We start from the raw sequence: 72,089 nt of genomic DNA on the forward strand, positions 1-72,089 counted from the left end.
TAATAAGCACTTAATTAATGGGCCAATTAAGCATCTAATAAGCACTTAATTGGTCCAATTAAGTAATTTAGGGTACAGTTGGAATGAAAACCAAGATGGACACCAGCCCTCCAGGACCAGGATTGGAGACCCCTGAGTTACATGATTTAGGACTGGCTTGTCCAACTAAGAACTGTATTTATTAAACCAGAACATGCCCTTAGTGGGCAGAGCATGTTGACTGCCACAAACTATTATATTTAACTATTCCCCTTCCCTCTTTATACTGTACAGTATAACCAGGTAGCTAGTTATTTTATTCACACACATTTTTGTTCTTCTGTCTCCGAATTGATGGTCCCAGCTGTCTAAAAGACAGATTGATTTGTGTCCAATATCCACAAACATTAATATATAAGTAACACATTTCTGGAAGTTATTTTAAAGAAGTTCCATTTGAACAAAAATTGAACAAACACATGAGGAGCTGTTGTATGCCATATATAGAATCAGATCACACCAAATAGCTTTGGAACCTCGGCCCTCAGTTTATTTTTCATTTTATCATTAGTCTGTTTTTCTTGGTTAAACCATGGTAAGTTCTGAAAGGTTGTGCAACACATCAAAACTTCTCATTAACATATGAGTAGAGGTCTACCTAAATCGCGATTTCACGGCTTTTGTGGAAATCGAGAAATTGAGGGGTCACCGCGAAATTCACCTCTTAGGGGCCAATGCATACCAGACAAGTATGGAGAGAAAAAAAAAGAAACATCACTTAAATGAACTACTGCACAACGCAAGCGATGCAAACTACCTGTGCTGTATCTTCCTTCTGTAGATAGGCTTTCTTTTATTCCTTCACCGTCTTGTGTGCACTGCACTTAGGCCAAAAAAAACCAACAAAAAAACGTCCTTAGACAAATAACATTTACAAAAAAATACTCCAAAGTGGTTAACTTTCTTGTTTACTGTTCACATGATAACAATGTTTTAATCAACCTATCAGTGCATCTGTACTGACTTTTCTGGGGGTGGGACAAAGTCAGTGCTGCATTGTTTTGGTTTAGGTTGCTAAAATCTAGTTTTCAGCATTGGAGGTAAAATACAAAGAAATAGATAACAAAGCAAAAAAAGCAAAGTATATTTCGGCTTGTCAAAATATTTGCCAAATAAACTGTACATGCAGATGGAGGTAGTTGTTTTGCACATTTTGTAACGTGTCTTTGGAGAAAATATAAACCATCGCTATTTAGCTTTAGAATCACACATTAAACGAAAGGCTACAACAGAGGCTGCTGAACAGAACGTAAAATAAACAGCTTTCAGAAAACAAACTGGAAAGTCATCGCAGACAAAAAGTATTCCTGTCGGTTGTATCCAAGTTAAATCAGTACTGCAGGTACGATCCAGCACAGCCACCTCGCTTCAAACAACCTGCTGCTTACTTTTTAAATGAAGTTGGAATTTTAGACCCGAATAAGCACATTTTCTTTGTTTTGACTCGGTACTACTAAAATAAATTATTGGATGGGACAAATAACATGACAACGAACGTACTGACTTTATTAAAGTATGCCAGATGCCCTTGGGTAGCCGAGTTTTGGGGCTGTTTCTATTCGATTTCCAGATCTGTATAACTTAGCAAACCTTTGCCTTACACTTCCAACCAATTCAGTGGCTGCAGAACGTCTACACCAGACGAGAGTGTCCGCAGTAACTGCAGGGGGATGCTGCATCCTTGCTTTTAACAAATGACAGCACTCTGTTTTAGTAAGGCAGCAAGTACTACTATTTTTAGGCTTTTATAGTGCTCTGAAATATTGTCTACTTAGGTTTATTTAATTTTTAAACAGGTCCTCGAAAAGTCTGCAAAATCTTAATTCTATTCCATAACTTACTCCCGCAAATGGCGTAGATTCACCGCGATTTAAGTAGACCCCTACATATGAGCTGCTCATGCATGATTTACAGTGAGTTCAACTAATGAAACTTCTCTTGTGGCATTAACATATTCTCCTCAGTTTTTTTTTTTCAATTAAAGATATACTGCTCATAAAAGGTGAGCGATAATGACATTACAGTAGCTATAGTCAGTTTAATCCCTTCTTACAGCTCTAATAGTGCACCTCAACCCTGACCTGAACATCACCTGCCATTTAGTCCTGCGTCAAGCAGAGACTGGCAATTCTGTCAAATTGTACTGGGGGTTTTGTGACTATTGTGGAGACTAATGGTTAAAGAACACCAATATTGTTTCACTTGAGCTGGTTAAAAGCCAGGCCCACAGATCTGTAAACTTAAGATAGTGAATTAGCTTCTGCCCCACCAAGGTCAACTCAATTAAAAATGCTATCTCTGTTCAGAATACACTTAACATAGTGACACTACATGGCAGTTTACTTATGCTTCTTTGTAACAGCAAAAACACAGAGGCAGTGATTAAAAATTACTGTGTTTTAATGTTTTTTATATAATATGTCAACACTAGTAGGAAATACAAGACCATGCTAGAATCTGTGTACAAGAAACCATGCTTGGGAATGTGTCCACAAGAAACAGGAAGTAGCATAGAGGCACGTGGTTATCCTCTCCATCAGCGAGTTTAAGCAACTGAAAATTGTTTAAACAAGACAGCAACGTGAGCGCATCAGAAACGATTGTTTTAAGGTGAGTAATATGGCTGGACCTGAAGTTTCTGTAAATCCTTTAGGCTTTACAAGGGACGACTAGAGCGTCTTTCTTGCTTGCAAAATTCCCTTTAGCAAAACTAGAAACTGTTTCCCCACCTGTTCCATGGGATGTGGGTCAGTTAAACAGTCGTTTCTATATTTTCAATGATTTCGATAGTCGATTTGTAGGGAGAGAGCAGGGAGCACTCGTCCTGGTCCCATATACTGCCAGGGCTGGAGACCTCATTCGAACTCAGCTCATCTTCATCCTCCGAGTCTTCACCACAAGACTCCAGGTAGTGGAGCCCCAGGGCATTAATCCCAGAATCCTCTGAGCTTGACGGAGAGGAACAGTGGTCCATTTTGGGCACGTTCACCTTTTCATTGGCCCCATTTCCTGATGCTGAACCTGGGACTGCCTGTTTGCAGTTTGCAGCCCGTCTGATGGCTTGGTTTTGGGGCTGCAGTGTGAGGGGTGGCGGTGGCGGGGGAGGTCTCTGCACGTAACACATCTTGCCGTTGATGCGCTTGACCTGGTAGTCATCAATGAAGAGGTCTGAGATCAGGCAGTACTTGGGCGACTCTGGGCAGGGTGGTGGCTGGAAGAAGGAGGCAGTCTTTAGAAAGCGTTCGGTCAGTGAGACAGTGATATCCATAGTGTCTGTGAGATCAGTAGGTGTAGCTGGGACTGACGTGCTGGGCAGCTGCCCCACTGGTGTCATGGGTTGATACACATATTTGCCTGTGAGAGATGGAGAGAAATACAGGAATGAAACACTTAATTTAATGTGGTGTGCAAACCCCTGAAAAGCTATCTGCATTCAATTAGTGCATGCTATTGTGAAGGGTAGCTCAGTTGAAGGGTGTTTGCCTAACACAGCAAATCACACCAATGTGCACTCTCAAATTATTAAGCTCATTGATCTATTAGAAGCCAGTGGTTAGGAGTGGTCTGTGCTTTTACATGTTTAGTTCCCCCATCATTATGAAGCTGTGTACATTTTCAGATCTTTCCAGCAAGTTAGTCCCACGTTATATGGATCACACATTCAAACATCCGCATGAGCAATAAATAGGTGTGTTTCAGTATACAGTAGTCTGGAGTAATTTAAAATCCTCCGGAAGTTTCCACATGTTATTTATGAATTCAGTATCTGTTTCTGGCCTCCACTTCTTTAAAGCAATCACGCAAATCACACCTCTCTTTTAAATCTTCTGAATATTTCTTTCTCAAAAGTGCCTGCCATTCAGCAATTCTGTGAAATCTTGGATTTACTGCCGCTCCCCCATTTCACAAACAGCCATTAGGGCCAAGGGTTGCAGTCAATGCAACTGTAACTATGTTTTTGTTACCATTGCTTGTCACTGTGTTTTGATGGTTATGTTGTATTTATAGATTTCACTAAAAGCGTTTATCCAGAAATCGCACTGGGAGGTTCTCTTCGTATAAATGGGAACCAATTTGCAGCAGTCTTTAATACTTTCACTTTAGCTTTTTAAATATGAATTCAGGACTGCCTGGTAAAATTAACATTTCTTTTCCAGTGAGTATTGCTGGCTGCATTAAACTTCCAGTGTGTTTTATTCACCAAGTCAAGTATCAACACTCAGTCGTGGCATTTGTCAGGGAGTGTCATCACACAGTCAGCATGCCTATGCTATCTTGCCAGCCATTTGGAATAGGGGGCGTCAGTGGAATTTCGATTTTTGAGTGTAAACATGTAAAAATAGATGATCGTAGTGAATAATTGTATATTTCAAATAACCTGTCAAATCTGTCTTCAATCAGAATATTAAAATTCATATCCCAGTATTATTTTTCATGTGTACTTTCTGAAGATGCATTCTGAACATTTTACTTACTGTTAAAAAGTCCTTAAATAAAACCTTGTCAGAGACAGAAATGTCAATTATCAGGTCAATGTGTCCTAAACATATGTAACCTTTCCAGTGATTAATGCTGTCAGGGAACTCATATTTTCTCATTTTTCACTATGTTAACTCTGTTCTCAATGTGTGACAATTTTCTAATGTTGCCAATTAAATACATACCATTAGTTACTGTCATCATATTTTTTTTCTCTCTAATGTGGTGAGACTTTTAATAGGCCTGAGGAACCACCCATTTGCAATGTCATTATTGAAGGCAACAAATGAACCATTAGCATGTTTACATGTTAACACGGTTGATGCTGCGTGGATCAGTTTCAGGCCAAAAAGACATGAGCAGCAATAAGGGTGTAAATAATCAACATGAGATGATCAACCTTCCGCCACCCTGAAGAAATAGTTCACTTGTCTTTAAGAACTGCAAAGCTGAGCCATTCTGCCAGCTCAAACTGAGCGAAATTACACTTCTACACAACATATTCACTTATTGTGAATCACAAAAACAATCAAATGCTCAGTTAGTGTTATTAAACAGAAAAAGTGTTTACTTTAAAATTGTGCTGTGGTGTTCTATGCACTGGATGATCTGTATAGGAGAAGATGTACTGAGATTTTGACACATCCTTAACTGTGATTGGTTGAAATTGAGAAACTAGCTGCCTGCGATCTCTTCAGCTAGTCTGTGCCGTGTTATATTCATTCCTCGTCTCCCATTAAACAATGTAAAACTTACCTATAGGATCCGATCAAGGCAAAATTCACTAACACATTCTGTAGCTTTTATTAAAGTCACAAACCTCTATTTTATTGGATTGTTCTTACTGCATTTTAATGTATAGGTTTAGGACTATATTCCCCTATTCATGGTGGTTCCGGTAGATATTGTTAAAAATAATGATACATCCCAACGGCGCTACCGTGGATTGGAGTTCCCAGGGGGCGCGCACAATTGGTGGGGCGCCGCCCGGGTGGGGTGGGGGGGGCTTAGGTCGACCAGAGTGTCCTCAGCTCACCGCGCACCAGCGGCCTCCGTAGACTGGCCGGGCGCGTGCGGGCTTGCCTGTAAGCTGCCCAGAGCTGCGTTGTCCTCCGACGCTGTAGCTCTAGGTTGGCTGCATGGAAGGCCTGCAGAGTGAAAAGAAGCAGTCAGCTGATGGCACACGTTCCGGAGGACAGCGTGTGTTCGTCTTCACTGATCTTGAGTCAGCGCAGGGGTGGTACCGGTGAGCTGAGCCTGAAATCCAATTGATTGTTTCAAATTGGGAGAAAAATAGGGTAAAATCCAATTGGTGATTGCTAAATTAAAAATAAATAACGTACATTAGCTTTTAAACATTGCTAAAAATAATCTCTCTATAGATATTAAAATGGGGCAGCTTGTATGCATTTTCAGATCCACTGCCGCACCTACTACTGCTGTTATCTCATAAACTTTCAGCTGGCAACTTCTCTGTAAAAATCTATCTGCACCCTTCACTTTGACCTGTGACCCAAGATAGAGCCATATTGGTGTCCTGTGATTTTTTGCATTCCGGTTGAACATAACGCTTCAAGATGTTGGCTTCATACTTGGCAGACAGCTGTATTCTGTGGTTCATTCAGTCAAGTTCAATTGTGGGAACAAGAATCAATCAATCAATCTTTACTTTATATAGTGCCTTTCATAGTGTACCACCATCACAAAGCGCTTTACAAAATGCAGCAACAACAATTAACTGTTTTGTGCCAGTTATTTTATATAACTGTCACAGCCTCTTATCCCAAAGGCCATTCGAGGCAGTAATTTCATGTTTGTAGGGTTATAAATCCTATGTGTTGAATGTGTTGGTGAACATGCCATTGACCTCTAACCAAAAATGTATATAATACCTCCTAATATGGCTGCCTGTGACAGTATCATATCACGGCCCAGGCTAGTTACCGGCAGGAAAGAGACCCAGAAACAGAACCTGCAGTTCAAGCACTAAAGCACACATTTATTAAACATACTCAAAACCAGGAATGAAATAAACACGGCACAAAGGCCAAAATAAAAGGTTCAAATAAAAGAACAAATCACTTATAGGCTGGGCATTAGCCTTCACTACAATGCTACAATGCTACAAAACAATACAAAAATCACAGCACAAACACTCATCCCCCAAACTCCTTCTCTCCCACTGAGGATTTTCCTTTCCTTTCTACAGGTGGCCACTCCTCAATTAGCACTCAATTACCTAATTGGAGAATGGCCACACCTGGGATTGTTGGTAGGGACAGAATTAACCCTATCCCTGCCAACCTTACATTCTCACAAACACACTATTTACATTAGGGCTTTTGCCCTGCCACACAGCCATATTGAGGTTAAGATTCTTTTGAATAGAGACACTATTTTCTCATATGGCACCTCTGTGACAGGCATCAGATGTAGCTTATGCAATAGCTTTTTGACAACATCACCAACCAGTCATACTTCACGAGTCGCACATAATGACATGCGTTACTAAAAAAGGCCCAGCAGATTGCTCAAAAGTAGGGCCTGTCTGAATGACCAACTATGCATCATCCACAGACTAAGTAATAGATTCCCTTGGGTGTGAACAAAGCTTAAAGTAGTATTTCCTGTTTTTCTCTTTCCCAAGCAGTTGTGGTAATTAAACTGTGTCTGGTCACCCTGGCCAATATTTTTAATTCCAATTTGCACTCTAGTACCTTTTCAAGCCTGCTCTAATCCCCTCCCCTCCCTCATTCCCCCTAGCTCCTCTATTTTTGGCAGCAGCTGATTCTCTTTGCCAGAGCACCCCTGTGTATGCATGCATTTCCAGTATCAATTAGTTCAGTGCTTGATGTGCAGAAAGCTGGGTTGCTATTGCTTTAGTGTCTGACTCAATTGCCAGGGATTTCTTATAAATATTTTTAATGCAGTAATAAAGCATTGCTGTTACAGTGATTGTGGAAAGAAACCAGTTTTTATCTTTGTACTGCCAGTTCTTGCATCTGTAATCTGCATAACACACACAGAACAGTATTATTATTTATTTACTTATTTTTTGCATTTATATAGCACTTTTTATACAAAAGTATCGCAAAGCACTGTACAGTACATAGAAGAAAAAATGAACAAACCACAATACATTTGTATAGCATGTCACACATACAACTGTCATAATCAGACCATTTAAATAACATATTTAAATAATAGTATACACATAATACAAAAGCAGCTATTTTAAAGTTACATTAAAACCCACTAAGATAAGAAAGCCATTTTATAAAAGTGTGTTTCCAGTATGACTTAAACTGTAGTGATCCCAGCTTCCCTGACAAATGAAGGCAGAGCATTCCATAATTTAGGAGCTCCACAAGAAAAAGACCTACTTCTTGTTAACCCTAGGAATAACCAGCAGCCTCACATCCTGTGCAGTGGCTGAGGAAGAGGAAGATAGGATCCACTGCAGGACCTTATTGTGAGCCCCCCTCACCAAAACCCTTATTTATAAACATCAAACACAACAAATCAAGTGTTCAATATTGAACTGTATTTAATTGTCAGAATGTTAGCATGTATGAAACAGTATGTAATAAGAACGCTTTCTGCTCGTCTACTTCATTTTATTCCGCGTACATCTTTACATCCAACACTATACTATTTTTTTTATCATAAACGTTTAATCACTTACTCTACCAGGATTACCCAATTCTGAGATCACAGAAATTATTACAGAATACACAATTCTGCACAAACATTTGCAGAAATTGTCTCACATAGGAAACCGTCTATTCTTCTTCTTCTTCTTCTTCTTCTTCTTCTTCTTCTTCTTCTTCTTCTTCTTCTTCTTCTTCTTCTTCTTCTTCTTTTCTTATTATTATTATTATTATTATTATTATTATTATTATTATTATTATTATTATTATTTAAATCAGAAATACAGGCATGTTGATTTGCTGTAGTTTATTTTGGTGCCCGCAGCAGCATCCAATAGCTTCCGTCTAAACTGCATGATGAATCAGGCACACAGAATATAACTGCAAATGTCTGTGCAGAATAGTACCCCAGAACCTTCCATGAAGACGTGCCTTGTACCAGCCTCCAGGGGGAAAAGTTAGGATAATTGAGACAATGGCGATAGCTGTTGAAATGAGGGAGGATAGAATCTGAATTACTGGCACCGCACACCGGCAGCTACAGTGATACAAATGTGTAACATCTGCAAATATAAATGCAAAGGATATTATCAATGTTAATAAATAAATAAATAGATAAATAAAAACTTCTGAACCCCTCCGGGGTCCTCCGAGTGCGTGGGCCCGAGTGAAGTTACACCTGCTGCACCTGTGTTGTCCCGCCACTGATCCTGTGATCTCAGAGTGCAGTTTGGAAGATACAGGGTCTGTAACTCTTGTAAATAACTAGATGCTAATCCTTTCAGGGAAGCTAAAACAGGGTAATGTGTTCACTTTTTCTGGTTTTAGTCAGAATTCAAGCTGTGGTATGCTGAACAAACGGGATACCACACGTTTTGGGACACGAGAAAAAAGTGGATTACAATAAGTACTCCTTGTCTGAACCTGATGACAGCTGCTCCTGAAAGTGGACGGGTGAGTATTTCCCCAGGTTCTTTATTTCAGTTTTATTTTTTTACCTCTTCTTAAAGGTTTTATTATTATCCCCCGCTGGGGATACAGTGGAGATATAAAATACCTGTAAGTCCCACCTGAAAGTATTGTCTATCCTCAGACCCGCTAGTCCAATTGTGAGGAAACATGGGTATCATAAACTGTATGTCACACTTTTACATTTTTACAAAATTCTAAAGAACCCATTCTTATTAATCTTCTTCAGCACAAGTTCTGGACAGCATCAGAATCTGGGGGTATATAAAGGCACCGGTCTGTCTGTCTCTAGGATAGCTCTTATGGTGGTGGATGTATGTCACTGACATATTTACTTGTTTTATTCAGAGGCAAGATACCCAGAGAGCTCTCTTTATTGAAGCCTGTAACTAGATGTGCTATGGTGTGAGTGATCTGTTCATAACCCTGGACAAATGTACTGTAGTACATATTATTTTCACTGGATTCATATAGGCCACTACATGATCATACAGAGGTAATTATTAAATGTTACAGCTATATTTTAATCTGCAAGGACACATCATATACAAGCAGGTAGGGTTGTGCACACTGTGCATACTGTCTACTATGCCCTTAATCTGCCAAAGCATATTGACAATAACATTAAACATACTGCTAATAAACAGACAACAAAGGTTTTATTATTGTTTCATTAACAATGGTATACATTTGGCGTATGCTATAATTACAGCATGTGTGCTAGCTGACATGTCAGAAGAAACAGCACTGATGAATTCTTAATCTCAGAGCTTCCTGAACTATGCTTAAATCAATATTTCTCTCTCTCTCTCTCTCTCTCTCTCTCTCTCTCTCTCTCTCTCTCTCTCTCTCTCTCTCTCTCTCTCTCTCTCAGTTCAACATCAGCATCCTTCAAAACACACAAAGGGCTGATCAAGACAAGCCTGAAAAGAAAGTGTGACACAAAGCACTACACTTGACTAAAGTGTTAGCACTGTAGTGAGTTGTAAAAGCATATCGTATGTATTTTGAAAAAAAACTATTCACCATTGTGTTAGAAACTGTTGGCTCATTGATACAGCTGTTAGATTTACCGTTTTTGATTTTACATTGTTTGGACTGTGAATAGACATGTTCAGCAGTTTTTTTGTTTTTTTTGCTTGTTTTTTTTCGCAAAGTTTAGCAGAATAACCCACCACACACTCAGAGTAGTGATTCCTGTGGTGACACACTGCAAATAACCATGAATCTCCTTCAGCTACAAAATCAGAAATACAATGTACTGCACATTATTGTTTTTTTTTTATTAACTTAAACCGAATTGCTCACAATGGCACTTACTCTACAGATAGACAGTGAATAGCAGCTTTAATTTCAGGCTGGCTTCACTGTGCTCAATCAGATTTAGTAATACTAAAAAAAAAAAAAAATAGTTGTGTGTCAATAAATCTAGTAAACAATGGTGGATCGAAATACCACCACTCAGAAAAAATATTGTGAACACATACTGTAAAATGAGGTCTGCAAAAAATGAAGTTTATAATAGACTGGTGTTATGGACACTGTAATTGAAATAGAAACCAGTGTCTTTTGTGTAATAATAAAATAATAAGCAAAAACACTTAGAATATTTGTGTTTTTAAATTCCTTGGGTGAAATTTGCTAATGGCCTTGAGCTTGGCCTTTTGGAGCTACCATTTTGCAGTCGAGCGCTTTCAGTTTTCTAGTTAATAATCAATGGCCAGCTTTATTAAGCTCCAGTGTACAATTTCCAAAACTAGTAAACAACTAAAAAGAACCCAGAGTTGTTTATTTCTAATTTTGAAACACGGATAGAGTTTCTATTTCAAGTGGAGCAAACTTTGAACTAAACCTAGTCCCTAGTGTTTTTAGGTGTTGATTTTGTGATTCAAAGCAAGCTGTACTCTGAGTCTATCTGTCAAGTTGCATTATCAGTATCATCCATTAAACACAATATAACAGGGCATATTTTCTTCATCACGCATGTGGACACTCTCGCCTTTCCCTCGACACAGCTTTATTTCTGTTCAGCAAAGACTCTGGCATCTAGTTGCAAGACAGACAGAAATCACAAGACAGAAATCATTTGAAATCACGGAAACAGAAAGCTCAAGAACTGTAAAGGGGTATTGTGAAGATCATGTTAAGGGTTAAGCCATTATTTGTTGGCCAGAAGACCTTGTGCTCAAGCAGGGCAGTTATTGCTTTTGTAACCGAGGTCAGTCGCCACAGCCATCGCTTGTCCTTCTCTCCGGTACCTATGTAAACAGTCATTTAATGAAGTCACTAGCACCGGCTCCCTGCCCGTTAATGTATTATTCAGCATATGGTGTGCTGTGCCGTGGTCTTGTCTTGTTTGCACAGCACAGCAGTTCACAGTGGAACAATGCGATACACACTGCAAACATTGGCTTTCTTTTGTATGCTGTTGTGTGCTCAGTGAATTTGATTTCAGACGGCTGCTATGACCCTTTCTTTAAAGTGATTCCATCTAACAAAATAAAATAAAAAATCGGGTTGCAGGCCTTGCTTTCACAAGGTTTATGAGACTAGTGTTAGCTGCACTTTTAGAAAATGCACATACTAAGTTTCATTATTACAGATGGATAATCAAAAACTGTGACACTAAAACTCACTCATTATTCTCTTATTAAAAATATTAATATATTGGTGGTATCTTCTCTTGTTTAGAGTGTTAAACATACTCCAGTAAGGCAGGACTGTGCTTTCTAAACGTTATAATAAAATATATTTTTAAAAACTTGCACTTGCTCTTACTATCGTGAGTTATTGACTTTACAATGTTGGTGTTAGTGTTCAGACCTGGCCTCTTTGAGCTCAGCTTTTAAATATTTATATGCTATTGCGAACATGAAGCACTACATCTTTTAAAAGGGTGTTTTGAAACACAACAATAAACTAAAACAGACATCACAGCTACATGAATTGCCCCCAAAGGGGTGCCGCTGCCACAGGTCGGAATGACCAGGATTGAGACATAATTGAAAAAAATAAAACTATAGGAACAAAATCTTTTATTTAACATGCACATGATTTAATTGTATAATGCCCATGGTTTTTACCACAGATGATACTACCCTCTGCACAATATTTTGTTTACCGCCTCACGCCATTACATTGGTTACATCTGGACCATTGAAAAATCTATACTGTATTTTGACTACTAAACTTCCGTTTAATCAACTGGGTGTTTCCCCTCATGCCTGCTAAAGTGTTTGGAACACTGACCCCTTTTCCTTTTCTTAAGACCAATAAAATACGTATTTTTCTTTCAGTCCTTATATTCCTTCTAATCTAGACCAACAGACCGTGAATAACAAACATGGTTGTATTTATTGAAGAGAATACCGGATACAATGTAGTGTACTATAGGGTACAATGTCATCAAGCGGAGTAACAAAATCGATATGGTGAAACAAGTCAATACGGCAAATCGAAAATGTGTTAAAACGCGCACATTACCGGTGTCCATTTCCATTCCATTCCTTCACCAGTACAAATTCTACTGCCAGTAAGAAAAGCCCAACAAGACTGCAAGGCAGCAGTTTAACATCAGGGCTGAAGGAAGAGATACATAAATGGGAAGCTATACTGTAGTAAGAATTTATTTTGTGCTGCTGGCAGCAGCGGAATCCGCTGCCTTAGTTAGTGCCATAAAAACTGGCTGTAACATCTGCTTTGATAAAATCCTACTGGCTGTAACACCTGCCTTAAGTCTTAAATATGTGTTTAAAAAAAAAAAAAAAAAAACATGGCACGTTTTTTTTTTTTTTTGTCTGAACGTTAAGAATTGGTGTTTACAAGTTTTAAAATGTTTTAAAAGGCCAACGGTTTTTTTTTTTTTTTTTTTTTTTTTTTTTTTTTTTTTTTTTTTTTTGCATATATAACAAAGAACAAATACGATCGTAACAAATAAACACACACACAGCTTTACAAAACATAAGGGGCGGTGACTTTCCTAAAATAATTGGCCTCAGTAGCTTTTCAAAACCATTTGGAGCAAATAACATTTTATCAATATAAACTTAATAGAAAGGTACTTACAGTGACACCAGCCGAGGTGACAGCACCAGTGCAGTTTAAAACACTTCCCGTGGCTATGTGTGGCACAGATTGAGAGCCCGTCACAAGGCAGAAAGTCGGGTCTACCTGCGCAGCTCCTCGCGAGCGCCTGTGCCTCGTCCAACTTCTCACTTTTGGACATCTTCTGGGCTCCCAAGGAGGTCATCGTATTGATCCCGGGACAAAACCAGAACGAATACTACTGTCGCCGCTCTACTACACTGCATGTAAGGGATGAAGAAGGCGACTGTGGTAGTAGTGTTCATTAAATGTAACAACGAAGGATGTGCTCCAGAAAAAATGGGAAATGTGCGCAGTAAAAAATAAATAAATAAATAATATATATTTAAAAAAAAAAACAGTTTCTGCTAATAACACTTGGGAAAGCAGCAGGAAAAAAATCATTAAGGTGTGAAATAAGCCACTTTCCAAGGATATGGTATTGTCCCTTTGTGCTGTTTTAAATCCAACTTAGCGAACGGAAAAGTATTCCGCACATATGATATGATTAAAAACCCAGACAACCCTAAGCAGTGTCGTTTCCTCTCCAGACACCCCTCTGAGATTTTATACTTTAAGACTCGGCAGCACTAGGTAAGGGAAGGGAGCACCGCCACTTTTGTAGCTAAACTGAAAACCGTCCTCTTCAACACTGATTCACGTTCTTCGTTATCTTATTACTTTATAATTCACAATCCCAGTGGATCCTGCTTGCAAAAAGAACAAAAAACATCTCCACAGATTTAGTTAGACCCAGACTCCTGGATGCGTTTTTATTATCACCTACTTAAACCTTTAGTAGAAATAACAGACTAATTCTTCTGCAAACATCATTGGTGCCATCAAGCCTGTGATATGGTTGTGTAGTTAATAAAAACAAATCTTCAAAGCTGATGTTTAAATCAAGTTTCTATTTTTTGTTTTTGTTGTTGTTGCCAGTCCTTTAAAGCAAATGCCTCTTACACTTCCGTCCTGCACTTTAATTAACGCCAGCCTTCAACTGTGCTACCTTCAGAGAGAGATACAATTTGAGAGGGTGGAGGAAATAAAATGTCGTTGTGACAGTCTCTCTATCCTCCAGTGCTGGAGCCAGCAGGCAGGCAACCAGGCGCGTGAGCTCTGGAACTAGAATGAGAAGTGTGGAGGAGACAGATTTTGTTCAGAAACGACAGCAGGTGGAGCTAAAGAATAACAATTTTCTTGCCCCAGTAAACCGGAGTGCAATAGTGGGATGACGCAATCTGTAGGCACATACAATGCCTATTACAGTATTAGGATAATATAAAATATCACACACTTTTGTTAAGAGTGTTGTATTTTCAATAGCACATATTTGACTACCAGTAAAATACACATTCATACATATTATTTCATTTAGTTTATGAATGTGTGACTTGATATTACACGTGAATCTCATTCTACGTGAAAAATGTATTATTCTGTGCCATTATTTAAAAAGAAATGCAGTGAATACCAAAGGCAAAACGTTTGGATTAATAAGAAATCCTGTTGTGAACCTACTATCTTCCACACTGTAGCCCAGCACTTTAACCACTGAGCTACTCAAACCCACTACTTCATATTGTAGCCCAGCACACAAACCCATTTGGCTGCTTGAACCTAGAAATATACAGGAGAGAAGCTTATATTGTATGTACAGTACAAAAAACCGGGCAATGATAGCTGAAGTATATGGGTTAGCTGAAGTATACCCAGATTTCGGGTCCCTACTCTGAACATTTGCACATACACAGTGTGTGTGTGTGTGTATATATACATATAATATATCTAGATATATATAGATATATATATATATATAGATATATATATAATATATATATATATAGATAGGGGTTTCGAATTCTTCCCCAAAGCTTAAAGGTGCTTTTCAAAGTTTGCTGTTTGATAACTGAAGTGCCTTCCCTTATTATTTTACTTTGTTTTATTGACATTTTATTGGCATTGAGCATTTTATTGACTGCATCCAAGGCTGAGTTCTTTCATTATTCATCGACAAAGACATACATGTTTTTTGAAAAACACTGGAAGGAAAGCAACACTCCTGAAAATAACACAAAACACAAACATTTTATTTATTTTTTTTTTACTTGCATGCACTCCTCTTTAAATGTTAGTGACCAAGAAAAGCTTGATTGCGATTGTGGCTAAGAAAATATTCCATAAATTACCTGTTTTGCACTTCCATTAGCTACACAGAGTACAATGTGCAGTTAAAAAAAAAAAGAATCTCATAGAAAACATGTATTTTCCATTTGTCTGGTACTACATGAAGTTAAAGAAAGCTCTCAGTTTCATGACTACAGGGAATATGCACTTCCTGGGTCATTTAATCTCAGCAATGTCTTCGGGGTCAAAGCATTGGCTGAAAGTACATCAGTCAACGGAAAAAGCAGATGATTGGTTAATGACAGAAAACACTGTAAAAATATATATTGACTATAGCATGTGTTTCTTTAAAATGGGGCATTTGAGACCTACAGCATATAGGCAATGGAAACGCATGCCAGGTAAGACATTGATATTGTTAGCTACAAACACTTAAAGGAAGACAAAAGTCAAATAGTATTCACTAACACTGCAGTGTTACATGTCCTAGAAAAAAAGAGAGATGTGAAGTATATAATCTACAGTATGACTCAGGGCCCCAGTCAGTTAAAGGTAAACAAGTAGCATCAATGTTGTTGAAATCTTTTGCAAAGCTGTAGAGGATGAATATTTCAAGACATGCCATCAGAGAACTCCAAAGATATACAACACTATTGGGATGCAACACTATTCTGGTGTTTCTCTCGTTTCTTTTAGCTGATAGAAGAAAGGTACAGTACCCTTATAAAAGCATAATAGTAAAAGCATGGCAAAGTGTAATAAAGCATAATGAAAGCATAGGTAACCATTGTAAAGGCTATAGAAGTGTGGTAAGGCATATTAAAAAACATGGCAAACCATGGTAAATATGATAGTATAACCATGGGAAAGGTTTTAATTGATTGTAAGTAGCTTTAAAATTAATTTTCTTGTTCTTTTATATGGTCCTCTTGCATTTTAATGATGCCTACAATCATTCTAAGTTGTTCTTATTGCAATTACTCAAACACTGTGGTTTTTTAATTGAGTTTCTTTGACATACAGCTATGGCCAAAAGTTTTGCTTCACTGAGAATTTTAGGATTGAGACAACTGAAAAATAAAAACTATATGAACATAATTTGGATCTTTTATTTAACATCATGTAATCAAATAAACTACAAAATAATATTGCAAAAGTCTACTGGAAGCCATAATAGTAGTACAGTATTTCATATTAGATTGTTTAGATTAGATTGAAATGTTACATTTTTATAGAAAACTACAAAGTGGTATGTAATTCAATATGTTAACGTAACATCTTCGAGCAGGTTTCATTTAAATATGAAGCAAAATTAGTTAATTCTATAGCGTGAGGCAAAACTTTTATCCATAGCTGCCTGCACATAGTTCAGAATGTGACGAGAATGTTTACCATTGCATTATGAAAGGGTTATTGTGTGAGTAACTGTTATCAATAAACATTTCTTTTTTTTCAAGACAGCCCAAAGCCTTATTTACACTTGACTTGTAATGTGTCTACAGCGAGTATAAATGCATTCATATTCCATTCCAGTTAGCTATTTCTGGTTAGGGAGAATGTATTCTCTGATTCAAACTAGATAAAGCCCGTCCATCCCTCCTTTTTTTATTATTTACTGCTCCTTGACCTGTTCTAACTCAACTATTCCTTGTGAAATATCATTACGTTTGATTTCTTTGGTGGTTCTGGCATAATTCACAATCAGAGAGGGCAGTTTTTGTAAGTCAGACCGTGCATCGTCCTCATAACGGTTCGATTTATTGTAAAGCACAAGAGTTAGATTTATACACTAGTGCAGTTTGTATTAACACCATTACACATAGTACGACACAAGGAATGAATGGAAACAATGCTCATTGTCCAACCTAGTACCAGCCTTTTAAAAGGGAAAAAAAAGGTATCTTAGATATTCCATTAACTCAGTCTATCATACTTGTCCTTTGTATGGGCTGTGTTACTTTGCACTCATTATTGTCAACTGTATATTAGCTGTGCAGTTGCTATTAACAACTGAATACTGTCAGTGTTAATTTTAACTATTTAGTAATTGTGTTGCCTTCTGTAACAGGATTCAACAGTGTAGCATTGAGCTAAAACAGGAACAGACACCTTGGCCCATTCCAGTCTATGCTTTTGTTCCAGCCTTGTTCTTAAAGAGCAGATAGATTCATATTGTTGTTTTTTTTTTCTTTTTTTCTCTTACCTTTTATTGCAATCATTCAGTTTGCTTCTTTTGCTGTTACTCAAATATTGTGCTTGAAGTGCTTTGAAAAAAATAAATACAGAATTGTGTAATTATTTCTGGTACACCTGGAGTGAAATAGCCCACAAGGATTGGAGTTGCTACCCTCGATATAAAATCCATACCGGCAGTGATAAAGTTTAATGTCATTTTAGTCTCCATCCATAACTTCTACTACCAAATTGTAAATTCAAAAATAAAACTGTACGCAATGATGAGGGCATTATGAACAGTAATGAATATCTTCTTTTCTGCCTATAAGCAGCAATAATATAGTCGCATAGCTCAGGTATAGACACAGTACCGGTTCCAGAACTAAAGAAAAAGAAAGAATAAACTCGCCACATTCCCATCATTCTAGGAAACCTGTTTTTAATTTTTTTTTAAATGACGAAAGCTATTTCAGATCAGATGCTGAATATATTGAAATGCTTCAGTGGGTAAATGCCTTTGTAGAGGAGATGGGGGTTTTAGTTGAATACCACAAGTGCTGCAGCTCTGCTACACTAGTTCATTAGAGCTTGTCTTGAAGGAGCTCCTCACATTAAACATCAATTTGAATCCTCACCAGCTCCAATACAAGTTCTTATAAACCCTGGCTCTTCTGGCAAGGCTCTCGTAGCTCTTGTTCTTTTGTCTCTCACTAGCATTTCAATTAAAGCCTGGGGAAGAGTTACATATATGTGAGTGTGTGTGTGTGTAAGAGGGAGAGAGTACTGGTATAAATTATATATATAATATCCAGTAGACCCTGATATTGATGTGATAGTCATCAGAAAAGGGAAATGTAATATCCAGTATCTTATACATTAACAACTGAAGAAACAACAAAGCTAAATATGTTCAAGTGTGTGAAAATGTATTTAATAAACAGCGTAACCAATACAGAATGCAATAAGTGCACTAGTATATGTATTTACTACATTTCTTAATTGCAAAATATATTGTTTCCACATTTTTACAGTCATCGAAATCACTCTAAAAATGCCCAAAGTGAAGCCAAACTCCTCCAGCAAAAGCCTTATTTGTTATTAATCAGCCCTATGTCAATAACAGCTCAATTTTCATCATGCTGGCTTGGAAGCGCCTAGCATTTAATTGGAAAGAGGATTTTAGATTTTAAATTAGATTTTAGGCTTTCCCAAAGTTGCAAGCTCCTCCAGACTGTGTTGCGTGCTGTTTCTCTTCAAAGCTGGCTGCTATCCTGCTAAATCAGAGCTCTCCATTGTTGAACTGGAAGGCTTCATCCAGGCATAGAACTTCAGACCTCCTCTGTGGTGCGGCCACCTGTAGCCAGAGACATAGGTAACATCAATGTCTTTTGGGGAGGCCGCTATCCCATCTTGCAGGATCCGGAAGCCTCTTTCTTTTTCGTACAGGTACCAGCCTCGGTCTGTCTTCTGTCATAGCTCTCACAGAGGATGTCAGGGAGCGGGTTGTATTTTTTCCCATCCTGACTGCGAGTGCGGTTCCAGGGGGTAGCTTCAGCCTGGTCAGCCCCAGCTCATTCCAGGATCTCAAGCCCACATCCAGGCCAGAGAGGTCCATCACTCTAAAGATGCCCATAGCAAAGCCAAACTCCTCCAGCATAAGGTCCACCTCCTCTGGTCTGGCTCCTTCCTCAGAAGGTAGTAGGCCTGCTGTTTGTAAGGTCCCATCATGCAGTTCCCAACAAAATCCAAGCAGTTGCCCACCGCTATTTTCAACAAGCGCTTGGCCAGCTGCATTGCAGTTGACACAGCAACGGGGGAGGTCCAAGGGCCACAGACACCCTCCAGCAGCTTCATCACGTGAGCCAGCACAAAGAAAGGGGCGCCCACCACTAGTTCAGGCTTAGAGGCAGCAGAGGCAATCTCGTCGATATTTAGCCCAGAGGTGTGGTGCACAGAAGAACATCAGGGCGACACACAGAGGGCAGCTAGACGAAGATTTGCTTCTTGAGAGCCATGTCTTTGAAGACGGCCTCCATCATCAGGTCAGGTCAAGCTGACCGGCCCGTTTCCACAGCAATGACTGGGATCCCAGCTTGACTCAGGGAGACAGCAATCCCTCTCTCCTGTGAGGGACAAAAGGAACCAAATATCTTCCAGTTCAGAGATAAATTCCTCACACTTGTATATAGCTGACAACAACTGAAAGATATATTATTTGCTTTTTTTTATCATTTGTATATCTTAACTTCAGCTAGATTACATTACTGTGCTAAATTTCACATATTGTATATGACTGAAAGAAACCCTGGCTAGTGAGTTCAGGGCAGACCTGCTTTCTAAATAAAGCAAAATGAAAGCACAAGCAATGGAGGCTCTGGTGTGTGAGATGCAGCTTTGCTGTATTCCTGCAGATCTGTTCTGCTCTTGTAATAGTATTTTGTTTTACTTCAAATGCACCCATCTTCTAAACTCTGACCTGAGGACTTAGAAAGCAATTGACTGAGAGCTATTTGTTCCCTCAGTTCTGCACATGCATCTAGGAGACAAATTGCAGCTTGCTAAAGCCTTCTGTCTAACGGACTAGAGCAGCAAAAACTATTATGCAAGATTCAGGAGCGTAATTATCTCTGTCCCTCTGTCACAGGAGTCTGACCTGGAATGGCTTGATTTTGCATTTTCTGTCCTTCTGTCAAAGTGTATTGTTTAATACTTGAACTGAGAAGGTTTGTGAAAGAGGTGATTCTAAATGGGCTCACAATGCAGAGGAATATGCCACATGAAAGAGTAAATGACTGGCCCTTTGAGGAATGCTAACCAATGTTTTCATTGGTCCACGTTATCGTGCTACAAAATATTTGGTTCTTCACTTTTTTATGTTATTCAGGATAAGCAAATCTAACCGTAACACACAGTGGTGGAGTATTACTTAGCTGCTACTGAGCATGACAATCATGTTTTCAACACGTGAGTGATGACCATGCATTATTTACAGTAGGTAGTGAGAATATGATAAGACTGCACTATTACTGATTGATTATGCATCATTTACTTAGGTACTTGCCTTTCTTACCATCCATCCATCCATTATCATTAACTGCTTTAATTCTTTACATGGTAGTGGTGAGCCGGAGCCTAACCTGGCAGACACAGGGTGCAAGGCGGGACTACACCCTGGATGGGACGCCAGTCCATCGCAGGGCACCACACACACACTCACACACAGGGCAATTTAGAGTGACCAATCAACCTGAACAGTATGTCTTTGGACTGTGGGAGGAAACCAGAGTACCCGGAGAAAACTCACGTGAACACGGGGAGAACATGCAAACTCCACACAGACAGACTCATAGGCTGGAATCGAAGCTAGGACCCTGGCCCTCTGAGGCAGCATCACTAACCACCAATGTTTTTACAGGTATACAAGTTTCTGTACATTTTTAATTTTTATTTAAACTGCTTATAGCCAGTTCAGTTAGGTACTGTACTGTAGATGTAAGGTAATCTTTATCTTTTGTAATTTTAAAGGTGTAAATGAAAGTATATGAAGCCAACAAAATAATTCCTAAAAAAATAATTATATATGTGTTGCCAACGCATTGCAGATCTCACATTTTCTAATATAAAAGGCGTATGTTAAATGTGTAGATTTTTTTTTTTAAATGGTAGTTTTCCATAGCTATTAGTGACCAAAAAAATTACTGAAATTCCTTTTGCACTTCTGCCAATGCTGCATTTCTTGTCATGAAGGAACACAGTTGACAGTCATCACTTGCATTCTTTCATGCGATCTAAGCAGAATAGTAACAGCTTTGAAGAAAGCTAATGGCTTTGAAAAAAATACAACAAAAACATGTAATTAATCTTTGCCAGTGCACGTTTCACATAGGAAAATGGGAAATGGTGGCATATTAGTTAAAAAGGAGATCTACAGGTTAAATACGAAGACTCAAACATAATCTGAGATTTTTCCTTTACACTGAGTACAGTAGAAGTGGGGCAGCTTCGTGCATTTTCTTAAAACATCTAGAGCATGATATTGTGGATATTGTGGACATAAGGTGGATGTTGTGCCGACAGAGGACTAGCTGTATTCTCTTCAGACTGACGCATTTCAAAAGAAAAGAAACAAAGAAAGAAAAAAACACATTCAGAACCCCACTGCTCCGCAATTGAAAATGAAAACCAGAACCCCTTTCATGTAGCACATCAAAGATAATCTGGTACAATGACGAACTGAGGTAGAAATGGTCTTTCATTACGACAATTCTTTCTATCAATTTCACTTAATTGTAGCTCATCCAATCTACACTGCACATGTCTCTAGCATGGGAAATCTATAATAAAGGAAACACAAATAAAACAGCTTATTCCTAACAGATAATGCTGTCAACACTTCTCAATTAAATACACACATACCTTCCAATTCAAATTCTCCAGAAAAATTTGATTTTTTTGTATCAGTACAATGGAATGGGGGGGGCAGCAATAATGTTAACAAATCTAAAATAAAGGAACAGTAAAGGAATATAGAGTCTTTCACTCTTCAAGCAAGGTGTTTGCCCCCATGGCGACTTCTTGTGGAACAGCCTCTTTGAGTCAGGTTCTAAAAAAAAAAAAACAACAAAAAACGGACAGAAAATAATAAAATCAAGCCATCCCAGCACACTTACTGTCCGAACCATTGAGACACTGAGAAAGACTTCTACTCAAAGTTTCTTTTAGTATTACTAAATGTAATTCTGACTCTTAATGTTTAAGCAGATGGGGATCTTATTACCTCTGATCACTATATTATATTAATTATTCTGATGTTTTCCCCTGATTTATTGACTTACTTATTAACATTACTCCATATAATCACTGAAATTAGATAAGTAAAAAAAGAAAATCAGGTTTAGGTCATTAAAATAGACTCCCAACTTTTTGACATCGTCTGTCTTGGCTAGGGATTCCACAGGGAGTGTAGCATTGGACCTGACACTCCCACAGGCTACAGAGGTAAAACCAGCAGTCACCTCACCACTCTACAGCTTGGACCCCCACTAGCCAGGCTCAAGCAGAATCCTAGATCACCGATCTAGCACAGGAGGGAAAATAATTGGGCACTCTAACTTTAGAAATAGACCTCCATGTGTTAAAAAGTATATTAAAAACAAGCCTTGTACTTTCATGTTAGCATTTCTTAGACGCTACTAGGCTAAACATTTGCACGAAACGTTAGAAGTGGGACGTAAAAATTTCACAGAACTCTTGGCAAGGATCAGAGACTGGATGGTATGAAAATAAACAGAATGAAAACAAAAAGCACGCCTGAGCTGCCCCTAAGGCATCTGTGCCGTGTTAGCTCTCATCTCCCAGCCTGTCACGCAGGACCCTCTCTCTCAAATTATTAGCGCATCCTGCTCCACAAACAAAAGCAAGTGTGCCCGCAAGTCAGGGAGAATCAAGGCACTTCGACTGGATTAATAATAGAACATGCTTTTATCTTCGGGAGGGAATAAATGTCAATGAAACTCACATCACGAAGAGAACAAAATCTCCTGACATAATGGAGAAGGTAGCTGTTAGAATGTTTTAATAAACTCATTTATTACTGAGATTTATACAAATGTCTACAGTATAAATAGAAATGAGTTGAAGATGAGTGGATTTTGGAAAGGGGAAAGGTGACGGTGGAGGATTATGATATTAAAGTTGACTGTCTGCGGCCTGAAGTTCAAAACCCAGTAGGGGACTTGTTTCTGGTCGCGTGCAGTGAAGAAGTGGGTGCGAGCGGTAATGAATCTGACAGTGTGTAGGTTCAGCCAAGCATAGTCTTTCACCCTCGACTGTACTAACTTCCAACTGCAGAAATCAAATCATCCAGTTGTGCTTCAAAAGTCAGTTACTGAAGCTGAAAGACTGAAACCCAGTTTTCAATTCCATGGGGTCTAGTTTAATTTTCTAAACAGTGCCAGACCTTAATACTGCCATCCTGAAATGTATTACCTTGACTAACCTTGCAGACCTCATTTGACTACTTTTATTGTATGTAGTAAGACCACAGCTGAATTAATATATAGTTAAAGAGCAACAGTATTTAGATCTAGCACCATTTAGAACAGTAAAACTGACACTACAGATTGAATGCCTGTAGTTGATGAGTGAACTTTTGTTTCAGGTTCAGTGGGTCTTAAGATTGTATGGGGACAGGAGATGGGTAGTATGAAGAATTTTTATATAGTGTATAGTAGGGGTGTACTGAAACTTAGTAATTACCTTTGTTAGATGTTAATTAAATGGAATAAAACATGTTAATGACTCAACACAAAACAATGAAGTCCCTTGGTTTACACAATTATTGAGTATCAATCACTACTAATAGTCTGGCAGTGTTATTTGTTATTGAACCTGTCGTGATCAAACAAACAATCATTCATATTTTACAAGCTATTATTTGTCTTGTCTTTTATCATTTTTTTCACTATCCTTAGTTTCTTTAGAAATGCATCATCTGTGAACTGTGGGATTGTAATTGTGGGTAAAGTGTCATCTCTGATTAAACTCGACAAAGAAATACATCTCTCATTCTCCACAGAGGTAGCTCAAGTTGGGTTAAATGAAAGGTTGTGTTAATGCGATGAATCAGTTGCATTTTTATTGTCAGTTTACGGCCTCAGTATCGCAGTAAAATGTCAGCGCCCAGGATGAGAGAAATTTGCTTCCAATCGGCTTTTAAATCACTCCATGCAGTTCATTGGTACTCAATTGTAAAGGTGATGGAAGGTTTGCTTTTCTTGTTTTTGAAATCAGCACATTAATAAACAGATTAAGTGTTTTGATTTATTTAATTCCTTTATTTAATTTTAGTTCATAGATATCCACATCTCCAGTGTGGTAATAATGTCAACGTGAATTGGGGCATTTTGCATTGAACAGACAGGAGGGTGTCAATACTTATATATTTCCACTAAATACTTTGTAAATCTTTACATAACGAATGCTGTTAAGTGTTCTCCACTACCTTGGTATAAAGACACACTAAATCAACATTTTCTTCTCGTCACATTTTTTTAAAATCAGCACTGGATTGTCGACCTACCTATAACAGCTGCCTGTCGCACAGGCATTGCCTTGTCGTTTTCCCAGCTGGCTCCACTAGGAGTGGTCTGCCTGGCAGCCGCTCTCTGTGTGAAGCAGTACTGCATGGCGCAGGCGTGCCCGGAGGTCAAGAGAGATGCCATCAGCTCCTGCTCCTTCTTCATCCCCTGAGCAAAGGGCAGGGTGGCAGCGGCTCCCACCTCCTGCATACATGCCACCAGCACGAAGGCCCCTCGCAAGCTCTGCCTGATACTCCCATACAGAACATATAGAAAGAAACTGGAAAGATTGCCTTTTCAAAAGGGTCTTGATCAAGGAAACGACTTGGAAAAAAAACTCGAATCAATGGAGCTTAATAAAATTCATATCCACACATTTCTCAATGTAGCGAGATGAGACGGCTACATAGGATAAGGAAAATAATGTTGATCGATGTTCTCTTGTTCTCGTTAAAACAGCCGGTAACTTTTTTCATTTCACCTTGATGTCCTTTCTTACAAGATTAAAGCAGGGTGGATTTATTGAATCAACGAGCGCCATAGTAGAATTTTATCAGAAAGCAGAGCTGTAAATCAAAGTCTCAAAGGGGCCAGTGGCTGTGTGTTGTCGGATCACTATATGAAATGAGGGCAGGATGAGTCATGCAAGTGTGCTTCGAGTCCCATCAGTGCAAAGTTATTGACCCACAGGAGTGTTGCACTGGCCTTTGCACAGTTAAAGAGGAATATAGGATACACATAAAACACCCTAGACTGCTGAATGCATTATTCCAGATATTTGGTCACTTGATTTAGGTTTATCTCAGTTTTGGAACGGCTGTAACAGGTTATTTCTCCGACATCAAAGAATATGAAGGGGACCACTGTACCTTGACACAAGGCACTTCAGTTCACAACCCCCTGTAGTAACTTCAGGTAAGAACTAAAAATCCTTAGTAAATTTCACCTCAATTGAACAAGAACTTCTCTAGATAGATGTCAAAACGTGTGACACAGAGACCGTTGGAAGGACAGACAGACAGCAGAAGATAAGTGTAAATGCAAGAGGGTGGGCGAAGATGTTTATGAAGGTCTATTACTATACACCATCACTGTCAGATGTAACAGTACCATTGATAAGGCTGTGTAATTGTAATTCTACTAGATTTTCACTTGTTTCTTTCTCTTCAGCTTTTTTCTAAAATAGTCCTGCATACATAACCACATGTGCCTATGTGCATGATTTTACAGTACCATTGAAGTCATTTAAAAACTACCTGTTAGCATGTATGAAACATTTCTAAAAAGTTCTTGTTATTTAGCTCATTAATTGGCTTAACTAATGGCTACTTTTCAACTAGGTTTTACAGACTCTGATTTATTGCTATCTTGCTGGTTTACAGAACAGAGGAAAAGTCTATGCGTTTTAAATTGAATGAAAACAAATCTAAAAAAGCATGCCTTCAAACACACATAAATAGCGCTCTTTGTGAAATGTAGTCAAATGTGCCTAAACTCTTAATGCTCTATCAAGTGCCCATTGTCTACAGAAGCAGTACAGCAGTGGTTAAAGCAGAACTATGTTCTAATCCTACAGACAATACCTCTCCTTGAAATCCATAATTTAAAATATATATTTGGGAAAGATGACTCATGTAATTATTTATGGGCATTTTCCAGACGTAAATATTGAGACAAAAACACAACAACAAGAGGTGAACAATGTTTCTTTCAGGCAGCGGAATTCAAACGAGTAGAACGAATGGAGATTTAACAAGCCCATCTCTGTGTTGAGTGAGATAGGGGTAGGAATTCGACCAGCAGCCTCCCTCATTTAAAAACCAGAGCTCAGCGTCGCTCTCCTGACAGCTCGTGCCAGTCTATCCCAGTCAGCTGGGACAATACCCCAATAGTTTAAACCTCACTGTTCAGACAAAGGGGCTACACTATCTGAAAGAACTAGATATCAAACTACACAGCAGTGCAGTAAAACATGCTTCAAATATATCCTGCTAGACATGATGGGAGTCAATGGGAACTAATATTATCTGTATATTACTTGCTCCGGTATATAGCAATCCCATTTATCAGGCATGCAACTGATTTCCATCCCACTCAATATCACTGTGGGAAATAAAAGGATTTAGAAGATTTACATGAAAATAAGTTGCTGTACACTATTGAAATGTTCAGACTTATAAAGAAGCACAATCTATTATTACATTATTATAATGACCTGTAGCCTGAATGCGATTAGTGATTGTATTATTTTTACTAGCAATCTATTTTGGCTTTGAGGTCTCATCTTTTGTGTCAACACTTCGTCTGTGTTTTAGTGGTTATTATGTCAGGTTTATAATGAACTATGATACTAGCAACTCCCCTTAATGTTGCCATTATTGCTTATTTAGCTGTTTTTAGACTTATTTCTGCAATTCTGTATTTCCAAAATATGAAAAGTTCAGTTTTTTTGTAGATTTTATGTAACTTATACTCAGAGAAATACAGCAATGATATAATTTAATGCAGCACAGATATTTCTTTTTTTATACACTTTACCCTAACTGACAGCCAATGAAGAGACATACATATTGATCCGTTCAAATGAGAAACGTTGAAAGCAGCACATTTTAATGTTGATTATAAAGAGGTGAGTTCAGATTAGTTCCAGGACACCAAGCAAACTCAATCAGCCTTAAAGAAACACAAACAATATGTTATTGTGCAGCTTATTTAAAAAAAAACTTTACCCTTTTGAGAAATTAGATAAAATCTTACACCCCTCATTATTATTCTTCTTGGGATTAAATGGAGACGAAAAAACAGGATGACCATGCTTAACATTCATCCTCGCACAGCTGTGAACTCAAAACCAGAGCTATCAGGAACATGAAACAGTGTGTACCGATCATCAGAACAGAAGAAGTGCTTCTCTACATAAATGTAAAAACTTAGTGTGAGATACAGACAAAGAGATAGATAGACAAACATAACCCCAGATTTTGCAAAAGAATGTTCTTAGTAATTTTCATCACCATTAGACAAGCATTTCTCAAGATAGCTACAGACCTTATTTACACAGAAAAACTGAACAGATATGAGCAAAAATCTGAAGTTTGGCATACTCCTTAATTACACTTTGCCACTGTAAATCCACGTGATAATTTTGTAGTTTTCCCATGCGTTTCCCATAACATGTTATACCATGCTTTACCATACCGCTCTGGGCTTTACAATGCTTAGGTATGCTTTATTACACATTGTTCTATGCCTTTACCACTATATCCCCTAGCATGATGAGCATTCCCTGCTAATAATAATAACCAATGCTAGAAAATGACAGAAAACAGCTGGATGTATTCCATATATAGTTCACAGCCACCGGGCCCTTGCAGTGACATCACTGCCCGAATGGATACCACCATTGATTAAAGTCAGAGGCAGTCGTTTTAGAGGCAATCAGATTTGACAGATGTTTGATCTCACCCCTCAAGTCTAATTCAAATTCATGTAGCTCGACGAATGTCAATCTGACCTTCACATTCAGTTTGCTAAAGAGCCTTGACATCTCCTTGAAGCGTTGACAAACGGAGTCGTTTTTCTAACAAGCTCATTAATTATTGCATTCTATCTGCATTTGCAATTTCTAATATGAAATATAATCAGTAAGAGCAGCATAGGGCCCCGGCTTCCACTTTTAGGGCACAACACAGATATACTGCTTATTACTGTATATACAGCAACCTGTCAGCCACAGTTAGTTACATACAGCTATAAACAATCATATTAAACACTAAAATATAACTCCTCAATGTGTAGTTTAGCTTCTTGTTGATTGTAATGTATCCAGTACTGTTAATCATTAAGAATACAAGCTTCTTCTCCACCTTGAAACCTACCAGGTGTAATCCAAGCACCTTTTTATTGTGAATATCAGCCCAATGAGAGTATAGTTCAAGGGTGCATTAATACAACTTATGAGCATGAGAGTTGAAGTAGAAGACATCTCAAACCAATATAGCATTGCGTCTAGACACCAATACGGGTGAATTTTAGAAATAACTTCATTAGCTCATATTTTACAATATTGTGATACAGTAGTCCATCATGTATCCGACTGTGGTGGGACCAGAATAAGGACCGATATGTAAAAAAGCAGATACATTAATCCTGTTTTAAATACCATTATACACAGCTGTAACAATTACTAGATTCACACACTTATTGTTTTGAAATTCAGCTATTATTTGGCAGCACCCCTAAATCCCTTGTTTCGAAAGATACAGGGTATTAATGCTTGTGGCAGGGTAGCTGTCTGCCATGTGGGTGCGTGCATTCGCTGCTGAGTGACAGGCAGGAGATCGAGACACGTCCCACAGGCAAACCAGATTTACTTACATATCAAGTGAACACACTGAACAGCTCACCACACTCCCTGTGCATGGAGCACATACAACACAGTGTGTGAAAACTTTGGTGGGATCTACAATCTCTGAACTAATCTTCACAGTTCAATAATAAACTAATGTTGCTGAAGAGGTTGATCATGACGGATAAACGGTGAGGATGGATATGGGTGGATAATCAATGGATTACTGTAGGCCTACTGCAATATGAAAGGCTCTATATAAATAAATACACTTACTACTGTAACAAGGGACACACTTACAGAGGTTCGTTTGCTCTTTAAAATGAGACCCAGCACACAAAACTTGGGAGTTTAGTGCTGACGTGCACTTTTAATAATACAAAATAAAAATGAACAAACAAAAAATAGCTCTTTTCAAGCCCTAACTAAACAGAACAGGAACATAACTATAAAACAGGACAGCTAAGCTGTTTACCTGTTAAAACAAACATAGAACAAAAAGGATCACACATTACCTTTTTTTACTGATGTGCCTGAGCACAAAATTAAGCAGGCTTTTCACACAGCAGCCTCCACTAGACGGATTGCTGCCTTTTTACATTTGGCAGCTGGCTTCAATTTATAATAGTCGGCAGCTGGCAAACAATTAACAATTAAGGCTTTTCTCCCCAGGACTACACTTTCTCTGCTCCCTTTATCACACTACTTAGTATTAAAATAGTACAAACTTTTGTCATGTTTTTTGTTAAGGTCAGGAAGTATCCCTTGCCTACTTTATCATGTTACAGGAACTTCTGATGTGTTTTTATACACCATGCATATGAGCAGTCCCTATGAGTGTGCACACTAACTTTGAAAGAGGGTTAACCCTTACTGTTAATAATGTATTTTCTGGTGTTAAATTAAAGCCAGTTAATTGAATTGCTTTTTCCAGATAAATAGCAGTTAGCAAGACAGCACTTGTCTCTAAACGAAGCCATTAGCAAAGGCACGCTAAATTCCTTCATTTAGAAATATGGTATCTTCTTATCAGAACCCATTTTCTTCTGATGAAACTCATAAAGGAAAGCTAAACTGATCTGTTTCAATTCGAGATGAATGGGTATGCTTTGCATACCAAAATGGCGCAATGCCATTAGACAGCGCAGTCTTTAACACTGGGAACAGACTCCCGGCACACTGAAACGGGCTGTTTAGCAGAACTGCTGCACTTTGATCAGAGCTCTAGTTATTATAACTCTCTGAACCTGCTGGGTAGGAAAAGCACCTGGGGGGCTGAGATCAGGGCTTATTAGTAAATCACTTTTCACTAAGGTTTTGACAGACATTCTTACAGTTGTTATTTGAAGTTATATTGACAGGGGGAATGATACTTTCAAAACAAATCTTGCAGCTGCTCATTATAATTTGGACCTGCGCATGCATCATAATCCATTTAATAAAGTTCCAAATGTGAGAGAAGCTGAGCAGGGGTGAAACAAATAGTATTCTAACATAGCAGGCCATCAAGAAAGACTCTCCAAGCAACTACTCCATATGCCTTGGAAATCACTTTAGAATTATCCAGGTGCTAAACGTTTACAGCAGTTACTTTAGGGTGGCCCTTGCCTAGTGTTCACTGATGCCTGCTTTTAACATTACTGTACGTTGATCAGGTAACCCTATGCAAATGCAGCATGTGTTAAACATAATGACATTGGTATATTTTAAAATAGACAGCATTTGATGACTGCCTCTTTGCGGATTGAATGACCCAACCTGCACACCATGAAACCATGCCTGTACCAGGTGAGCCACCCAGGTATCCCTGTGTATTCATATTGTCTCACCTGGGCAGGGATCTATCATTTAGGTTTGCTTCCTAATGACAAACAGTTAATAATGTACAATGAGCATCAGCCCACGCTGATAGCATTTCATATCTCTCAGTATAGATGAAATCAATTAAAATGAAAAGTGCTTAAAGAATGTACAGTACATTAAAAGCTCTGACAGATGACCTCATTCGCTGCAGCATCACATTCTCCATTTTTGCTACTCGATATCATAACAGCAATAAAGGTTTCTCTTAGTAAGCATTATTGATTCATAATCGAGCTGATTTGTTAAGTGCCTTGGCATTTGGCTGTAGACACTTTGCTGCTGCCACGGTCCATTATCATGCAGTGATTCCTATACGTCTTGGCATGGCTTTCATCCTCCATTTTAACACAGAACACAAAGAAAGAATGAACCAGTGACACTGAAAATCTCAAAACAAGTGAAGTGAGGCTGAGAATGAACAGCAGGGCTGAAGAGCAGTTTTAGGCTGATTACCAGCACACTTGTTTTATCCTCTAGTCACGGATAACGCTCTTGCAAATTGTAATGGAGTTCTTAACCAATGTACTTTAGATTTGTTTGTTTTTTACTTTGTGTCAATTTGTTTTTCAATCTTCACATCAGGTTTAAATCACCCCTCTTCCCTCAATAGAGCTCTCAGAATCATGTCAAACCTCTGAAGTACATCTGGTACACCAGAACGTAACTACTAACCTGTCCCCCTGCAACACTCATATCTAGTCTAAGTACATCTGGTGCATTAAAGTGTAATCATCAACATGTCCCCCTGCCCCGAATAAATATAAGACCTATGTGGTATTTTCACCAATGTATTTATTGAATCCACACGGGGTGTTGATTACAGTCTGGAGTAACAGGTGTGATCTGAGATAAGACATGAGTCTGAAAGCTCTATTAATTCTGATATATAAAGTAAATATAAACAACAAAAGAACACATCTGTTAAGTTAGCTCTGATATTTCAGATTCATACTAATTTACAGTTGCTCTTTACCTCAAAAAGCCTTTAAATAACCAAGTTATAAAATGACCACCTACTCCAATGTGTCTGTTGGTGCGCCTGTTTCACTGCCAAGGTTTTGGTGCCATCTACTGGCTCCATGTGGTGGTATGCAGTGAAAGACTTAAATAGGACTTTTAATATATTTCTGACGAGGAAAAAAATGATATTAACATACTGATAAAATATTGATAGTAAAAATAACGATGTAGTTTGTAGTGTGTAGTATCAGCATCATAAAAAAAGAGCAGGTATTGAACTATCTGCACACATGATATCGCCAAACGAATGTGCGACGCAAGCATTTGCACAGACAGCACCTATAGTAAAGTGTTGCTATTTGATTTGTGCTTTTATGTTGCGATTATGAATGTGTTTGTAGCATGGAACTGCATTGTGTGTGGCAGCTGTCACCCAAGACCCTCACGTAAACCACACGGTGTATCTCAAGGGTTATATCATGAAGAGAAAAAGGTTAAAATAAAATAAAGAACAGATGCTTTACCTCACTACTAAAGTAGACATTTCTGTCCCATACCTGCAACTGTCTTTGCAAACTCAATGTCTTTCTCTACAGTGCTGCTGTCAGTGACTTTATCTACAATCCCCAGCCGGACAGCCTTGAGCTGAGACATAAGAAAGTTTACAAACAAGAGGAGGCCATTCGGCCCATCTTGCTCGTTTGGTTGTTAGTAGCTTATTGATCCCAGGATCTCATCAAGCAGCTTCTTGAAGGATCCCAGGGTGTCAGCTTCAACAACATTAATGGGGAGTTGGTTCCAGACCCTCACAATTCTCTGTGTGAAAAAGTGCCTCCTATTTTCTGTTCTGAATGCCCCTTTGTCTAATCTCCATTTGTGACCCCTGGTCAGTGTTTCTTTTTTCAGGTCGAAAAAGTCCCTTGAGACGACATTGTCCACACATTTTAGAATTTTGAATGCTTGAATGAGGTCGCCACGTCATCTTCTTTGTTCAAGACTGAATAGATTCAATTATTTTAGCCTGTCTGCATATGACATGCTTTTTAAACCCTGAATAATTCTGGTTGCTCTTCTTTTCACTCTTTCTAGAGGAGCAATACATTTTTTGTAGCGAGGTGACCAGAACTGAACACAATATTCTAGATGAGTTCTTGGAAAAGAGAAGAGCAGCAATCAGGTGCATGTATTCAGAACGCAGGTGAAACCACAGAGCACTGAGCACCTCTATAGCTATGCCAGGAGAAAACATCTGAGCAATAGTCAAAAGCAAACCACACCAGACACTTTTTGTAGTCTTCTACCTAGTTTTTAGCTGCCGTTGTAACCCAATCCAAACAAGCTCTTGTTCCAATATCAAACTGGGGTTTCCCTCAATTCACCAATTTGCAAACAACAGTCATTCTCCATGGTCAGTCGCATTTTGAAAAGGTGTACTTCACCTGTACTTCACCATGATGAAATGACGGCCCTCCATTCTGCGATCATGTACCATGCATCGATTCAAAAAGCAATCCTTCAATAAGTTATTTGTTTTCAATGGCTATCTGCAATGGTGAGACAGGTATCACACTGAATGTACAAGTCTTGACATTTTCATTTTGAAAACCAGATTTTTCATTGGACGGTTATTAGACACGTTTCTCATCAGAGTTTAGTTCATTATTGCAGCATTACTGCGAGTGCAGTAGAAAGTCTTTACTATCCGGTATTTCTTTGGTGAAATGGTACCTGTGGTGATGACATCCAGTGCAGCCCGAGAGTCACTTCAGTGAGCCCGACCCGAGCCTGGAACACACGTAGAGCGGCAACACACAGGGTAAGGAATAGATGGCCATTGATTACAGCAAAGCACCCTGCCACAGGGTTCATCGCTGTCTTGTCATCTTTACTAGGGGTGGGGAATATCACATGGACCAGTACTTGGAATTCAGACAGCACTATATTAGCGCACAATGAACAGTGACCCCTCCTAAGTCCCAAACTGCATTTTCTTTCTAATTTAGAGTGTCCAGTTATAGAGTTATATTCCCTCAATGCCTGAGCTCCCCACCAAAACTCAGGAGAACTTAAGATCACCTTTGAATCCCACCGCCAGGCCAAATGACTACTCCCAAGAGCTTGACAGCAGATGATGGAGATCTACCAGCCAATGATGGACAAAGCACAGCCCTGCAGGGGTCCACTTTGAATTCACCGAGTGAGCCACTCTGGGACCCCAAGGATACTCTTTATAAGAACAAGCAAAGGTATTTCCTTTTTAAATAAGTGTACATAATATTAATACCTAAAGCTTCTGATGTTTCATTTGTTGAGAGTATGATCAATTATGTGTGGTAAAGAATGAGTGTACTCAAACCCTGTTTATAAACCAGTTTTTTAAAACTGAACACTTAAGAATGAAACGGCTACACTGTGAAAAACAAAAGGAGAGCATGCTATACTGGAGTAATATATTTCTTCAGCTAAGCCTGATCGAGGTGTTTGGGTAAGCTAGGTGGTGAAGCTTCCTGTGACCCTACACTGGAGTGAGCGATGCGGTAATGGCAGACCGGGGCTAGCTCCAGGCCTCCTCGGAAAGCCACTCCCTCGATCACAGCCACTCCCGGCTTCTCGCTTTCTTCAATCATACCGATCATGGGAACCAGAGGGGGGCCTCGCATCTCCCCTGAGAATGCCTTGATATCGGCACCTGCGGACAAGAAACCCAGATTCCAACATTTTCAAATGAACCCTGTAAAGCAGCAACATTTACACGGTGCCCAGACTTGCACTGTGCTCAAAAGTATTAATTTCCACCTGTGCAGACATACATTCATTTTGAAATCTATACAAATGATGTGCAACATTAATGTTACCCCCCTATGACAGATTTCTCTCTTGGTGTATTAAACAAGAACTAAAAAAATAAATGTCTTACCTCTCATTAACAATATTACTACAAGTCCCCTTTTTGCATTTAGCAATTTTTTGGTTTTCTTATGTAGCATGTTTATCCTGCCATCACACTATACATTAATTTCCTGTGCTACAGTGAAACAGATTGCCCCTGACACCCACATAGTTCTCTATGTTTAGCATGCATTGTGAATATGGGTGAGGTCATAAGGGGACATTACAAACAACAGTACAGCAGGCTGACTCACCGCCACAGAACTTCTCATTGGCTCCACACAACACAATAGCTTTCACTTCCTGGTCAGCAGTTGCCATCTTCATTGTCTCATAGATATCTTCTCAAACTGTGCAGCTGAGGGCACAAACAAATACCACAGACAGGGTCAGCTCAGCATTGTTGAGGGCTTACACTACACTGTACTATAACCAGTAAACATGAAGGCTATCACAGGGGAGGGGGGGGGTTGAATACAGTCTTTACCCCCCCCCCCCCAGTAAACCAGTAAATGTACACCCCTTGGCCTCAGACTTCTACCAAATAAAATGTGCCAATTGGTCATTGTATTTGAGTAATGGAGTAATTTAAATCGTAACTAAACCCAAACCAATTATCCCTGCTACACTTTTATCGTGTTGTTTGTGTACTATCTGTAAATAAGTTGCTTTTCTTATCTAAGGGAAAGGCTTGTGTGTACAGAAGGACTCCACTAAATATCGCCACCTGGGGGCTCACGTCATCGGCTCAGCTGTAGCTTGCCAGGGCAACAGGCGACGATGACGCCAGCTGACTTGAAACTTTACCCTTCCTGCTGATGGGGCAAAGTGCGGTGACTGCGAAGGAAACTGCGAAAACGGGGTAGTCGTTTCAATTCGAGACCTGAGCTAGCAGTGTCCATGCAAATGTGTCTACATGGCATGATGCAGGTATCGCAAAGTCCAGAAACACCACTTTCTGCATCGTATAAAACGGAGCTGATTTTGCCAGTGCTTGCTAGTCTATTAATCAGTTTGAAATGTTTTTTTTTTTGGTGTGTGTGTTTGTTTTTTAACTACATGAGCATTTAGATATTTTATTTAACACCATTTAATCAAATAAACTTCAAAATTATATCGCAAAAGTTTACCGGAAGCCATAATAGCAGTAGTATATGAAAAAAAAGAACTACAAAGCAGTAATTCAATATGTTAACGTCACATTATAGTCAACGGACTATATTGGACTTTAAGAAGCACCATTGGTTAATTATGTAGGGTGCTGGAAAACTTTTGGCCACATATAGGTATTTCAACTTAAGTAACACATATCATAACCACTTGGAAGTTGGTTACTATTCCAGTTTACTTTTTCGCGGTGTAGTTGACAAAGCAGCGTGTGTTTTAACTCACACAGCTTGCTCAATTATTTAAATATGTTTGTATTTATTTATTTCTTAGCAGACGCCTTTACCCATGGCGATTACAGTTGTACTTTAACCGCTCACTCTTTCAAGAAAAGCTAAAATTAAAACAAAAAAAAATCGGTATCAACAGCATATAGCGGTACCCCATATATTTTACCCCATTTACCCCCTTAACGTTTTGCTCACTAAATGTCTAGGTATCCCTAGATTATCAGCCAACTTCAGGATCATGCTTTGGACTCCGTTTATCAACAGGAGCAAGGAGATTCCTATGCATTTTTATAAGTTACACGTTGGAGTGCTGCTTCTGGTGGGGTAGGGCTTGCTTACTAAAATATGTAGTGTTTCTTTTTGCAAAGTGTAGACAATAACCTATCTAGGGATACCTCGATATTTAGTGAGCAAGGCGTCTAAGGGGCATCAAAAGACGTACCCCCATGCTTTCTGTATTGCTTATAAAGGGCTACGTTGTGTTGCTGCTCGTGGGGTACGGCTTGCTCAATAAAATCTTTAGTATTTTTGCAAAGTGGAGACGATACTCTATCATAAAACACCAGAATATTTAGTGAACAAGGCGTCTAAGGGCGTACATGGGGCATCAATAAACATGTTCCCATGTTTTCTGTATTGGTTAAAATTGGCTACACTTTACACGCTTTCACCAGGTGAGCGCAAATCAACGAAAATGTATTCCCTTTGGCGTTTGTAACTGCCCCAGCTGTTTGAAGGATGCACGTGGTCTGTCTCAGTCCTACGCTTCTCCTGTTCCCTCCATACCCAATGCTGCAAGATTGCAGTTCCGTCTCCTGCGCAGAGGATAGCAGCGTTCTCGCTGCTGCCTGGATAAACCCGTTGATCTCTGTCACACCCATACATCCAGGTGCTAGCAGCAGAAAGAAAGTAAATATTCTTACCCTACACAATGCGGTCTATCTCAGGTTTAGTGTTCCTGGTTGCCGCGGCTACTTTCTACCTTTACCTCCTCTCGACCAACCTTCCCCCTGGGCCGAAGCGACAGCTCCCACAGGATGAGCTCGAAAAGTCAGGCGAAGACTTGGACCCTGACACGGGATCGGAGGAAGGCAGGTAGGCTGAGACTGAGTCGGCCTGGATCGGGGCTCGCTGAGCGGGGTAGTGGCTGTAGAGACACATAAGCAGAGAGACGGGAGAGGATAAGAAGAGTCCCTGTGTAATCTTATAGAAAGTCGACAAGGGTCACAGGACTCACACGTTTGGAGACATTTGTGCTTTCTCACACCCTTTTATGCCAAACACATAATAGTTGCGCTAGTGATCACTTATACTGATATTGTGTCATTTGTTGTTCTGTAACACAAAATAAAAGTTCTTTTGCACAATAACAGTTGAAATGGCCAGCGTCTTGGCGTTTTCTAAACGTTGGTCAATTTTGGAGTGAATTCAAGTTTCACCGAAAGAAAGGCTATTTTGAAATATGTTTAGAGAAATAACAAATATATGCTGTGTTATAAGCCTCTTGGGTAGCACGTCCAACAGCAGGCTCTATACATTTAATCAGCCATTAAGTGTATTTCAGTGATAGGATTAAACCCACACACTTACAGTATGATGGGTAGTATTAGTGAAGACATTCTTTCATACATACATCTCTAATGCGTATCACATTTTTAGATATAACAAACTGGTGATCCAATTGTAATTAAACTTGGTGTTAATGAGTTCTGACTTGAGTTCTGAATAAGTTCACGATTGGTTACGATGATGGAGGCTATAGCTCGGGAACAGGTGCTTTACTGCCTATATATTCAGAGACACCCTTTTAAATATTACAGTAGACATGTTTTGTTTTTTATTGTTTTAAAGGGGTAATAAACTATTGCTTTTAAAAAAATAAAAAAACTTTTTTGTTTAAATATTTATTTCTTTATTTCTTAGCAGACGTCCTTACCCAGGGCCACTTACAGTTGTTTTCCTGTTTTAACAACTTTCTGGCAAGTCCTTATTGTGTTTTCTGTACATTGTTTAGATTTCTAAACTTTATTCCCCATGGCAATGGGCTCCAACTGTTTGTTTATCCTGCTATAGTGTAAGCTGAAGACTCAGTAGAGTGATAAAGGCACCAGCCTCAGTGTTTGACTTGGTTTCTTATGCGTTTTACCTCAGATTCACTGCCTGTGCAGCAAGTATTAGACTCCCTTCAACAATATGTGTGCAGCATGGCAAATGATGACTGTTTGCATTTAAGATATACAGCTTAAAATACACATCAGAGATGTATTGTATCGAAAGAATAGGATTTGTTAATCTGTGCTTTCCACTTGAAGCCAAGTGTGGTTGTCAGGCAGTGTTTCTGATCATGTGCAAAATGTGCTTTGAGCTCTGAGTAGTTTGAGTTTGGAGAGGACTGTATGCAGCTGAGGTTTTCTTTGATCTTGTAGTCCAAGATTAATTTAAAATGTCACTCTATTGGAAAGGCAGACGCACGCTCTTCAAGCTAGTTTCCTCTCCTTTTGGATGCAAGGACACACCTACTGTGGCTAATCAAGCTCGTATAAACACCATGAATGGGTATTTTTAATTGTAAATATTTCAGGATGGACAGTCCTACTCAAGTGGACCAAAATGGGGTTTCCGCTTATTAATGCCATTTTATTGTTATTATTATTATTGTTGAAAAGCCCTCGGAGCAAGCATTGAAATTTATTCAAACATCATTTGTCGAGTGCCCGTATGAAGCGTCTGATCGCTGGTCAGTGGTTTTAGAACTAGTGTTATCAATTATTGTCCTCTGACAGCCATGCCTTATTGAGCAATAACAGAACGACTGACCTCCATAGAAAACAATGAGAGAGCAGTGTCCAGAAGTTCTATATACGTGCGATGTGAGTGTGTGGTAATATAAGTGGATGGGGAAAAGCACATCTTTTATTTTTCGTTTTATGGGAAGTAATAATATGTTAATAAACAGTTTGGATTATGTTTTTTTTTTTAAATGTGGTATACATTATTGTGGCAAAGTGCCCCGCCCCTACGTATATTTTGTGTTGTATGTTGTGTGTTAATGTTGGTGTATAGTCATTGGCACACAGGATAGAAACAGGTCTGTGTAACACGAGTGTTTAAAATGTATATTTGTATTTAGGCACAAGGATTGCACAGCACTTCACGTGCAAGTAAAATGTAATAATACGTAGGCACGGAGAATTGCACTTTATTAATTCACATGCAGTTGTACCGATTAGCAATTGAGTCTCGGTACAGCTGTATAAAAGCAGCATGTTTTCACTCACTCTGGGTTATGTGTTCGGTGAGAGGAGAGAATTAAAAACGAGAAAACTAAACAAAGTAAAATATATAACCGTTGTTTTGACTCGCAGTGTTTGTCTGTTAGTCCACTGTTTGTTTAAGTGTTAGTCTGTTTTGTTTGTCTGTTTATTTTGGCCTCACGTGCCATGTGCTGTTTTTGTTACAACCTTTTTATTTTCTTACTGTCTGTTTATTAAATGCTTTGCGCAAGGAAGTGCTCAGTTTCCCCAAAACTCCACCTCTTTGTTTATTTCCTGGTTCCTGTTTCTGGTCTGACGTCCCCCACTCCAGCCGTCTTTGTGACAATTGTATATTTGCATACAAACAAGCCAACCCCAATTGTTTGAATGACTAAGAAGTAATGCCGACTGGACTGAGATGTTTTTATTTTTTATTTTAAAGTAATCCTTGCATTCAGCTTCTATTAATAGCACAAAAGAAACCTTAGGCCCAACACTTGACTGCTAAACTACACTGTGTAAGACTGCAGGGCTTTTCCACAAGTCTTACATCTGTTGGGTTGAGAAAGCAGCGTTAATCCACGTCATCTTTAATATGTGAACCAAAAGCTGTGGGAAGCTATGAGTATACACCATGGGCATGGAATAGAATGTGCTGACATCCCCAGTTCCATAAGGAGACTTTTGGGGTGAGGCATTCTTAACAGTGAAATGGATACAGTAAGAGAATGCTGCACACTGGCCTAGCCAGCTTTATTTTATCACTGGAATGTTGGCTTGATTTCTTGAAGCACTTTTGGATAAGTCTTGATAATACGTTATGATAGTTTTCATTGAAGAGCAACTCCCAATTACAGAAGAAGCTGGGAACCTGTTTCTACCAGGTTTTCACAGCACAGAGGCGATTGCATTACCTTCACTTCAAGACTTACAGCCAGCAGAGTCCCTGTTTCAAAGCAACAGTCCAGGAACAAACAGTAGACAATAGCAGTCAATTTGCAGTGCAGCTTATTGCTGTCTATTTTGGAGCCAGCCATTTCTCCTCACCCCCTGACCCCCCATTTTCACAATTCATTATTTCAACCTCATCTGTAACCACAAAACACTCAGTAGTAGAATATACAGTAATGCTGAAAGAAGCTTAACACAATTCTTAAACAAACATTTCGACAAGGTCAGATTGAGAAAGACATCTAGCAGGAACATGTTTCAAAACATTTTATAAAGTTGCTTTTAGTATTGCTATTTCCCGTCTCTTTCCATTTTTCTTATTTCAGATCCCTTTTTTTTAACGACTAAACACATTTATCTTTTGAATATGGACTACACATGTGGGTGTTCCAAAGCATACTTACTGTTCATGTTTCAATGGCCAGCTTACAGCAGTGTGACGTCACAATAGCTCCACCTCATTGATTATTTTATGTGTCCTCTCATTTTCCTCTCATTGCACGCGTTCCTGAATACCCACAAAACTGTTCCCTGATAAAGCATCGGCAAAAACGTTTGGCCCATTGCCTAAGGGGTCGATCACATCGACCTATACCCTGTCTAATAAGCCACAATTTGATTTCTTTCCACACCCAGGCTAGCTTTAACATCAGTAACATTCCCACTAAAACTAGGTGGTTGATGAAATCCAGGGGAACTCCCCAGTGCTGTAAACTGCTCTCATAACATCTAGGAATGGCTTATCCATGCAGGGGATACAGTTGGTTAATCAGATCAACCCTAGTGTCCTACCTGTAATTGAGAAGAACACTTTGTATCCGCTGGATTTGCTGCATGGCTGAATTCAAGTTCCATTCTTTTTTTCCCAACCTAATTTAATTGGATTGTCCTATTAAGTGATACTTTTATATAGAAAGGTCGACTGCAAATATGAATACAGTACAAGTCTGATGTGATTTCTCAGAATCATGGAGTTGCTTTTCAAATTTCAGTCATAGGGGGAAGGAAGAGGAACCAGGGACCTGAAATGTGTCTCATCTTTAATATGACAGGAAATGTTACCATGTTTCCAATAAACTTGCAAGAGAATATTTAAGCAATAATAAGCAACCGTAATGGGTATTTAAGCAAAAATAACCAGAGGCAATTACCAGATTTTATTTTATTACAGGTGGGGCTTGCAGAGTTGAAAGGACATTTTGTCACATGATTTGATTCTCTAGACCAGCTCAAAACCAGGTAAAGGTAGATGAAAGAAATAGCTTAATATAGGAGCAACAGAACCCCGAACCCCTCAGAATGATTGAAACACCCTAAAACAGGAAGAGAAATGTGAGAAGGCAAGTAGAACAGCACGGTCAACCTTCATTTGTCATCATTAACCAGACCAAACTTGGAAAATGGCACCACAGCCAGTTTTCATTTTGAGAACATGATCATACTGATCATGTTAAAACATGAGTGACTACGAAACAATCCTTGGTACCATGATTTACCCAAGCTCGTTGTGCAAATCATGAATTAGAAATGGTGTGATTTCACTTGGAATTACCACAAGGTTACCGTTTTGAATACCCCTTGTATTTTTTCTTTGCTTTACTAGATGAAGGGATGTATCTAAGAGAATGTGTGGAGACCTGGGCCCGAATCCAGTCACGCCTGCCTGAAACGTGCCTCACTTTAGCCAGTGGCCTTACCCCACAGCTAAAAAATGAAAAAGTAACACAAGACCAGGGGTGGTCAAAGTTGGCTCCTCCACTCCTGCATTTTGTTCCAACCCTTTTCTAAATTGTTTAATTCGATCAATTAAACCTCTGTCTAGACCCTGACGTAGTTAATTATATCAACTAACCTGTTAAACCTGGAGTGGAATGGCCCTCCGGGACCGTGATTGAATACACCTGCACTAGTTACACAACCTAAAATCAGACTAACTGTTTACAATGGACTCCTACTGTAAATGTAACATGTATAAACATGAAAATAAATATTTATAGCCATCCTGTAATGTCCTGTGATTAAAAACCGCTGTGCTTAGACATGTCACTTGGGAGGTGATCAGATGTCCTTCATTGGAGCAGGTCTGAGACATGCAGAGCGGCCATGGACAGTTGTTGACGTGGCAGCGTTCTGTGAGTGGTTACAAGCACACCCTAGATATACAGTGTCACACAACTAAGGATGCCATATGAGATGGGGCCAACTGGCACTGTGAACAAAAAAAGTTGCTTCTATATTGAAGGTGTTCGATTTGACGTCTGTCTAGAATTAAATATGTAACTCATGCCCCACATGGTGAGGGGAAAAAAAAGCCCCTTTTGATAACCTTCAACCTCATTTTTCAGCATTTAGGGAATGACCTGGACAAATAACATTTGTATCATTTTAAAGCTTGTTCCAAGGGCTTATATCAACAATAAATAATGTATTAAAGTCAAAGCTGATTCGGATTGAGCTCTCCACAGCAAGCAGGCAATGACACCTGCGTTCGATTTGTATTTAAGTTGCTTGAATCTGCGGTGATTGATGCTCTCCACAAGCTGTTGACTTTTCTTAACACCATTGGCCCTCACATGGTGCCTGCTTGCTGTGGAGATCTCAATCATCCAAATTTCACTTATCTATGTAATCGTTTCATGCAGCTCTGTGTCATTGATGTAAGGGTAGAGCAAGCCGCCACTTGAGCTGGAATGGCCCTGTTGGCACCGGGTGCAATGACCAGTCGTGGCTGTTGTACACAGGGTTGGGGTCAAGTCCTGTTTGTAAGTTTCCAATTCCCTTTTAATCAATTCCAACACATCATTGATCAAAATTGCAATTAGCCATATTCATTTAAAATGTGCTTCTCACAGTGGCAGCAACTTATTTAAACTGGTTGCTGTTTGTCAATTAAACTGGCTACAGATGAAAGCAGTTGAACAATTGGAACAATTACAGCATGACTTTGAAACTGATTTTAAAAAGGAATTGGAGGGGCTCCCGAGTGGTGCATCCGGTAAAGTGCAGGATGCGCCCTATAGCCAGGACATTGCCAGTTAGAGTCCAGGCTATTCCATTGCCGACCATGGATAGGCATTCGTGGGGGAGGCGCACAATTGGCCGAGTGCCGCCCGGGCTTGCCTACAAGCTGCCTGGAGCTGCATTGTCCTCCGACGATGTAGCTCCGAGGTGGCTGCATAGTGAGTCTGCAGTGTGAGAAGAAGCGGTCGGCTGACGGCACACGCTTCAGAGGAGAGCGTGTGTTCATCTTTGCCTCTCCTGAGTCAGCGCAGGGGTTGTAGCGGTGAGCCAAGCTTAAATAATAATTGGATATCCTAAATTGGGAGAATAAATAAAGGAATTGGAAATGGAATTGGAATTAAAGAGGAATCAACCCTAACGCTGGTGGTAGAAACTTGTTGCCCACAGTCTGGATTCTCCATTGGTCTGCTGGGAGGTTCTTTCACCAGCAGCTCTTCATGACCACCTTGTAGCAGAGGTATCTTTTGAGGAGCTCCGTGGTGATTGTTTTGCCCGTGCTCTTCTGTCCTCTCCCAGGACTCTGACGTTCCCCTCTGACCTGGAGGAGCTGCAGGAGCTGGCTGAGTTGCTAAAGTTCTACAAGACGGAGCACACTGGCTACGTGCTGCTGCTCTTCTGCAGCGCATACCTATACAAACAGTCCTTCGCCATCCCTGGCTCTTCCTTCCTGGTTGGTATTGAAGCAGTGATGGGATTGAAGCTAACAAGATTGTTCCTTTATTCCTGCCGGTCATGCACTTCTCAGAAGTGCAGTTTTAAAATAACCGTGTTACAGCAAGCATGGCTTTTCATTTACATAAATGCTATCTGGAACTACACCGGGTTATGAAATCTGTTTGCGACATGTCAGCTAGTCTTGCACTTTGGTCATTTCACCTTGAGAGTTCATCCCCAGCTCTTCAAGGCTTTCTTTCCTACCATTAACCAACCAGCTGATTCTCCTATTGAGTAACCTGCTTTGCAGCCTGACGTGCTTTCACCCTGAAACACTGCTGATACGAAATAACCCAGGAAGTGAAACGGTAACAGACTTCCTTAAAGGCAAAGCAGGTATGCTCAGCATGTTTTGTAAGCTAGTTCTGTTTTAATTATGGTCTCTCTTTCAGAACGTGCTTGCAGGGGCCTTATTCGGACCCTGGCAGGGCCTCTTCCTCGCCTGTGTCTTGACCACGGTGGGCTCGACCTACTGCTACCTGCTCTCCAGAACCTTTGGCAAGCAGCACATCGTGAGGCTGTTCCCTGACAAAGTCTCGCTGCTGCAAAGGAAGGTATGTGCAGGTTCCTGGGCGCAGGTCCACAGGCAGGACACTATAAACCGGGCCCCCCTCACAGCAGGGCTCTCAGGCCAGTTTGACCACGTCATGACGTACATTGTGCTCTTGCGTCACAACGAAGGGTTTCATTTCTGTCTTTACTATATCCTGTTGGGGAAGCTTATCCCCGGACAAAGGGATATAGTGGAGGCACCCAAATGTTTTTACACACAATGCATCGAGAGAACCGCCTGTCCTGTTGCGATTGCTGAGGAAATTGGAAGGCTATCTGTCGGTCTGTCACACTTGTTTGTACTCTGTTTTCTTTATACAAATATCAACGTGGGTAACCGCTTGTCTGTTTTGTTGTGTTGGCAGATGGAGGAGAACCGGAGCAGTTTATTTTTCTTCCTGTTGTTCCTGAGGTTCTTCCCCATGACTCCAAACTGGTTCCTGAACATCACGGCTCCCATTCTCAATATCCCCATCTCCATTTTCTTCTTCTCCATCCTCATTGGTAAGACCTCCAGAAATACAGCACAGTCTGTTGGAGGATACTGTATCACAATGTGATTGCACTGATTGCAGTACCTTTGTATGTATGCTTGAATTATGACTTTTGGTGCAAGTGTAATTATTTTTTGTCTGTAGTCTCACATTTTACCTGTATAAAAGATTCAGGTTGTGTTTGATTTTTTTGTTTTAAAGATAGTCATTAAGAAAATGTACAAAATAGTGGGAGAAGCACAATTGCAAACTGTCTTAAAAAAATGAGGAAAGGCAAAGATCTATCAGAAGTGGGTGATGGTGGGTTTGAGGTGCCACTGTAGAAAGGACAGTCATGTTGGTAAGCTGCTCCTAGACCTATGCGTCGTCAGCAGAGTCTATCAACAATGGCAAAACGAACAGAAAGATGAGGCCAGTAGAAGCTGAAATACTAATGACTGAATGGATTAACGTCCCTTGAGACACAGCATTCTTCTGGAGCAATCAGGACATATGGTGGCCCAATCTGACATGAGGTCCAGTACAGGTCCTTATAAAGTGTCCAGGCATTGTGGATGCTCCTCTAGTCTGATTGCCACCTGGCTTCCCTGCAGGTCTGACCCCATACAACTTCATCTGCGTGCGCACCGGCGTCATTCTCTCTGAGATCTCGTCTCTGGATGACCTATTCTCCTGGAGCACCCTGCTGCAGCTCCTGGCCATTGCTCTGGTGGCTCTCGTCCCCGGGGCTCTGATCAAGCACTACAGCCAGGGGGTGCTGAAGCTGGACGAGCTCGACAAGAACAGACACCAACTCGACAAGAACGGGCACCAACTTGACAAGAAGCTCAGATGAGCTCCAGCGAACTTTAAGATCTTAAGTGTTTTATTTTTGTCTTAATGAATTTTATAGCAAGCATGTGTTGGTTTTTAAACTGGTTAGGATTGTGTGGCTGTGTAGATTCAGGACTGATTTGCTTGCTGTTTGGGGAGTTTTTGATAGGCTCAATTCCTCACACATGGGTTTGTTGTGTGACCTGAAAATAGGATTAAATAGCCTTGGAAACTCCCCCCGTCTGTCTTGGATACATTGGTGAGGGGATTATGTGTGTGTGTGTGTGTGTGTCCATAGGTGAGGATATATTTATGTGGCTGCCTGCTGCTAGACCATCACGTTTGAGCACTTAATTCATGACCATCACGTTTGAGCACTTAATTCATGCCAAAGTTTATATATATATATATATATATATATATATATATATATATATATATATATATATATCTATATATATATATATGTGCACTTAATGTGCAATGATTTACTGTTCAATAACAATGATTAAATAAACAAGGTATTGTTCTCATTTATTATGAAATATTTTCATCATTCAGGTTTAGAATCTCGTAAGAGCTTTCTCGTGCAATAATTTGTACAAATGAATGTATTTTTTAGAACACTTTTTTTTGTAAAAGAGATTACATATTTAAAGCTTTTAACAAAATCCGATGAGAAAATTGTTGGATTTTTTTTTTTTTGGGGGGGGGGGGGGGGGGGGGTGTTTAAAAGTCTGTAAAATAGCAAAATGGCAGGAAAAGGGTTCTGGCTCGGCTGGGTGTTTATTCTGGAAACATCAGTACAGTCTTCTGTCCAGTCCACTGCTACAGCTTGTGCTATGACAAATGGAGCCACTACGCTCTGTTTTGTCTGTTTTAAGAGAAGGCTCCTGGTCTAATCTGCTTCACCCCTTGGGGGTGCCTGAAACTGACAGATAGGAGGGATGAGACTGGGGAAGGTGCAAGCACCCTGCTGTAGTTGCTGCGGTGCTGCCTATCGGTAAACTTTTTGCTGTTATGGTAAGTTAACAGTATGGCTCTTGATGTGGCACAGAAATAACAAGGTTCTATTTCTTTTTTTGTTTTTAATTTGTTTAAGTTATTGATATCTCAAACAAAACTGTTTGCTAGTTAGATAAAATGGTCTGAGGATATCAAACAGCACCTTCTGTTTCCTCTTCAGTGTCAGATGCAACGCTGTCAAATCCTGATACTGTATTTACTAAATCAGTAAAACAAATTCTACTCTAAAGCAGGACATGTCTGCAGCAACTTCATTTTGCAGATGTCACACTATGGTCATGTTTACAATAGCACATGTTTGCTTAAACAATGTATATAAACTCAATGTTGGAATTATGCAAATTGCTAATTTTGTGTCATGTATATTTAGCATTTAATAAATGCAAAATTAGCGATTTAAAAAAAAAAAAAAAAAAAAAAAAAAAATTGTTAACTTACTGTGATCCAGCAGACCTATGAAAAATATCTGGCATTACTGTGAACAACTGAATCTCAACAGGTTAAGCCTCTTCCATCTCAGAGTTCACTGTACAGTCAATAAGAAGCAGAGCCAATCTTTTTTATCTTCCTTTTGACAGGGTCAAAGTTTAAAATGCCATTAAAGTCTGTAGTTCTAACAAAATAATTCCAGTAAATTGTACCTAATATGTACTGCCATTATTTTTAGGTGCTGCATTTCCTATGAGAAGTACATAAACAGTGTTGTAAATGTGTATTTGATTTTTTTATTTTGTTTATTGATGTTTTTCTCAAAGCTGTTAAGAAACTAAATTTACAGATCATCGCTGCACTTCTGCTCTGTTCCCATGTTCTGTTTCACAGTTAGGAACGTGTGAGTCACTGGAAAGACAGTGGACAAATAGATCCTAAGCTCAAGGCTTCTGGGAGTTTGAGTTCTTATCAAACTCCAAGAAGCTACTCGACTCCTTGGTAACCAATTGCTGTTTTACCACTTTCCTTCCAATTGACCTGAAATGGAATATGGGGCACACAGAGGACGTTGTGCTGGTTTTGCACCCAAAAATTGAAAACAGTAGCCAAAGTTTAGAAAGTGACTGGACAGTTATAAAAAAAATACTCATTCTCCTATTTTTTGTACTTTTGCTATTGGACAATCTTATTGAGTGTATTCGTATAAATTGCCTTGAAGTATTGTGAAAATAAACAGCAGGTCTCTGTGAGGCCTACTCTCTCTTATTCCTTTTTAAACAGTAAATGCACGATCCGCTCTGCCAATGTATAGGTGCTATTAAAAGAGTAAAGTGCAAATATAGGTCAGTCTTTATCTGCCTGTTCCTGTTGTCCTTCAGACTTTGTGGTTTTCATTGCTTTGCTTACAAGACCACAAACAGTGTGGTTAAACCTAGGGATTTGTGAATAACCAGGACTTTTCTCCATTCTGTGCTGCCAACACTGCGGTTTTATGTGAAACACTGATATTGACAATCGTGTGTCATTTGCCTCCATTTTACAGAGGATATGCCTAAGCTTGTTACCTACACTCTATGTTGTGTGATGGGAGCTTTATTCCCATCCTTGGTTAAGGGGACGTATTTATTCTGTTGTATTTGGTGTTTTCTCTAGATTTCTAGATGCTGAATCTCGAAATTGTCTAGAAAGTTACACGTTGAGTGTTCTTTTATGTTTTGGAGGAAATTGTTTTTTCACCTGGCTTGCTTTGTGATGTTTAATGGTATTAAATAAAATAAGTAAACTGTACCTTTTTTTGGAAGTTGCGATTTGATATACTTCTTGTAAAGTAACATGCACAGTCAAGAGATGTTGCACAAGAGTATGCACTTCTTTCTTAAGAGACATGGTCAACTATATATATTAGCTGCTTATTAATCATCTCAAATTAAAATAAATTTACATTTCAAATGATTAGTACCAGATTTTTTATCAAATGGTTCCTTCCATTAAACAGTGTTTCCATGTATGAGATGACAGCTCTGATTGGCAGGGTAATTTTTCAGACTGAATCATCACTGCATGAATAGCTGACTAGCGATTATAATGTAAACCACATTTCAGTGATGGGAGTCGGAGACCTAAGAGTCACAGCAAGGGGCTCAACTTTAAGTGCCTTAAGCCCTGCACTGCTTGTAATGTTGCTACCTCAAGCGATTTTGTAAGTTATTGGTCCTCTTGATCTATAACCAGACAAACCTGGAGAAGGATGATTTCTCTGCGGACTTGTGTAGAAATTGCATGTGTTAATAGAGCTGTCATGAATATCATTGAATATCACGATGATGGCTTTTCTAAGTTTAAGACTAATGGATTTTCTTGTTCTCTTGCATACTTTTAAAAAGGATGGATATGAAAATCACTTGCGGACTAAACTACACTGGTGAGGGCATTATTCACAGAGAATGCAATGAAGTGTGGTAGGTAGAAGCCACCTGAATGTGCCTTGCATCTTGTCCATAGGAGAAACTGTGCATCCTCAATTTACATAAAGTTGAAGGAACTAAAAGCCAGTATAGAAGCAGCTCTTGGTGCTGGATAAGACAACTCATTATTGCACTGGGAAAAAGCAGACAGCAGCTTGCATCACAAGTGGATGATATCATTGAAGCAAATGGAAATCACATACAGATTGAAACCTAGATGAAACCTAAATGAATGAAAACAGCCTTCCCTGTGGGCAATAGTGGATCACATCTTGTGGAAATCATACTGCCCTGTTCTCCATTATTATAGCCCTGTTATAACCACCCTAGTATAAATAGTTTGGTACAAATCCATGGAATTTAAGTGTTCAGGTTGAAATAACCCAGGTTTTACCAGCCCAAAGAAATCTGTGCAAAACACTAGGCCAATTTGGTTTGCCTTCACTTGTTTTCTTATTCTTTAGGCTGACTGATCCCTCATTGTTCATTGTACTTGGAAATTGCATTTTTGGTGGGACTTTAGTTATTGTCATTTATTTATTATCTTACTAGAAATTCTTAAATCTCTGTTCTTGGGTTTGTTTTATGAAGCTTTTTATTTATTTTTATTTTTTATTTTGTTCCAAACTTCTGTTCCCTCAGAAGATATTGTAGGTCTAATGGATTGTAAGCGTCTTACTGAGTTTGTTTACAATTATAGCCCTGCTTTTTTAAAGAATAAAATTGCAATTTAAAACATTCTTTGTGAGAGATCTATTTTGGTTTTTTTGGGTTGAACATTGTTGCTCAGATTTTAGGTGGTGCATAAATGTATTCTGAAGTTCACCAATGTCTCAATATATATTTCTTTTTACACTTTAGCTAATCTAGCCTAGCTGTATGTGGATGTGGCAGTCCAGTAAAACAGCAGACAGAACTCCAGTCATTCAGTCATTTTCAGAAAAGGAACCATTGATTGCAAATATATCACATTAAGGGGACAGGGACTTCAAGCTTGAGAGGGGGGGGGGGGGGGGGGGGCAACAAGCAGTTCAGTTTAGATGGGGTGTGCACCTGTCAAGCAGTTTGGATGGTGTGTGTACCTGTCAAGCAGTTTGGATGGTGTTTGTACCTGTCAAGCAGTTTGGATGGGGTGTGTACCTGTCAAGCAGTTTGGATGGGGTGTGTACCTGTCAAACAGTTTGGATGGGGTGTGTACCTGTCAAGGCTGAACTCCCTTCTTACAGAGGCAGCCCTGTGTATAATAGTTTAAGATCAGGGATATGATGTAGGTGTTCACTAACATTTTTTTTTCACTCGTGAACCACTTTCCAGTTGAGATGCAAGGACGTTCTTCAGCATTTCTGTGAAGTATCAGAATCTGGAGGTATACGGAGATGTCCGCCAGTCCGTCCATAAGTATGTGACATTTGTATATGCTTACAGAGAAACACTTACCCATTTGCAATGAAGTTTTGAATTTTAATGTTTTTTCATCTTCAGATTTTTTGTGTTTCACAAGTTTTCTCAGTTTGCCACAATCCTTGGACTGTTATGATTATTGCTACAATCATTGGCAAACTCAGTTTCTTTGCAAGTACAGTACTTCCAGCCAGGATCAGATTAAGTTTAATGGGGGCCCCTCTTTGCATATTCATTCGCTTCCCTTTACTGTTTTGCTAGCACACACGTTTTTTTATTATTATTATTTGTATCAGCAGAATCAGCAGAGCTGCACACACAGTAAGTACTTATGAGGCAGACAGGCTTTTTTAAAATCTTCATGGAAACCCAGCTTAAAAAAAAGCTGTACAATTTCAGTATGTCGCACAAGATCGAATTGGAGCTCAGGCACAAACACGCTGCCTCCGGTATTTTAATACAAATTAGTTTATTTGCATTTGGAACGAGAATTGCTCAGTCTGAAAGAAAACTACACGGAAACACATACAACCCAAAACTACTACCAAAGTAGAGTGAGAAAAAGATGAGACTTATTTTTCTTTTTCTATGGAGATTGCCCCATTGTAATCCATATAAACCTAGGTTATTTCCTCCTGTTGATTTCTCTCTATTGTATTTTCCGCAGTATCGGTACGTTCACATACACTTGTTGGTATTGTATTAAAATAGCGTATCGGCGTTACTGTTTTGTTTTTTAACGTATATATCTTCCTCGCTACTGTACTCGTGTTTTTTTCAGAGTCGCTCTCATACTTCCGGTGCTGCTCGGCCAGACATTTACAGGTTTTGAATTGTCACGTTCGCGCCGCACCACACCTGATAAAGTGGCACGTGACTTGATAGCAGGGCAAGTCATATGATCAGGCAGTCCCCGTTTTTCCATCGCAATACAGCTTGGCAAAACAAACGTGTTGTTTTCTAATCTATACAGTCACACGTTACTTATTCATTTTTTAGATATTGTATTATAAATTATATATAATTTTTGGGTGCCCTCAAAAGATGAGGCTGCTGCAGCCCTAAAGCCCCTGCGTTAATCCGACTCTGTCCAGCTCCCAGAACTGCCTGTGTTAGCTGCGATAGGTGAGAGGCAAATTTTTCAGTCAGTAACACGTGTTTCTAAATGTCTACATACCCCTGAAGAAGTGACTACAAGTAGACGGTACTGATACTATGCACGTTTTTGGTGCTTCATTCCATTTCCAATGGCAAAATGAAATCTTAATTCACACAGAAGCAGAAACACCACAAATGACAGGCTTGTTGTTGATTAACACTCTGTCTCTGCCACGGTTTAATTTTGTAATCTGGTTATTTTACAGTTGAGATGTTTGGTCGAAATAAAAGTGCACTTTAAAATAAAATAAAATAAAATATATAAAAATAACATATTGTGACAGAAAGATAATGAGTTCTGGTAATAAATCTCCCTCCCGACCTGTGAGGGCGCTAAAGAACGGGATGAGAAGTATCTGGAAGGGCTGGCCACACCACACTACCTGTGTTTGTACTGACCTCCAGCACGACTGCACTCACCCAGGTCTGGTGACCGTGTGTTTGTTTTTTGTTCGGGACTGTGGCAAAGTGGTTTGTAAGGGGAGCAGGTGTAGCGGTGATGCGGTGCAGGAGTGATGAACAGACAACAGTGATTCAGTGAACAAGGTGTTTTAACTCGTAATCCAGGTCTGGTGACCGATAAATAATAACTCCCCGGCTATACACACCAATGTGTATAGCGCGGAGATAACAAAAACTGGGCACAGTCCCGAACAAAACACAAGACGCGGTCACCAGTCCTGGGTGCGTGCAGATGTGCAGGTGCTCGGTGTAGACACGGGTTTGTGCTCCAGATAGGGCTTTTCTTTCGACAGCTCCGGAGGTGTGCGTTAACTGTCTAATAGTGTGACAAAAAGACAGACAATGACTCATAGACAAAAATAAACACACAACACGTAAATCCTTTACACTGAGAGCTCCTCTCTCAATCCTTCTCTCTCCCACTGTTTAACCCAAACGAAGGAAAAAATCAGCGTTACCCTGGCCCCTATATGTAATCCCGCATGATATCTAGGTAAACGTTTGCAGCTGCCTTATTACTTGCAGCTGTCTCTCGTTTACCTTTCAAATCAATACGGTCTTACAACAGAGTCTCGCTTCTTTCCAGGCTGACCCACTTCCCTGACCTGGAAACGAACTGTCAGGCCAGCCCTTCCAGATACTTCTCCTCCTGTTCTTTAGCGCCCTCACAGGTCAAGAGGAAGATTCATCACCAGAACTCATCTTTCCATCACAGGGACTGGCCCCTGTTTTGTTATCCCTGTACACATTGTTCTGTATTGCAGGGGATTTATTATTTTTCGGTCACCAGACCTGGAATATAAATAAAGCACTTTTTCACCGGATTATAATTGTCTGCCTGTCACTCCTGCACTGCATCACAGCTACACCTGTTCCCCTTCCCCAGCCACTTTGCCACACGTGGTGTAAGAAGTGGGATGGACCGCAACGCGCTGGTGGAGCTGCTGCAGGAGCTGGAAAGCAGGCGAGACGCAGAGGAGAAAAGGATTGAACGGCTCATTGAACGGGTAGGGCTGGCCGTTGCTTCAGCGACAGCCCTTACCGCAACACCGCTGATGTCGCCCCCCAAAGGCACGGCCGATGAAGATGTCGGCAGAGGATGACCCGGAGGCGTACTTGGTGGCGTTTGAATGGCTGGCTACCGTGGCGGCTTGGCTGCTGGAGTTCTGGGCAAGCCAGTTGGGACCCTGCCTAATCGGGGAGGCTCAGGCAGCCTACCAAGCCATGAGCGACCATCACGCAACCGACTACGACCTGGTCAAACAGTCTATCTCTTGCCGCCTTAACATAACCGCGGAGACCCACCGGGCGCGGTCTAGAGAATACTGGAGAGCCCTGGAGACACCCCCCATGGTGGTTGCAGAGCGGTTTTGCGACCACATGGTACATTGGCTGGCCCCCGGGAGGAAGACCGCCCAACAGATGGGGGAAGCCATTGTGGTCAAACAATTCTGCCATGTGGTTGGCGCCGAAACCCTGACACCCTGGAGGAGGTGGTCAAATTGTCCGAAGATTATGAAAACTCCCTGACTTCTGCCCGGATCAGGATACTGTCGGTCCCAGCCCTTCGCAGTAGCCGATCTCTCCCTCCCTCTCCTCCAACACCACCACCACCACCCTCGTTCCCGGGGCCCAGACCACTGAGAACGCCGACCCCCCCATGGAGACCAAGGTTGGCCCCCAGCTGGGGTAGAGGTGCTGCCCCTGCCCCGTTGCCCTACCAGCAGCGGGACAGATTTCTAACCTCTGCTTCCTCTGTCCCTCCTATCTGTTTTAGGTGCAATCAGCCGGGACATATGGCCAGGTCATGCCCCGCTGCCATGGAGTGTGACATGGCCATGTGCAATTGGGCACCTGAAACTGGTAAGCATAGGGAAAATGGTCGGGAGGGGCCTTGTCTGTTTTAGTCTGATTTTAGAGAATGTGAAAACCCACGCGTTAGTGGACACAGGGTGTGAGCAAACCTTGATTAGGACAGCTCTTCTGGGCGGTGTGTCATGGCAGCCACAAGGTCAGGTGGTCATCTCCTGTATCCATGGAGATACGGCAGCATACCCCACCCTAAAAGTATATCTATCGGTAGGACCGATAAAACATCACCTCGTAGTAGGGGTGGCGGAAAGGTTGCCACACCCAGTTATTCTGGGCCGAGACTGGCCAAAATTCAAACAATTAATGCAAATTATGGCAGTCTCAGCCGCACACGTAAACGTGGCAGAAAAAAAAAGGAATTAATTGGTGATATGTTTTCTTTTCATAATGAAATGTTTTCCCCTCTCTTCCGTGGAAGCGACAGCGAGTGGGAGAAGTACAGGCATGGAAAAGTACAGAGCAGTTTAGAAGCAGTAAGGAGAAATTGCATCTTTAATTGCTTTAATCAGAAAACACAGGACATTGGGGAAACACAGCAGCAGCTCAAAGTCAAACAGCCGCGTGTGTTTTTCTGATAAAAAACAAGCTGAAACTCGGAGCAGCTGATTCAAATTCAGCACCGTTCTGAGACACGGGTGAGGGGAGGAGCCAACAGCACAGCAGAACAACGCAGTTAAACGAGGCACTCTTCCCAGCGACAGCGAGTGGAAGGGACAGCGAGTGGGAGAAGTACAGGCTTGGAAAAGTACAGAGCAGTTTAGAAGCAGTTTGAAAGCAGGTTGACAGCTGCAGAAGAAACTAAACTTCAAAAAAAAAACCCTCAACATGGTCTTCAAGCCAGTAATCTGTGACACCTGCTTGATGTGGGAAATCCGAGAAAACCCAGCGGAGCTAAACTAAGTGTGCGTAAAGTGCCGCGCGATCCAGGATTTGCATAAACTAGTAAGTATGCTAGAAATGGAGCTGGAAGAAGTGAGACAGCAACAGGATCTTGAGGAACTGGCACACCCACAATTCATGGAAGTCTGCATCACCCCTAACAGACTGAAAGCCACCAGGGAGATAGAAGGTCAGAACAGCTGGGTTCAGGTAGGCAGAAGCAGGGAAAAAAAGAAACTTCGTCAAACACAACCACCAGAAATCAAAACAACCAACAAATCTAAGTCACTTCAGAATTTTGATGAGCAGAACCAACAACATCCAGGACCCTATTGACAGTGGTGACCAGACAGCAAAAAGAAGGGAGGTCATGATTGTTGGGGACTCCATATTGAGAAACACAGCAAGTTCAATTTGCAGTTTGGACCCCCTTACTACAACAGTGTGCTGCCTTCCGGGAGCCTCGGTCAAGCACATCACTGAGAACGTGGACAGGCTCCTAGAACGAACAGGAGACGACCCGGTAGTAGTCGTCCACATCGGTACAAACAACATTGGAAGAGACAGACCAAAATCCCTGCAAAACAAATTCAGAGAGCTAGGAAGGAAATTAAAAGAGAAAACCAAAACTGTGGTATTTTCTGGTGTACTACCGGCACCTTGCAAAGTACCATATGGACAGCTGGAAATAATTAATCAAAACGCATGGCTGAAGACGTGGTGCACACGGGAAGGCTTCACCTATCTTGATCATTGGACCACATTCTACAACGAGGACTATCTGTATAGATGGGACGGACTGCACTTAAATAACAAGGGAACCAGTCTACTTGGAGAAAAGATCCTCGAGCAGGTTCAGAAGCATTTAAACTAGAAAGGAAGGAGGGAGAAATCAACAAAAAAAACAGAAGGGAGACCGCATCAAAACAAAAACAACAACTCAGGTAAGACAACCATTAAATGTATTTATCTAAATGCTAGAAGTATCAGAAACAAAATTCTAGAACTTGAAGCTACTGCACTAACAAGTAACTATGATGTGATAGGTGTTACAGAAACTTGGTTGTCTGAGAGTGATGGGGACGAATATAATATTTGTGGGTATACACTGTATAGGAAAGACAGGCAGGACAGAAGAGGAGGAGGGGTAGCGCTATACATAAGAAACAGTCTTGAAGCCCAGATGTTAAACCTGGACAAAGAATATAAAGCCGAATCAATATGGGTCAGAATAACAGACAAAAATTCAAAGGAAATAATAATAGGAGCATGCTATAGACTGCCAGATTCAGATGGTGAGCAAAATAATCTGTTATACAATGACATTAGAAATGCATGTAGCAAAGGAGAAGCCATACTAATGGGGGATTTCAACTTCCCCCATATAAAATGGGAAAACCCGGTGGGTAGCACGAAGGATGAAATTGAAATGGTGGAAATGACAAATGACTGCTTCCTAACACAATTTGTCAAGGCACCGACTAGAGGGGAGGCATGCCTTGATTTAGTCTTTTCAAATAACGAAGACAGAATAACTAAAACAGAGGTCAGAGAACCATTGGCAAACTCAGACCACAACATGGTCTCATTTGAAGTGTTTTTTAAAACCCCAAAAGTAATGACTAAAGCTAAGGTTTACAATTTTAGAAAAGCAAACTATGAAGGTATGAAACAGAGACTAACAGAAGTAGATTGGAGTAAAATAGAGAAAACACCCACAGAAGAAGGATGGTTGTTCTTCAAAAATGTAGTACTAGAGGCGCAAAACAATTACATCCCTAAAGTAGACAAATCTAAATGTAAAACTAAATTGCCAAAATGGTTTAATAGATCAATTAAAAAAAATATTCAGCGAAAAAAGGCACTTTACAGAGCATTAAAAAAGGACCAAAAAGAAAGTACGCAGAAAGAGTACACGGAACTGCAAACGCAAGTCAAAAAGGAAGTTAGAAAGGCCAAGAGAGAAATAGAAATGAACATTGCTAAGGGAGCTAAAACCAATTCCAAAATGTTTTTCCAATATTACAACAGCAAGAGAACATTCAAAGAGGAGATTAAATGTTTAAGAGATACAAATGGCAAAATTGTAGATGAAGAAAAAAAAAATAGCAAATATATTAAATGATTACTTTTCACAAGTTTTTACAAAGGAAGATACTGACAACATGCCCCACATGTCATCCAGTTCCTATCCAGTTTTAAATAACTTTAGCATAACTGAGGCAGAAGTGTTAAAGGGACTAGGAGCTCTTAAAATAAACAAATCCCCTGGGCCAGATGAGATCCTCCCAGTAGTACTCAAAGAAATGAAAGAAGTAATTTACAAACCGCTAACCAAGATCATGCAGCAGTCTCTTGACACAGGGGTGGTACCGACAGACTGGAAAATTGCAAACGTAATACCGATCCACAAAAAGGGAAACAAAACTGAACCAGGTAACTACAGACCAGTAAGCCTGACTTCTATTATATGCAAACTTATGGAAACTATAATAAGATCCAAAATGGAAAATTACCTATATGGTAACAGGGTCCTGGGAGACAGTCAACATGGTTTTAGGAAAGGGAGATCGTGTCTAACTAACTTGCTTGATTTTTTTGAGGATGCAACATCGATAATGGATAATTGCAAAGCATATGATATGGTTTATTTAGATTTCCAGAAAGCTTTTGACAAAGTCCCGCACAAAAGATTAATTCTCAAACTGAACGCAGTTGGGATTCAAGGAAACACATGTACATGGATTAGGGAGTGGTTAACATGTAGAAAACAGAAAGTACTGATTAGAGGAAAAACCTCAGAATGGAGTGTGGTAACCAGTGGTGTACCACAGGGATCAGTATTAGGTCCTCTGCTATTCCTAATCTACATTAATGATTTAGATTCTGGTATAGTAAGCAAACTTGTTAAATTTGCAGACGACACAAAAGTAGGAGGAGTGGCAAACACTGTTGCAGCAGCAAAGGTCATTCAAAATGATCTAGACAAGATTCAGAACTGGGCAGACACATAGCAAATGACATTTAATAGAGAAAAGTGTAAGGTACTGCACGCAGGAAATAAAAATGTACATTATAAATATCATATGGGAGATACTGAAATTGGAAAAGGAATCTATGAAAAAGACCTAGGAGTTTTTGTTGACTCAGAAATGTCTTCATCTAGACAATGTGGGGAAGCTATAAAAAAGGCTAACAAGATGCTTGGATACATTGTGAAAAGTGTTGAATTTAAATCAAGGGAAGTAATGTTAAAACTGTACAATGCACTAGTAAGACCTCATCTTGAATATTGTGTGCAGTTCTGGTCACCTCGCTATAAAAAAGATATTGCTGCTCTAGAAAGAGTGCAAAGAAGAGCGACCAGAATTATTCCGGGCTTAAAAGGCATGTCATATGCAGACAGGCTAAAAGAATTGAATCTGTTCAGTCTTGAACAAAGAAGACTACGTGGTGACCTAATTCAAGCATTCAAAATTCTAAAAGGTATTGACAGTGCCGACCCAAGGGACTTTTTCAGCCTGAAAAAAGAAACAAGGACCAAGGGTCACAAATGGAGATTAGACAAAGGAGCATTCAGAACAGAAAATAGGAGGCAATTTTTTACACAGAGAATTGTGAGGGTCTGGAATCAACTCCCCAGTAATGTTTTTGAAGCTGACACCCTGGGATCCTTCAAGAAGCTGCTTGATGAGATTCTGGGATCAATAAGCTACTAACAACCAAACGAGCAAGATGGGCCGAATGGCCTCCTCTCGTTTGTAAACTTTCTTATGTCCTAGAAAAACAAATAAGGAGAGACGGACTGCGAAATGCACAGCCTGTAACACAATTATTGGTTCCCCCGTCTTGTCGGACCAAGGTCATGAGGCTGGCTCATGAGATCCCTTTTGTGGGGCACCTCGGAGCAGAGAAGATGAGGGAATGTATATTGGCTCGATTCTGTTAGGTAGGTCTTCATACTGATGTGTCGAGATATGTAGCCACATGCCCAGACTGCCATCGAGTAGTGCCGGGTCGAGTGCACCCCGCCCCTTTGGTCCCACTGCCGATTATTTCCACTCCTTTTGAGCGCATTGCAATGGACGTAGTGGGCCCTTTGCTACCTTCTGACTCCGGGTATACGCATATATTAGTAGTGGTGGATTATGCAACGTGATACCCGGAGGCAGTTCCATTGAGGTCCACTAGTGCCGCTGCAATAGCCACCGAGCTAGTGCAGATTATGGTTAGAGTAGGGATCCCAAGGAGATCTTGTCTGATCACGGAACCAATTTTTTGTCCACTATGTTATAGCAGGTGTACAGAATATTAAAAATACGTCCCATCAGGATGTCCGTTTATCATCCACAGTCGGGCGGTCTGGTGGAACGTTTTAATCCGACCCTAAAGTCGATGCTGAGACGATTCGTAACACAAGAGCAAAAACATTGGGCATTGCTTCTTCCCTACCTCCTTTTTGCAGTGAGAGAGGTGCTACAGAGTTCAACGGGGTTCTCCCCCTTTGAGCTCCTGTACGGCCGGCAGCCTCACGCCATCCTCGACCTGCTGAGAGAGGGGTGGGAGGAGCACAAAGGCTCGTCCAAGAATGTAGTGAAGCATGTGCTCCTACTAAGAGATTGTCTGGATTTGGTCGGTCGTTTGGCTCAGGACAACCTCAGATCGGCTCAGCACCGACAGTAGCAGCATTACAACAAAAATGCATGGATTCAAACCTTTCGACCAGGGGACAAGGTAATGCTGCTACTTCCCTCGTCAGAATCAAAACTATGTGCTAAATGGCAGGGGCCGTATTAAGTGATTTGGGCTGTAGGGAAAGTGAATTATGAAATTAGACAGCCTGATCGCTGTAATGAACGTGAAATTTACCATGTCAATTTGTTAAAGCTGGCAGGCAAGGGAGGTCTTATTTATAGCCCCAGGCAATATGGAGGATGATTTAGGCCCCTGTCCAGAGACTCCTAGCACAAGAATGATTTCAATGGGGGAACAAATGGTTCCGGATCAGCAAAGAGAGCTGCGTAAGCTTATTGAGGAGTTCAGCAATGTTTTTTCTGACGTGCCCGACAGAACAAACTTAGTTGAATATGACATTATCTCTCCACCAGGTGTCACAGTGTGAGAGAGACCGTACCGGATCCCGGAAAGTCGACAAGTGGCGTTCGTAAAGAGTTATGGGATATGCTCGAATTTGGGGTGATTGAACCTACCAGGAGCGAGTGGTGCAGTCCAATTGTCATAGTGGCCAAGACAGACGGCACCAACTGCTTCTGCGTGGATTTCAGAAAGGTAAACGCTATTGCTAAGTTCGATGCATATCCTATGCCTCGGGTTGACGAACTTTTAGACAGACTGGGAAAAGCAAGGTTTATTTCCACTCTGGACCTGACAAAGGGATACTGGCAAATCCCTTTAACCTGCAGCTCCAGAGAGAAAACCGCATTTTCAACACCAGAAGGGCTGTTCCACTTTAAAACCATGCCATTTGGGCTACATGGTGCACCCGCTGCCTTTCAGAGACTGATGGACCAGGTTTTACGCCCACATCATGAATATGCAGCAGCGTATATTGATGATGTGGTGATTTACAGCTCCACCTGGTGAGAGCATGTGGCTAGGGTAACAGCCATTCTTCAGTCTCTAAGGGCAGCCCGGCTGACGGCTAACTTGAGGAAATGTGCGTTTGCCAGAACAGAGACTCAATATTTGGGATTTTTAATGGGGAATGGAAGGGTGAGACCTGTGGTCACCAAAATCCAGGCTTTGGTTGATGCAGCGATCCCCAAAACCAAGACTCAGGTGAGGTCACTACTGGGCTTAGCTGGTTATTACCGCCGGTTCATCCCCAAGTATGCCACAGTGGTTAACCCGTTAGTCGACCTCACCAAAAAGAGTGCTCCAAATTTAATTAAGTGGTCAGCTGAGTGTCAGGGGGCGTTTGATACTATTAGGCATAGACTTTGCCAGGCCCCCACTCTTATTACTCCAGATTTCACCAAGAGATTCATCCTCCACACCGACGCATCGGATGTAGGTTTGGGTGCACTCTTGTCCCAAAAAGTAGCTGGAGTAGAACACCCGATATTGTACGTAAAAAAATGTTACCTCGGGAATGTAACTACTCCGTCGAACGTAACTACTCCATCATTGGCCATTAAATGGCCCAACTCACGTGGTTAAGCACAATGAAGGACAGCAATACCCGGATAACTCGGTGGTATCTGGCATTGCAGCCCTTCATGTACCATATGGTACACCGGGCAGGGAAAGAACACCCGGGAGGGGGAAGTAATGGGAAAGGTAGATTTAGCTGAGTGTTCCTTCAGCTCCACTCTGAGCAGTGGGATATGTGACAGAAAGATGATAATGAGTTCTGGTGATAAATCTCCCTCCCAATCTGTGAGGGTACTAAAGAACAGGAGGAGAAGTATCTGGAAGGGCTGGCCTGACAGTTCGTTTCTGGGACCGGGAAGTCGGTCAGCCTGGAAAGAAGCGAGACTCTGTTGCAAGACCGTATCGACCTGAAAGGTAAACGAGGGGCAGCTGCAAGTAATAAGGCAGCTGCAACCGTTTGCCAAGATGTCATGTGGAATTACATATAGGGGCCAGGGTAATGCTGATCTTTTCCTTCGTTTGGGTAAACGTTTGGAGAGAGAAGGATCAAGAGAGGAGCTCTCATTGTTAAAAGAATTAGATGTTGTGTATTGTTGTCTCTGTCTTGTTAATTGTCTGTGTTTTCACCTAGACAGTTAAGCACACCTCCGGACAGTGCTGTCGCCAAGGAACAAAATGTCTTTACCAGGAAAGTTGTTGCTATCATGATGACCCATGAAGTACCAAATACAATTTTCTATGAACAGATCTAAACACAAGCTGTATTTATGTATTTTGACACATTTGAAATGAATATTTCTTCATAGCAAAAAAATGGAATCCCTCATTTAGGCTACAAACTGCCACATCCTATTTTGAGGGCAAGTCATGTTTAAAAAAATGTAGTTTTATCTTCACCTTGGGTAGGAAATATAGCAATTTTAGGCTTCAGTTTGGTATTTTAAAGTGAGGATTCATAAAAGCATCAGAAGGGCTGTATTTGCAGAATTAACAGTTACATTGAGACATAACTTTTGTGGTTAACAAAATAAGAGTAAGTTATCATAACAATATAATTCCAAAAAATGACAAAGTAGCCTGTCCTTAAATAAGGACAATGGCACATGAGAATTTAATCTTTATTTATTTATTTTTTTAAATAGCTTTCAAGTTGGCAAATGGAAATGTGGCACTAGTGCAACTCATGTCACAAATATAATAACCAAACTTTAAATACTTAAAATGGCATTGGGAGATTTTAGCTGTCTTTGCATCACAAAAAAAAAAAAACTTCCTCTAAGCTCAAGTGTAGAAGAAATGGAAGAGATCAGTCGATATGGAGAGGTCTGGGCAGGTTCGCTTGCTTGGGCTACACCAGTTATGAGCATGTCTTCAGCATAACAGTGAGATCAGTCAACATTGCTTGAGGGACATGCCAAGGCTCAATTGCAATAAAGCAAACATTTTAAAGCCGGTATATATATATATTTTTTAAATACCTATTGTAGTACTCATTATACAGGATGTCTTTGAAACATTAATCAAAGACCAGGAATCAATATGGTGTTAGTTAAGCCATAAAATCACCCCATTTCATGTTTGTTTCTGTCAATCTCTATACTGCTGCTCAGTGCACTGTTGACATAATCTGTACATATGTTGTATGATATGACACCTGTATGTTTGTGTGTCATAACTGCTGCATTTGTGGGATGCCAAAACTGACACTTCATATGTGTTTGTATAGTTACTAGGGTTTCTGCACTGCTCACTGCCATGACAGTTTTCATATACCAGCCTTGCCATTCCCCTCTGCAGAAACCTATTTGCCGCTGCACTTCTAGGACACCTTCCTTATTACTGTCTGTTGCTTGTTTATGAAGAGCGGAAGATATCTACTCAGTGATATCATGACATTGGATAACATTTTGAGGTCCTATCATGGCAAAGTCATGTGAGGAATTTCCTCCAGTAGCAAGCATCGTCAGCATGATTCCCTTGATGATTTTGGCCAGTGTATTGGGGATCTCCTCTTAAGGCTGTTTATATAATGATCTTTACATAGTACTGTATTATTTATACATTTGTACTTTTATTAAACCAGGCTGTTTTTTTTTTTTTTTATGTGATTCTATCCATTAATGTTTTTTATACAATCTGATTCTTCTTGAATATATAGCTGTTCTCTCTTGTAATATTTTGGACTAGTTTCATACAGTAATGAAAAAATATATATTATTTATATTTTTACACCATATTAGCTTGAATTGTAATAAAATGCAACTCTGTATCTTTCTTTGATTCCCAGATGAAATTTGCCACGACAGTACCACTGTTTTGGGAGATCTCTTGCTCACTATATTTGCATGTATACTTAAGGAGTGGATGATGAATCTCTTCAGGGATACAAAGGTATTTGGTAAGCAGGCAGTCTGAGCTGGGTCAGTCTGTGTTAAATTTGCCAATTAACTCCCCACAAACCAGCAGGGGTGGTTTCCAGTCCCTGTGTGGACTTCCCATTCAGCGAGCTATTTTCTTTCTTTAAAAAACTAGATAGAATGCAGATACTTTTAGTGGTGTGTGAATAGTATCGTGTGTCTGCAATCAACCACTTCAAAAGTGGAGTCTGGTTCATAGGATATTGGTTTTATGATATTTTTTTAACACATGAAATTCAAGCCATTAGTACAGGTGTATGTCATAGTGTGTTTCAAAAATTACAAGTGCATCAGAGGGAATGTGGTCAAAGTGTGGACAGCTATGTGTAATTCGCGTGCTGATTTGATGTGTATGCAGAAAAACCATGCTGTGCTACCAGGTAAAAACAGGCTGGGTCACAAAGTTTTGTTTGCTAGATGTATTTCTTTTTTTCACAGAACACTGTTTGCAGTAAAGTGACTGGCATTGCAGTCTGTTGGTACAATGGCATGTTTTCATGAATTCAGTACACATTATTTCCTTCAACTCAGAAACACTATAGGCATGTACCCCCTCAAAACTTTTTTCTTTTTTTATATATATACATATGTTTCAAGGTTTATCAAAAAAAAGGTGGTAATCTTCATGCCGTGAGGAGTAGAATAATTTAACAATCTTGTTCAAATACTCTAGACTCATTCTCATGGCAGGAAGCTTGGTAAAAGTTTCAACTAATTATTTTTCTTTCCATTTTTTATTATTATTATTAAAAAATGCTCAAAACTCTGAGTTTTACAAGGCATACAAAATTGTAAAAAGGGAAAACGAAAGAAACGCATTGAGGTACCCTAACGCCTGAGGTAGATCATAATATCTTAAATGCGTACTGTTCATCTAATGGGCCAACAATCTTTATTCTTTACTGTTCTCGTTATTAAAGATTGTTGATATCGTTTTTTAAAAAAATAAAGCACTTCCCTTCAATTTCACATGGCAGTGTGACAAAATGTTTAAAATTACTATGTGTAAACGTTAAAACGTTTGGAAGCTCTAGCTAAACTGACAGCTTCTGGAGAGAGAGAAATGGTTTAAGGCAACACATTATAGTGTTGACACTAAAGCACGGTTCATTCAGTCACCGTGCCCAAGCTACAAACTGCTCGGGATCTGTTCAGAAAATGCTGGAGATTGAAAAGGCTGAATATTCTACATTCACGGTCACCAGGCCTTTATAGAAATCTCCCTGCAATTCAAAGCCACTTAGTGTAAATCAGCATTGGTTGGATTAAAAACTGCCCCAATGTTACTAATAGTTAGTTAGCGTCTTACTGATCTTTCTCTCTCCTCAATAGCCATTTCAGACACTGTTCAAACTTCTTCCCCCAGACAGTGTTTTAGGTTAGGGTAGGTACCATTTTTTTGTTTTTGTAACCCAATGTGGAAGCGGAAGTCAAAACAATAGGATGCTGCTTGCTGCTGCTCAGCTGGAGAAAAAAACAAACAAATGACAGTATTCAAAAGCCAGTTCAGGACCATGAAGCAAAGAGAGAAATGAAAGACAGTGATCTAGGAAAGGGACGTTACCCTTCTGTTGGCACACACACAGGCTAAGAAACAAAGAGTCATCCTAACATTCTGCTACAGTTCCTACAGTAGAGTCTTGCTCCTTATTTTTGTGTAAAAACCGTGAACTCCAAATTCTAAGAAAAAGATATGTTCAAACTGCCAAATGAACTCTCAATTGATACTATCTTTCTCATCTCTAGAAAGCCTATTTAGTCTAGGAAAAAAATAACCTTTGTTATTCTTTTATATATTATTTCTAAAATATATATTAACACTGCTAGGGCTAAACGACACTTAGAAATGTTGCAATCTGAACATCAAACCCCTTTTTTACTGTAAAATGTACAAATTTGTTAATACGGCTTCTGTTTGTTTAAGTTAGGCCTATGTTAGTCCAACTAGAGGGATACCGTTAAATAGAATGACAGAATTCTTGCTTTTGTTTTGTTTAAACTGGTAAAACTGCAGATGCCCTCTCAGCAAGAATTCTTTCTTCTTTTTTTTTTATTGTTAAACAAAATCCTCTGCCCCTCTGCACTGGCAGTACATGCACAGCTCCAGCCTGTTGGCTGATACAACATTTCCCCAGTCATGTTCTTTGGTTTTATTCCCCAGTCTGCTGGTCTTGACTGTCTGTCTCCACTGTTGGAAGGGCTACATTCATTGGCTGTTGCTCGCAGGTGCCGCCCTGGTGGTTCACTTGGAATGGTGCGGCGTGGGAGTTCCCTGCTGGTGTTTTTGTTCCTGCTGTTTGACCTGCTGTACAATCTCCCTGATCTTCCGCTGTGCAGTCTGCAGACACAAAACACAGGATGAAGATTACCTGTTTGAACTGTTCTGAGAAAAACTGGTTCACAGATGTTAGATTCCACTTAATATACCAGAAGTATGACTCTCTGTATCGGCCATGAACAAGGCTGCAGCTAGGCCTTTTTGAGATAACATGACCTGAATAATTCAAAAATGATTAAGCAGCAGGAAGCTGCATGTGAACTATAAATAGCAAGCAAATAAGCAAAATCCATGAAAAGAGGGACCAGTGATCACATTGCTAGTGCTAACAAGGGGTAAGGTCTTGCTTAGCATTCCTTTAACAATGCATGGATCTGGTCTGGCAAGTAAAATAAAGTCATTTTCATACTTGATCTCAACTTATGACAGAAATGCTATCCTCCTAGTGGTGAACAATTCACCCAGAGCTGTGGAATGAAGCCTACCTGACTGGCAAAGAAATGCCCAATGATCTTTACAAAGACTTCATCTTTTTCATCTGGAGTCTGGTCCCGCGGCACAATCACCTCAGCGCTGGTGAGGTTCTGCAGCTCATTCACCTGCAGGAGAGCAACCGGTTAGACAGAAAATATGGGTCTGCTTAAAAACAGAACTCCGAGCCATTTACAGGGATTGTAGCATTTACTATTTAAATAGTAAGCATTATAATTGTGTAGGCCACACTGGACTTGATTTTCCACTGTGTGCAAATCACCCATGTAATACAATTACGAAGGAGCGGGAAATTTGTACGGAGCCAGCGATGGGACATGAGAGAAAAAATATATATCTTGTGCGTACTTCTTAATATCTAGTAGACCATGAGATAATATCTTGTGTGCACGAGACAGTAAGTCAGGTGCACGTGATAGCTATTTTATCTCGTGGCCACAATTTAATAGATAATATTTTTTTTTTGTTCTCATGTCCTCCCGGACTGCCTCCCTTAGCAGTTCCACAAAGAGCACGGACTACAGCCTGGCTGTAGATTTGGCCGATCCTGCTCTCGCGTGTGTTCAGACACAGCAGGTGTCCCCCTGTTTCCCTGGGTGCTCCAGTCACTGAACGTACCGTTTTGCCTCCCTTGCCGATCACTCTCCCCGCTGCAGACGAGGGCACCTTGATGTGGGCCTCCAGCTTCACCTCCTCTTTTGGACTGAAGAAATTCTCCTCCTTCAGCTTCCCAAATATTCGACCTTGAGCCTGTGTGGGTTGGGGGAGGACAGACGTACATTACTTTACATTACTTGCTGCTTTAAGGACTCTTGTTACTGTAAGTTTTATTCTTTTGCCTTTCCAATTTTTCCTGACAAACAATTGTATAGACATAAAGCACAACAGTCAACACTGTTAATACAAATTACAAGGTCACCCGAATAAACAAACCCACAGACTTTCCATGGTAGAAGTGGAAGACTACATACATTATGAAGTATTATCAACTTCTAAAGGTCCATTGGATGCACAAAATAATACAGCGATCCCCTTTTCTAATGTTAAAGCCAGGAGCCATAGTTACAAGACAGTGCTATTTGTATTCTGTCTTATAACTAGAATGAAAGTGCTAGTGGAATGGCATTACGAGGAAAATGGAAGCCACAAACATGCCGCATTATAACTTGTTCAGCTTGTATAAAGAGCACCAGGCAGTGACCACCAAAGCCAAAACTATTTTGTTATTTATTAGAAACAGTGTTAGAACAGGGTTTAACCTTGATTTTAAAAAGTAAAGCAAATTCATTGTATTGCATCAATGGGTACTTCTTACTATTGTTATACAATCCATCTAACACTTGTTATAACTGACTGTATTCATTTGGTGGTTACAACGTGTTAAGAGTGTACTGTAGCATTCAGGTGTATACAAGATATGAATCCCATAAGTAATTGGAAACAAGCCTGTATTGGACACGTTACCACCCCCCACCCCACCCCACCTTGAACTGTGCCTCCGGGGGCCCTGTGATGATGACTGTTCTCTCGCTGGCTTCGGGCCCTTCTGCTGGGGCAATCTGAAAAACACAACACCCAAATCTCTACTTCGTTTACATGTAAACACATGTTGTATTAACACATTTGAACTGCGCTCTTGGAGGACTGAATTCAGCAACTTTATAAGAAGTGACAGAAAGCTGTTTGAACAGCTGCTAAAAATAGACTATTACCTTGATGGAGGCCCCAGCGAACCTGGCCAGCTGTTTGATGTGCTGCCCTTTCTTCCCAATGAGGGCTCCGACTGCCTGGGTTGGAATAAACAGGTAGACCACTTCCTGTTCTGGAGCCTGCTAAGAGACGCAAGCAATGACAGCTTCATATTCACCCACACAGACACACACACACTAAAGGACATTAAGCTAATATATGAATTCAGCTGACCTTGGCTAGAGTGCTATGTTATTCTAAGATTGTTGTTTGTGGCACAGAGTTGGCTTGGGGCCTGTCCTGCTATAAGCCATTTAAAACAGTTTCAAATTAAAGTCTACTAAAATGGAGACCAAGTATTCAGTTGCTACAATATAACTGAAAATGAATACTGATTAAATGAAAAAGCAAGCATCAGTGGCATTGCAATGGCAGGCTAAGGATGTGTTGATGTGAAGTTGCAGGTGTGGCTAGTTTGAGCAGTGAGGTTACCGTTACCTCCTCAGTGACTAACACCTTCAAACATTTGCCAACATTTGAGTTCTTTTAAAGGTGAAGTATCCAGTTTAGCCCCACCCATGCGCTATATGAGGTATTCCATTGTGTCTGTGCGCATGATGGCTGCATCAATCAGGCATTAGAAATCATTCCCAGAAGTGCTCTTCTATCCCCGGCAGGGACGGGAGGCGTGCTGTAGAGAGCAGAGCAGGCAATGCTGAGAGACACAAGCAGCGAGCAGCACAGGTGAGCAGAGACAGCATGGGGTGCACTTACTGAGTGCTGGTGGGTAACAGCGTTGGCTGGAGGGATCCCGTACAGACCACTCAGATATGATGAGTGACTCTACAGCAGCAGAGAAACCACAGTCAGGACATTTGTTATCAGAACGGACATGCTGTTCTGCTCAACATGCACAACAACAACAACCCCGCCTACAGCTCTGATTGGTTCGCCTGACCACCAAGTATCCTCAAGATGATGTCATTGCGTTGCACATGTGCATGGGTAAAGAATAAATAGTTTCCAACTTCAATTTTGAAAGAGGGTCTCTTCTTTTTTAAAATGTATTTCTTTCCTTTGTTTTTCCAATTTGTCAAACAGATTTTTTTTTGGTTTTTTTGGATAAATCATGCTAAGATTTGAAGCTACTTACTCCTACACAGACATGCTGCTGTGATCCAAAAGACACAAACCTTCAACAATGGACATATAAGCTGTTTCCATGCAACTGCACGCTTATTACATCAGTAGTTATCATTTAGGAGCAGAATTCCAGTTTGTACCATGTTACTGTATGGGTATGTATATCCGATAAGCTAAAGCTAGCAAAAATATACCAGCTTACATTTAGCTGATTCTATTAAATTGTATAAAAAAAAAACCTTCTTACTGGACATTCTTCTGGATATTTCAAACTCTGTCTTCAGGCAACAGAATTATTTTACATTTTGAAGTATTTTTTTGTAGAGAAATACATACCTCGGACATTGGCTTCTGACACTTTTACTGCTAGACCTTACAAGAGCAGCCAGAAATCATCTTCCGAGGCATGTAGCATAAAATAAAAACTAAACAGCAAAGTAGAATGTGGCCTCAAAGCATATAGTTTCAATAGCTTCTGACCTTTATTCACCACTCTGATGTCTGAAGAGATGAGGGTAATGGTAACACACACGCACACACGCACAGCAGGGGGTGCCAGACACTCACTAGGAAGGGGCTGTAGCCAGTAGCGGTGGCCGTGGCTGCTCCGCGGGGTCCAGACGCAGGCGGAAGTACCGACAGTCCTGTCGAGAAGATGCCAAGGGCGTTCATATTCAGCCCCGGGATCATGTTGGTTTGTTGCTGCACGAGAGTGAGAGTTGCAATCAGTAAAGTGCAGGCAGGTCATTAAAACAATGACAACAGAGGGGAACACTGCCCTGCTGAAGGCTCAAGAAACAGGGACTGACTGTAATACCCTATTCCTACCAACTAGTGTCACTGTTGCTCATGGTATTAAATGTTTGTACTGCAGTTCAGATAGTTGTTTTATTTATAGTCAGTGGTATAAGTCCAAGCTGCTGGCATTTCCTATAAAATATTGTCAGCATAGCAAACTAATTAACTGTTACACACCACTCTGAACTAGACTGCCTGAGACACAGTCTGATCATTCTTTCTGCAGTGATTTTTGTAAGTGTTATTTTACTGTAGTTAAAATTATGCTGTTTTGAAAGAATTGTTTTATTCCACAGAGTGAAGCGTTTCCCTTTCAATGAAGATGGATGTATAAATGGGATGTAGTAAATGCTTCATAACTCAGACACTACTCCACTTACATTAATAGCAGCAATGTCATTTTCATAGCCTTCTCTGAGTTTCTTCATTATTTCTACTTCAGCCTTACAGCAGGCCTCGATACTGCCTTTCACAGTAATGGTCCTCTCAGGATTATAAATGGTTAAGTCTTGTAAACTGAGAGAGAGAGAGAGAGAGAGAGAGAGAGAGAGAGAGAGAGAGAGTTAGTTTTAAATACTGGAACCTTGGATGACCCCACCTCTTCATAACATATTTAGAGTAAGAGATATCTTCTATTGCTAATTCATTGCTAAATTGCATCTACATATTTACATATTTGTCCATTATTTTAAAAGTTTATCTGTGTGTTGTCATGCAAGTTGCAAAGTATATAGAGCCCTGCAATTGAACTTATATAGGTTTTAAATAGACATTTGAAGAATATTTTGAGTTTTATTTATGTATTTATTTTTTTTATCGTAAGTGTGTTTGGAAATTTGAGTTCCCAAATAATCCACTTATGCAGGAAATGCTGGTGTGATTTATAGATTATATATAGAATAGTGATAGAAAGTGACTATTTATTTAAGGCCTGCTAGAACTAATAAAAGCCTGTGGATAGATGCTTTGTGTTTAGCGAGAATACTCACGAAGAGATAGTTATCTTGGTCCCAGTATCTTGTTCAATTTTCTTGAGGTTTCTGCCCTCCTTACCAATCAGCCTCCCGACTAAACTGTTGTGAGCGAGGATTTTAAGTGGAATCTCGTCAGCTCTAAATAGGAGTGAAAATACACAAAACTCAATTAATAACCCAGCTGCTACAATCAGAACAGGCCCTGGGGGACACAGGCTCAATCCTTGACAGGATAGCACACCGAAATCCCTGTGCATGACAAGGCTAAAAAAAATCTTCGTTAAAGAGTTTTACTCACCATCACTCCAGCGCAATGATAACATACAGACTCAGTCGAGAAATAGGAAATTTGTAGCAACTGCGTTATCAAATTCAGATCACTTACACATATGCACTTAACAAATTGCAAAGTAAAAAAGATTATTTCTTAAGTATTTTATACATTATAAAGGTTCTAGTATGTGTAAGTATTTTCTTTAAAACAATCCTCAGATGAGCATCTGCAGTTGCTCAGTGCATCTCTGCTTTAAACCTGTCTCCATGAAACCTGTTTTAATTAAATGAGATTTCCAAAATGCTTCTATTTTGTTTAACATATTGAACACTCTTTTTATGAAGAGACCTCTTGTCAATGACACTGAAAAGGTTATTGGGGTTTAGGATGCAGATGGCATGCAGGCAGCTAAAAACACCCAATTTGCATTTTAACCTTGGAAGGGCGAGGGATGCAAGGTTTCTGTTGCGATCCCATGCCAGGGAGATACCCACCGTCAAAGCCCTGTATTGTGCTTTGCTGTCTAACTGTCTACTTCCCCGAAGAATTATTTGTTTAATAAAGAATCAACACACCACAGAAACTACAATGAACTAAATGTACTGTCAACCTGATGCAAATATACAAACATACAATGTGCAAAACACATCGCGAGGCTTGTCAAGTGCTGTGACTGTGCCTGGTTTTAAAGCAATTATTATAGTCAAAGGCACATTTTCTGCTAACAGGAATAAAGCAGTTTTAATCCAACCACTTAGAATGACTGCAAATATCTTAAAAAGGTAAGGGGGCAGAAAATGACACTGAAAATGCAATCTGAAGCTACTTTAATCACTGTACGTTTGAAATCAGCCTGTTA

At 40.1% G+C, this 72,089-nt stretch overlaps 3 protein-coding genes and 1 pseudogene across 10 annotated transcripts in view; 1 reads left to right on the forward strand and 3 right to left on the reverse strand.

The window, feature by feature from the left end:
- Positions 1-1,761: 1,761 nt before the first annotated feature.
- On the reverse strand, positions 1,762-14,333 carry LOC121321445 (UPF0524 protein C3orf70 homolog A-like). The gene is made up of 2 exons (XM_041260397.1): positions 13,203-14,333; positions 1,762-3,393 (listed from the first exon to the last, which is right to left on the reverse strand). Exons 1-2 carry the CDS (start codon positions 13,384-13,386, stop codon positions 2,792-2,794), a joined length of 786 nt encoding a protein of 261 aa, XP_041116331.1. The 5' UTR covers positions 13,387-14,333; the 3' UTR covers positions 1,762-2,791.
- Positions 14,334-18,788: 4,455 nt separating this feature from the next.
- Positions 18,789-36,939, reverse strand: LOC121321933 (annotated as a pseudogene).
- LOC121321406 (transmembrane protein 41A-B-like) lies at positions 36,846-46,215 on the forward strand. The gene is made up of 5 exons (XM_041260333.1): positions 36,846-37,153; positions 43,801-43,954; positions 44,391-44,552; positions 44,916-45,054; positions 45,638-46,215. Exons 1-5 carry the CDS (start codon positions 36,990-36,992, stop codon positions 45,877-45,879), a joined length of 861 nt encoding a protein of 286 aa, XP_041116267.1. The 5' UTR covers positions 36,846-36,989; the 3' UTR covers positions 45,880-46,215.
- Positions 46,216-63,239: 17,024 nt separating this feature from the next.
- The window catches only part of LOC121322083 (insulin-like growth factor 2 mRNA-binding protein 2), a 73,329-nt gene continuing 64,479 nt past the window's right edge, over positions 63,240-72,089 (reverse strand). For 2 of the 8 annotated variants that reach the window (XM_041261588.1, XM_041261590.1), the window contains exons 8-16: positions 70,972-71,094; positions 70,363-70,498; positions 69,752-69,886; positions 68,816-68,884; positions 68,065-68,181; positions 67,837-67,911; positions 66,971-67,102; positions 66,346-66,459; positions 63,240-65,920 (exon numbers count right to left, since the gene is read on the reverse strand). In XM_041261588.1, coding sequence (XP_041117522.1) covers positions 65,825-65,920; positions 66,346-66,459; positions 66,971-67,102; positions 67,837-67,911; positions 68,065-68,181; positions 68,816-68,884; positions 69,752-69,886; positions 70,363-70,498; positions 70,972-71,094 — 997 coding nt within the window. In that variant the 3' untranslated portion in view covers positions 63,240-65,824. Of the gene's footprint in view, positions 65,921-66,345; positions 66,460-66,970; positions 67,103-67,836; positions 67,912-68,064; positions 68,185-68,815; positions 68,885-69,751; positions 69,887-70,362; positions 70,499-70,971; positions 71,095-72,089 lie in introns of all 8 variants that reach the window. The other 6 variants (XM_041261587.1, XM_041261589.1, XM_041261592.1 and 3 more) reach the window with 3 other exon arrangements.

This window comes from Polyodon spathula, chromosome 10, assembly GCF_017654505.1.
Source record: "Polyodon spathula isolate WHYD16114869_AA chromosome 10, ASM1765450v1, whole genome shotgun sequence".
NCBI lineage: Eukaryota > Metazoa > Chordata > Actinopteri > Acipenseriformes > Polyodontidae > Polyodon > Polyodon spathula.

Coding starts and splice junctions, on each gene's coding strand:
- LOC121321406 (XM_041260333.1), top strand. CDS start 36,990: ATGCGGTCTATCTCAGGTTTAGTGTTCCTGGTTGCCGCGGCTACTTTC. Junction 37,154..43,800: donor ACGGGATCGGAGGAAGGCAG/GTAGGCTGAGAC, acceptor GTCCTCTCCCAG/GACTCTGACGTTCCCCTCTG. Junction 45,055..45,637: donor CTTCTTCTCCATCCTCATTG/GTAAGACCTCCA, acceptor GCTTCCCTGCAG/GTCTGACCCCATACAACTTC.
- LOC121321445 (XM_041260397.1), bottom strand. CDS start 13,386: ATGACCTCCTTGGGAGCCCAGAAGATGTCCAAAAGTGAGAAGTTGGAC. Junction 3,394..13,202: donor TCACCTCGGCTGGTGTCACT/GTAAGTACCTTT, acceptor CATCTCTCACAG/GCAAATATGTGTATCAACCC.